This window comes from Triticum urartu, chromosome 7 (assembly GCF_003073215.2).
Source record: "Triticum urartu cultivar G1812 chromosome 7, Tu2.1, whole genome shotgun sequence".
In the NCBI taxonomy this organism is placed as follows: domain Eukaryota; kingdom Viridiplantae; phylum Streptophyta; class Magnoliopsida; order Poales; family Poaceae; genus Triticum; species Triticum urartu.
This window is the reverse complement of record NC_053028.1, coordinates 362,599,026-362,671,114: the sequence shown is the minus strand read 5'-3', so window position 1 is coordinate 362,671,114 and position 72,089 is coordinate 362,599,026. Positions and strand designations below refer to the sequence as shown.

Genomic DNA, 72,089 nt, shown 5'->3' with positions numbered 1-72,089 from the left:
AAGACATAGGATTTGAATTAGGCATCACTTCAGTCATTCTGACTGGTTCTCTTGGACCCCACTTAACAGTACGGTGATTCCTATGACACAACATAAATGAAATAAAACTACGAAGGTTCTAAGTCTTCGAGTTCCATAAGCTTCATAGGGAGTCTTCTCATGTCATTGTCTTCAATATGAATATCTTCATAAACCACCATTGTCTTCAATGTCTTCGTACATTTTTAGGGGTCATCTCTGGTAATAAAACCGAATCAATGAGGGACTTCTACCTGTGTTTTCCTGCAATTCTCACACACACGTTAGTCCCTCAACTAGGTTTGTCGTCAATACTCCAAAACCAACTAGGGGTGGCACTAGATGCACTTACAAGGACTGCTCATGTAACCCGCCGCTTCAACATATATAAGGAGGGGCAGGGCACCCCAAGAGGGAGAGGTTCCAAAAGTTAGACAGATGTAATCATGATCATGATCATCAATATCAATGAAGCAGGATGTAGGCTTTTACCTCCACCATGAGGGGCCGAACCTGGGTAAAACCTCGTGTCTCTCGTCCCACTCAACCCCTCTCAAGCTACCACATAGATGCGTTGGCCTCATGACTAAGTCCTTTCAACGAGGACATCTACTGTGAAAATTCCACGACACCATCCACTTCGAGTACGATGGCGCCTCTACGATGTTCTTGAAGGTTTTCGACGAGGAAGGCCGCCGATTGGAGTGCTGCCCTGGAGGGGGTCGTCGGGACGGTGCAGCGACAGGAGCCAGGCCTGGCGCTAGCCTCGCCAGCGGTTCCTCCAGCAGCAGCGGCGGCGCTTGGGAGTCTAGTGACTCTCCCGAGCCCTATGAGTCTCCGGAGACGATCGACGACAGCTACGTGCCACTACTAGGGAAAAGGCTAGCAGCAGCGCGGGTTTTAGGCCTATCAGCAGCGCGGGTACCCGCGCTACCAATAAGGCGCTACAGCTAACTCTTAGTAGTAGCGCTGCCTGTACCCGCGCTACCACTATTGACTATAGCAGCAGCGCTTTTCAGGAACGCGCTGCTATTACTTAGCTGTAGCGATTTCCCGGTCCAGCGCTACTGTTATATCTTTCACCATTTCCCCATTCCATCTTTGATAAACTGCAATTTCCAGATACTAGGTACTACTAGATATCAATTTCATAAAGCATTATAGGTACTAGGTAGTACTCCCTCGGTTCGAAATTACTCGTCGTGGTTTTAGTTCAAATTTGTACTCAAACCACGACAAGTAATTTGGAACCGAGGGAGTACTAGATAACAATTTCATATATACTCAACATGCATCCTCAAGCAGTACAAGGTGACATCGACGACAATCATCATATTTAGTTCTAGATGATATCGACGACGATCATCATATGTAGTTCTACATGATATCGACGACGATCATCATATGTAGTTCTAGATGATATAGCCACATACACATATGTAGTTCTAGATGATATCGACGACGATCATCATCCTCAAGCCTGGGCGGTGGGTGTTCCTGATAGTAATTAGGATGGCCTGTCCAGCACGAAGATTCTTGCCAACGAGGAATCTCTTCCACCCAACCGAGTTCAAGTGTGTGCGACCATCTGTGCCCATGCGGTAAGTACATGTGGTGACGGAGCCCCTTGCGGTAAGGCGTAGTCCAACTAAGCCTTCTTCATCAGGCTCGATACCACAACTCACAGATAGGTTCTTTGGCAATCTCTGAATAAGAAAAACATATCAATTAATAAACAGCCTAAGCATGTGATCAGACTCTACACTAAAGTATATCATCGACTAGATTCCACAAAGCATATCATTGGACTCTACACTAAGCATATCATCGGATTCACTAAGCATATAATCGGATAATTTGCATTTGTAAGTATAACAATAAAGCACATATATATCATCAAATTACTACATGCAGTACGTATAACATACCATTTCATGCCGATCGACCATGGTACTTGTCAGGCGGGTCACGAATGGCACCCCGATTAAGTCATCACGTGGCGGAATTATGTCCCATAGGTTGCACACCTCCTCCTCGCTCAGCCTCATTCTTTGAGCTATGATGGCTTCATGAAGTGGGTTCTCATCATCTTCATTGAGTGGGTCCTCATTATCTTCATCATCTTCGTCATCTTCATCATCTTTCACCAGGTTGATATAAATGACAACCAGCTTGGGTCTTTCTGCTCTGAAGGAGAATCTGATCAACTCACCACCAGTAAGACGCATGCGAGCGAGGAAACGGGCCCATCCATCTCCTCCAATCTGCGACATATTGCGTCCTTTCTCGACCTTCATAGTGTACGGCCCCCCAGGAGCCTCAAATGTCACGGTGTCTCCTGTCAGCTTGTTGAATTTTAACCTCACATTGCATGGGACGATCTGTGTAAGAAAAGAAAAATGACACAATGCAGTAATGCCAACACTAAAAATAAAATAGTTGTTACATTTAATCTAATTTCTTACCGCCGCATGACGAAAACTCGGATGGAAGTAGATGCCGAACAGCTTGCCAGTTGCAAGGCTGCTGGCGCACCTTGACTTGCACAGTCGACATAGTGGTGCTGGTGGTGGCGCCATTTTACTAAATCAACTAAATCAAAATGTTCTAAATCAACTAGACTACTAAATCAACTAAATCAACTAGCCTACTAAATAAACTAAATCAAAATGTTCTAAATCAACTAAATCAACTAGCCTACTAAATCAACTGAATCATATCAACTAAATCAACTAAATCAACTAGCATACTAAATCAACTAGCATACTAAATCCACTAGCATACTAAATCAACTAAATCAAAATGTTACATATGAAAGCCTACTAAATCAAAATGTATCAGGGAGGAGGGACAAGGAGGGGCGACTCGAGGAGGGAGAAGATAGTAGGACGGAGGAGGAAGGCGGAGCAAGGAGGGGCTGGCCGGCGGCGAGTGGAGGGAGGACGGATCGAGGAGGAAGGCAGAGCGAGGAGGGGGCGGCCAGTGGCGAGTGGAGGGAGGACGGAGGAGGAGGCCGGTACCGAGTCTAGCGAGGAGGATGAGGCTACAGCGGCGCAGATCGGGGGAGGGGCCACGGGGGAGGGGCCACGGGGGAGGACCGGCGGCGCGGGGGGTGAGGAGGAGACCGTGATCGAGTGTGTGTGAGTGTGATCTTTGGATGAGGCGCGCTAGTGAGATCTGTAGTTAATTTAGCAGTAGCGATTATTGCCTGAATGCACTGCTGCTACGTTACGTAGCAGTAGCGCTGTCTATTTTAATGCGCTGCTGCTATAACTGGCCTCGCGGTGGCGTCGTGGGAATTTTAGCAGTAGCGCCGCTTGGAGTGCGCGTGCTACTGATAAACTTGTTTCAGCAGCGAGTTTCCACAGCCCGCGCTACAGCTACTTAGCAGTAGCGCCTGATTTTATAGCGCGTTGCTGGTAAGATTCTGTGTATAGGCTTTTCCCTAGTAGTGTGCCCCTGAGCTCTCGCCGTGCCCGGAGCGCGGCCGCAGCATCCGGCCGCCGCCGTCGCTAATCTGGATGGCGTCAGCGGCCTTGGCACGTGTAGATAGGGCTCCTAGAAACCTTCTTCTATTGTTCCCTACCAGGAATCGAGACGAACCCCGTGGGGGCATGTAAAGGGCATGTAATGCCTTTTGTTGATATCATCCTTATTATGAAGATTTACGGATGCATGTCCTACTTCGGATCGGTCTCCCCTTTCCAACTTCGTGGTAGCTTGGTGCTCTACGCCGACAGGTCCCGGTCCCCAGGCAGGCTGCAACCGTCACTGGTATGCCAGGTCACGATGCCGTGGTCAAGGCCAAGAGGTGAGTGGCCCGAGGTCCAGTAAGAGCTCCTGAGGCGCCATGCTCATGAGGACCCCTTTTAGCGTGCAAGCATCTACCTAAAGGTAGGAAAGGGAGGCGACGTCGCCGTAACAAGGCTGCAGTATGTGGGAATCCTATGCCTTAGCGCTTGGCCGACCCGAGTGTGAAACTTATTTTAGCGGTCCAGAGTCAATTCCTTGTGCTGCGCTTGACTCCTTATGCGTCGGCGGCCGTAGTATAGTAAAGTTAGGCCCGTGCGAGTCTCCCCGTCTTTCCCATGCTCTTCTATGTGCTCTACATCCTCGGGTCCCGGCCCTCGAGCAAGCTCAGCTGCCACTGGTATGCTAGGTCGTGATGCCGTGGACAATGCCAGGGGTGAGGGCTTGAGAGCCAGCATGAGCTCCTGCGTCACGATGCTCAGGAGCCCCCCTTTCAACGCACAAGTGAATCGCATGGGAAAGGAGGGAGCCCGTGGTACCGCTTGCTGTCACCCTCGTGAGGTTCCTGGAGGTTGGTTCGTGGAGGGAGACACATTGCAGCCACGCTTGCCGGTCTGCCACTGGTCGTTCCGCAAGAAGACGAAGGCACTGAGGGCCTAGTGAGGTGACGTGCACGGGCGTGCCGCGAGCCAGAGCTTGACCGCTCAGATTTGTCAGTGTTGTAGGGACGGACCCGAGCATAAGCGCCATGCCAGCATGAGTAGCGCCCATTGCGGGATGAGCAAGGGGCCGATCGGCGACGCGGGCGGCCGTGGTGAGTGACAATCAAGCAAGTGATGACTATAAATAACTCATGCATGGGAACCAGCTAGCTTAGATAGATGCGAGAACAACACATGCCACTGGGACGGACCCGAGTGGCCTGGGGATGATGCAGCCCGAGGGGCGCCCCCAGTATAGTAAGCTAAAGATGTAGAAAGATACATGCGGCAGGGGCAAGCCCATGCGACCTGGGAATGATGCAGCCCGAGGGGCGCTCCCAGCTGAGTAAACCAGAAAATGTCACCTGGTTCCGTTGTCGAATGAGTGTTGGAGTAGCTGATGATGCGCGCTGGAGGGTCGCTCCTCACGAGCCGCCAGAACCCTGAGCCTCAGGAGGCTCTGGGGGCTCTGGTGGTTCCTTGAGGATGATTGCCATCTCCGCCCGGACTGCGTGATGCCTAGCCTCGTGAGCCACCAGGATGCTTTGGAGATGATGCCGGTAGACGACAGCCGCATTCGGCAAGCCAAACGGCATGCAAACATAGCTGTGAGGTGGACCCTCGCACCGTCCAACGCGCAAAGGCCAAAAGCGCTCCTAAGATGCAGCCATGTTGAGCCCTGGAATGTCGATGCAGACACGTAGGCCGCCATCCTCGCCAGGATGGGGAGCTGCGCCGGGTGGTGGGCGGCGGTCGTCGCGCATGGTCCTTGCTTCTTTAAGCTCCTGGGTAGCCTTGATGATGAACTCTTGAGCACCGGGTGCTTCTCGCCCAGCACTCCCTTGAGGGACGTGTGCAGCGAAGCACGCCTCCACGTGGTGCCCGAGCGCCTCCCTCGTGATGTTGTCTAGGTCTGAGGCCCTCCAGAAGAGAGCCCCCGAGCCTCACCCGAGGAGGGCGCTGGGTGCGCCTTCCTATGCGAGGGAGGGAGGCGCCCTAGGTGTGGGCGCCGATCCTGAGGCGGCGCTGCTGAAGATGCTGCTCTCTTGAGGCCCTGTGTGGGGTAGTTGCTTCTTCTTCTTGGGGACGGCCTCAGGAGGGTACTGGACGCCCTCGCTGTCGGAGTCTTCCATTGCTGCGGCTTGGAAGGAGCGCTCCAGGGAGCACACCGCATCTCTTTCTTCGTAGGGGACTGTGATGATTCCGCCGCTTCCTCGCATCTTAAGGACGTTGTAGCCATGGTGGGTCACTGCCATGAACTTGGCTAATGATGGGTACCCAAGGATAGCGTTGTATGGCGGACGGATGTGGGCGACGTCGAATTCGATGAGCTCAGTGCGGTAGTTGTCGCATTGGCCGAAAGTGACAGGGAGGCGGACCTGCCCTATCGGGGTGGTGGAGCCGTCGGTCACTCCTGAGAAAGGCTTGGTAGGTTGTAGCTGATTGTAGGGCACTTGAAGGCCGTTGAACGTCTCGACAGACAAGACGCTAAGCCCCGCGCCACCATCGATGAGGGTCTTGGTGACTTGGACATTGCTGATGACGGGTGAACAGAGCACCGGGAGGACGCCGGCAGTTGCCGCGCATTTGAGCTAGTCCGCCGTGCTGAAGGTGATAGCGAACTTGGACCACCTGAGCGGGCATGTGGCCTCGAGCCTGGGGAGGGCCGCGTTCACCTCACGAGCAAACTGCTTGAAGATGTGTTGGGAAACTGGGGCCTGAGCATCGCCCAAGATGCAGGCGATAGCGCGCGGCTCCTAGAAGCCCCCAGCCCACTCGTCCTGATGGTGGTCGTCGTTCCTTCTTGGTGGTGGCGGCAGCGGAGGGGGGCTAGGATTGCCCTGAGGACGGTCCTTGCGAGGGTGGTCGCACCAAGCGCCCTCATGAGGCTGCTCCTGCCAGTGGTCCTCACGAGGCCGGTCGCGCCACTCCTGGCGGGGACCGCGGTCATCCCAGCGCCCTCCACTTTGTCCTCCTCCTCGGCCGTATCCCCGGTCGTTGCGCTCGAGGCGGCGACCGAAGCGTCCATCTCAGATGGCCCTGAGCTCTTGACAATCATTGGTGATGTGGCTGTGTACGTTGTGAAAGGCGCAGAATGGACGACTGCTTTTGGACGACTCGGGGTGGTCCTGGCCGCGCTTCGTGTCCGGCTCCACCGCGAGCACGGCTACTCCCTTGCGCTTCACGTCCTTGACCTTGCCTTTCTTCTCTTCTGGGTCGGCATCAGGGAGCTCGAGGAGGGAGAGACGTCGTTCCTCAGCTCTTGCGCACTTGGTCGCCATGTTGAACATCTCCAGAGCCGTGCACAGATCCTCGTGGATGGAGAGATCCTCCTGCATCTTGACGTCATGGATGCCATCGGAGAACACTGAGATGATGGCCTAGTCCCTCACCTTGGGGATCTTGAGGCGAACCCTGTTGAAGCACTGGATGTACTTCTGTAGGGTCTCTCCCGGCTGTTGCTTGATGAGGCGCAGGTCACCCGCGGCCGGAGGGCGGTCGCGAGTACCCTGGAAGTTGGCGATGAAGCGGTCGCGCATCTCATCCCAGGAGGAGATTGATCCCGCGGGAAGGTTCAGGAGCTACGAGCGAGCGCCATCCTTGAGAGCCATGGGAAACCAGTTCACCATGACTTTTTCGTCGCTGTTGGCCGCCTCGATGCTTAGCTCGTAGAGCTGCAGGAACTCCAAGGGTCGGGGGTGCCGTCGTAGCGCGGAGGCAGATCCGACTTGAACTTGCCTGGTCAAACGACGGTGCGCAGCTCTGTAGTGAAGGCTCGGTAGCCTACTGTGGTCACTGGAGACCGTCTTGGTGGAGGAGCCTGCTCTTGGTACCCACGCACCGCCACTGCAGGCGGCGCGCGGTCTTGACATGGTGGTGCGGGGAGTGTAGGAGCGTTTTCCTGTGGTCGGGGAACTTCTTGGCAGCTTCTTTCTTCATGCGTGGGCACGCAGCATGGCGGATCGCGTCGCAGGACCACGCGTCTCGGGGCGAGGATGCCTTCTTGGTGTGGAGGAGGCGGGGGTGCTCCATGTGCCACGCATCTCGGCGTGACGGCGCCGTCTTGATGCAGGGGCGGCAGAGGCGGCCTGTCGTGGAATTGTCACGGCAGATGTCCTGATGTGAGGACTTAGTCGTCAGGCCAACACATCTATGTAGTAGCTTGAGAGGGGTTGAACGGAATCGAGAGACGCAACACAAGACAAGGGTTTAGACAGCTTCGGGCTCCGGGAAACATCATCCGGTAATAACCCTACATGCTGTTTGTGGCTAGGTCTCATTATGATCATGAGGGAGTCACCGGCGAGCCGGTTCTTTGTGTCTAGCCCTAAAGATTGTTTTTTCTCTCCCTCGTTGGGGAGCCCTGCCCCTCCTTATATAAGTTGAAGGGGCGGGTTACATGTGGAGTCCTATTAGGATTAGGACTAGTCTATCTCTAATACAAACCGGATACAAGTCCAGGTCTTAACTCCTTGTAAGACAAATATTCCTCACGCCTTTCCTCTTAAACCAGCCCACCATAGTATGAACCGGCCTTCATAAACTGCCCGTTGGGCCATCGGGTCTTGTCACTCCTCTGACCCGCCTGCCGGATTACCAATGAATCGTAAACCGCCAGGTCCAAACGGGTCGCCAGTGAATCGTTAAGTCTCAGTTGGGTATCAACTAAAACACCAAGTCCAGTCGGGTTATACTTCCGGCCGGTTTACACCACGGGGTATATCCCCGACATTAGCCCCCAGTTTAGCTTGGATTTATCCATGGTAAACTTATGCTGCAAAATAAACACAAGAACAAATTTGACAGGTTGTGCTCTGGGTTAAGAATTCCTGTAAACCGGCGCCTGAACATCCTTATGTCCTTGTCATTTCCTTCTTCTAGAAAATCCGGGTTAACAAGCCAGCTTCATACTCAATTTGCTGACATTGGTTTCTCACAGAGAAATATTGTGAAGAATAATCCACTTGAGTTGGCTTCCAAAGCGCCGGTTTAAGAAATATGGGTCTTGAAATACTTATCTGATATTTAGCCGGTTTGAAGATGTAAAACTTGCCGGTTTAATACTACCAAAATTGTTGGTTTATAAATATTGATGGCATCGGGTCATAATTGTTGTCGACACCGGGTCATGTAATTGATCTTCCTAATTTGCTCTGATAAATTGAAGACATTCCTCTTTTATATGCATAATACCTATAGCCCCCAAGTCTTAAGAGGAGAACATAGTGATAACTTAAGACTTGCTCCAATAAGTGTTTCAACCTTGAAGAAATCCGGTTTGTTCATCTCAATCATTTAAACTGAATACTCCATATATGTAGCCCCCAAGTGTCGGGTTGTCATGCTTGTAGCAACCCGGGACTTGTAATTGCTTATAAAAACTTCAATCAGTGTAGCCCCCAAGGGCCGGGTCATTATGCAATAATGAGCAGGGACTTTGTAAATATAATCATGTAGATTTTAGCAGTGATGTGTAGCCCCCAAGGGTCGGCTTAGTAAGAAAATACTGAACCGGGACTTGATATATACTTCAATGGAAATAACATATTATAATGTAGCTTCCATCGTAGAGCTTGAACCCACTTCCACAAGGTTAAGAGCTTTGTGCTTTACCAACTGAGCAATGAACCCTTTAATATAATGGATTAAAGCTTGTATACCTTGAATGTTTGACAGGAGCAATTGGTAGCCCCCAAGGGCCGACTCATTATGATATGATGAGTCGGGTCTTCAATAAGATGAGCAAAAAATGACTTTGCATTAGCCCCCAAGTATCATGGTGCATGCTTGCAGCGACATGAGACTTGCATATTTGATATAATCTCAATTTAAATAATGTAGCCCCAAGTGCCGGGTCGTAAGCCTGCAGCGACTCGGGACTATTCCTTCCATTGTAGAATAAACCATATCCATTGATAAAATAATAGCCATTGCGCCAAAGCGACTTTGAATACCTCATCTGTTGATAACCATGATAAAAAATCCAGCCATGTTGGCTATTTAAAGATTTGAATAATATACTCAATGATTTATAAGCGCATGATTCCAATGGCGCAATCCAAATATATATACTGGCGACTTATAGTCCAAAGCCAGACCGGTTTAATAAACACTGGATAATTTATCATCATACTGGCAATTTATAGCCAGGCCCGGTTAATAAACGCCGGTGATTTATAATCATGATTTATTCAACCTGTTTCTGTATACAACAAGTTTAAAGTGTCATGGCGGTTTACCGCCGAACGGGTCATAATGCCCAACATATAACCCGGGTGTATAACCAAGGTTGCACTTAAGAATAATCAAATATGAAATATATCATACATGTGACATTGAATCACATCGTTGGCTTACCAACTTTTTGTAGTAAGGGTGATAACCCAAATCTTGAGTACTGATAACTCCTCCCATATTTTGCCGGTTTATGATAAAACCGTTCCGGGTTGTGATAAACACCGGTTTATTCAATACTGGTGACTTTGAGTCGGAACCAGACCGGGCTGATAGTCTTCGGATTATAACTGATCATGTACTGACAACTTGTAGTTGAAAGCCAAGCCGGGTCAAGGACGCCGGTTTATTAGAAGATATTATGAACCTCAACAAAGGCGGAAAAACTTGGCAAATAGAACTCAAAAAGAACATGCGAGGCTTTTTACGAGCTGCCAGGCTCCAAATCGAGGCTTTTCATGGGCTGCCAGGCCACTGAATTAACCATTTCACAAAGCCTTTTAAGATGGACCTCAATCTTTAAGCAATCACGTTTTAACTTTGACAAGTTCAGGGTCTATGAGATTGACTGTCAAACATTCGCGGGTTGTACCAGGTTTACCTGGGCGGAGTGACTTACTTAAAGAAGGCAGGTTAATCCGGGGTTTTAGGTGCATAAACCTAGCTTCCAAGCCTGGCTTGATAGCCTATTACAAGGGTGCAAACTCTTAGTTCATTGCGAAGCAAAGAGCCCCCAAGTAACTTCCCTGGTAGCCTTATGCCGATCAAGAGGTGTAGCTATGGTTTGAATACGACCAAGCCCCCAAGTGATTTCCCTGGTGGCCTTACACCGATCAAGAGGTGTGACTATGGTTCGAACATAGCCCCCAAGTGATATTATGAGTTATGCTCAAGGGATACCCATGTTTGAGTTGTGCTGTGCAACAGACTCTCTTTGGCCCCTTATGACAATATTGGCTTGATAGCCGGATCAATATGTAATCAGAACTCCGCTTTATAAATAGAAGCCCCCATGTGATCAATAATATGATAAGCCAATAAGGCAGGATAACCCATGTTTGAACCGCGCGTCATGGCAACAGGTCCTCTTCGGCAACCTTTAACTTTTTTGGAAGAGATAAATTCTTCTTGAACCGAGATATTGAACCGGATATTGAGAGCGTCAGAGCTTTGTGGGATACATATGTAACACCCTCGATGCGACTATATCTCCCACGTGTCGAGACACGACTTAGAGGCATAATCGCATTGAAGGCATATGTCGCAAGTTAGGCAATCTTCACAACATCCCATGTAATATAGATAATAAAAGGGGAGATAACATAGTTGGCTTACACTCGCCACGTCAATCAAGTACATAAATAACATTACATCATCCAAACACTCAAGGCCTGACTACGGCGCCAAAATAAAAGATAACCTAACGTGCGACACGGTCCCGATCACCCCCAACTGGGCACCACTACTGATCATCAGGAAAGGAAACATAGTAACGTTGAGAGTCTTCGTCGAACTCCCACTTGAGCTCGAGCGCGTCACCTGGAGCGGAATCATCAGGCCCTGCATCTGGTGTAATAGTAATCTGTGAGCCACAGGGACTCAGCAATCTCGCACCCTCACGGTCAAGACTATTTAAGCCTATAGGTAAGGCAAGGTACAAATATATGTGGAGCTGCAGCAAGCGACTAGCAAAATATGGTGGCTAACTTATTCGCAAAAGAGAGCGAGAAGAGGAGGCAAAGCGCGAGCGAGAAACTAGAGGACAACCTGCGCAAGCATTACTCCAACACCGTGTCCACTTCCCGGACTCCGCCGAGAAGAGGCCATCATGGTAACTCACACTGTTGATACATTTTGAATAGGTTAAGGTTCAAGTTATCTACAACCGGACATTAACAAATTCCCATCTGCCCATAACCGCGGGCACGGCTTTCGAAAGTTCAAATCCCTGCAGGGGAGTCCCAACTTAGCCCATGACAAGCTCTCACGGTCAACGAAGGAATAGACCTCCTCCCGAGACGTTCCGATCAGACTCGGTATCTCGGTTCTTCAAGACACTTCGACAGGTTAAAACAGATCCAGCAACACCGCCCGAACGTGCCGACAAATCCCGATAGGAGCTGCACATATCTCTTTCTTAGGGCACACTCAGATTGTCTAAACTTCTGGTAGGCCAGCCCAGAGTTGCCCCTGGTAGCCACCGGCGGCTGACGAGTTGGACCAACACTCAGAGGAGCACTGGCCCGGGGGGGTTTAAAATAAGATGACCCTCGGGCTCCGGAAACCCAAGGGGAAAAGAGGCTAGGTGGCAAATGGTAAAACCAAGGTTGGGCATTGCTGGAAAAGCTTTAATCAAGGCGAACTATCAAGGGGTTCCCATTATAACCCAACCGCGTAAGGAACGCAAAATCCGGGAACATAACACCGATATGACGAAAAACTAGGGCGGCAAGAGTGGAACAAAACACTAGGCGAGAGGCCGAGCCTTCCACCCTTTACCAAGTATATAGATGCATTAAGAAAACAAGATAATATAATGATATCCCAACAAGTAAAATAATGTTCCAACAAAGGAACGGCCTCCAGTCTTCACCTGCAACTAGCAACGCTATAAGAGGGGCTGAGCAAAGCGGTAACATAGCCAAACAACGGTTTGCTAGGACATGGTGGGTTAGAGGTTTGACATGGCAATTTGGGAAGCTTGAAAGCAAGTGGTAGGCATCGTAGCATTGGCATAGCAAAAGAGCGAGCAATCTAGCATAGCAAAGATAGTAGTGATTTCGAGGGTATGATCATCTTGCCTGCACAGTTGTTAGAGTTGACTGGATCTCCGAAAGAAACTCAATGGGCTCCTCGTTAGCAAACTCTTCTCCCGACTCTACCCAAACAAGACAAACAAGCAACAAGGACACAATCAACCACGTGCAAGGATCAACCAATATGGTGCAAGGATGGTATGCTATGCGAGATGCGATGCGGGAAGTATATGCAAGATGTGCCAGGGAATGCATGAACCTAGCCTCAACTTGGAAATCCAAGTGTGCCACTGGAAAGATGAAATGAAATCGCTTGAAAACGATATAAAGAACGCCGGAATCGGAGTTACGGTTTGGAAATGGCAAACGATACAAATATGACACCGGTCTGCGATTTACAGCAAGTAGCCTTCTAAATGCAATGAGAAGAACATGCTACAGCAACCAAATATGGCAACAAAATACATGGCAGGGATGCATTCAAGATGCTTAACAAAATTCTAGCACTGAGCTACGGCCAAATCATTCATTAACAGGTTCAAACAAGCATGGCAAAAATGCATATGGCAAATAGATCTCAGACTTAGTGAAATTAACACTTGTCTGGAATTTCATGGCAAAAATGGCAAAAAATCTGACAATAATCATGGATCAACAGATCTGACAATAATCTGACAATAATCATGGATCAACAGATCTGACAATAATCTGACAATAATCATGGCAAAAATGGCAAATATCATGCACACAATAATCATGGCAAAAATGACAAATAGCTAAATGGAGCAACAGATCTGACAATTATCCCAAGTAGCCCTCTTCTAACAGCATTTCGGGCATCAAGATGCACTCAAATGAAAATGATGCAATGGAATGAAATGATGTACTCTCTGAGGTGAACATTTTGATATGCTATATGCTAAAAACGGAGTTACGGATGCGGAGATACGACACGATGAACAGGAGCATATGGATCTGGGATTTTTGGGACTTAGCCGAAAATACTACCTCCAGATCTAGGGTTTGCCCGACGCGGAAAACGAGGCGGCCGGATCTTCGCCGGAATCACTTTAGACGACCGGATCCGGCGACGTGGGACTTGCCGGTGACCGGACTTGGCGAGGACGGCGATGGCGGCGGCACCGCCGGGCGGTGAGGGCGCGGTGGCCTCGGGGCGGCGCGGAAGCCGAGGCGAGGCGGGGCGGAGAGGCGGCGGCGGCGGCTCGTCGGCGTCCGGTGGTGCGGGCGCCAGCAAAAGGGGAGGCGGCGGCGTGAGGTAGGAGAAGGCGGCGGGGCGACGGTGCGGGCGGCGCGCGCGGATGGGCCCGCGGGGGCCCTGCCTGGGCTCGGCGGGCCGGCGGCGGAGAGGGGCGGCCGGGCGTATAGGGAGGCGCCACATGGCGGCGGTGGGGAGCAGCGGACACGTCCGGCCGGACGGAAATTTGTCCGCCGGCGCGGAGATGATTTTTAGGGTTTCAGACGAGGGGGATCCGGATTTTCGGGGAGAGGCCTTTATATAGGCATAGAGGGAGCTAGGAGTGTCCAAATGAGGTGCGGTTTTCGGCCACGCGATCGTGATCGAACGCTCTAGATGATGGAGAAGGTTTTGGTGGGTTTTGGGCCAAATTGGAAGGGTGTTGGGCTGCAACACACACGAGGCCTTTTCGGTCCCTCGGTTAACCGTTGGAGTATCAAACGAAGTCCAAATGGCACGAAACTTGACAGGCGGTCTACCGGTAGTAAACCAAGGCCGCTTGGCAAGTCTCGGTCCAATCCGGAAATGTTTAATCCCCACACACGAAAGAAAGGTAGAAATGACCACCGGAGGAGAACGAAGCGCCGGAATGCAAAACGGACAACGGGGAAAAAGCTCGAATGCATGAGATGAACACGTATGCAAATGTAATGCACATGATGACATGATATGAGATGCATGACAATGATAACAACACACGGAGACAAAGACCCGAACCCGAGAAAATAATATAACTTAACGCCGGAAACGGCAAGAGTTGGAGTACAAATTGGGAAAGTCACATCCGGGGTGTTAGAACATATTTCCCTTGAATTGGATTTGTAAACCGGAATTCTTTCTGATGACCCGGAATTTCTTCATTGAGCCGGGATTTTGTAACTGTCATATACATTCTAAGCCGGAAATTTTCTGACGGCCTTTAAATTTTCATCAATATAACAGTAGCCTCCGGAACCGGGTTATCTTTCCCTCCATCGTCCTGGGGTTTTTTAATTTGCTGAAACTGGCAAGATTTGCTGAGTCATGTCATCGTAGCCCCCGAGTCTCAAGGTGACTCGAGGAGTTTGGCTTAAGACTCTCCATATTTAACCGTGATATAAACCGGTATGAGTCAATCAACAGCTCAGTGATATAGCTTGTCCTGCATTGGAGAACTTCACAAGACAAAGTAATCGCTCTTTTTAAAGAAAGTAATATATAATATAAAAATATACTGGATGGATTTCACCTGATATGTTAGGCCAGTAATTTATCCATCGTGGAGTTGCCGATCACCACAGTGAAGCTGAAATCAATTATAGGCGAGCCGGCCGCAAGAACAGACAAATGAGTCGGCTGCGGCATTGTAAGCCGGCGTGGACGAGCAAGTTGTCCTCCTCGTTGTGAGCCGGCGTGGACGCGTGAACCGGCCACGAGAGTGGACGGGCGAATCGTCCGTGGCGTTGTAAACCTATGCGGACGAGCAAGTTGTCCTCCGCGTTGTAAACCGGTGCGGACGCATGAACCGCCACGAGGGCAAATGAGCGAGTCGTTTGTGGTGTTATAAGGCGGCGCGGACGGGTGAGTCGGCCACGGATTGTAAGCCGGTGCGGGAGTCTGTTGAGTAAGGACGAGCACCTGTGCCGAATAATGTTGGCATGCCTTCATCTCCGTGGTATAATTCCACTTTGCAATGAATAATTCTCCTGCATATAAGACACAACAGGGCAAACTAGTTTTGCTCGGACGAATTAATATGTGCTTAAAAATAAATAGGGTAAATAGCACCTGGTATTTTTGTCAAATAAACAAGGATGTTGGTGTTGGATGAATTTTCTGGAAGCCTGACATGGTACAGATGTTGCACGGCCCCCAGCGTCAACGTATGTTGTATTCTCTCCATTTCAAAATATAGTGCGTCCGCGCTTTCCGAGATCCGATTTTAACCATAAATTTAACCGACGAGAGCAACTACAGTGGGAGAAAAAAATTATATAATTGAAAACTTCTTTCGAATACGAATTTACTAATATAATTTTTGCTCCCGCCACAATCGGTCTTGGTAGTTAAATTTACGGTCAAAATTAAAGCATGAGGATAGAGAAAGCACTACATTATGGAATAAAGGGAGTATTGCAAACTGTCGAGCCCTTCACGCGTTCATCGGACACTGTCGTGTAGACGGATGCAGGAACGGCGTCTAACCACAAACAAGTTTAGCGTCGTCGTCGCTGTGGAGCAGTAATGGAGAAATTGATTCATCACTTTGACTAGTCTTTGTCTTTCACGTAATGGATGATGGTCCTCTTTGGAAATTGTGCCATTGTGCTTTTCAATTAGCACTAGTAATAAGTCCTTGGAGCCATGCAGTAAGTCTTTGGAGTCCTGAACGGCGTCCGGCCAGGCAGTTTCAACACTCCCCACTTCCCCTCTCCTTCAGGCAGCGTCAGGCGCTCGAGAGCAGAGGGCAGGATGGCTCAGCGGCAAAAGGCGAAGGGGAGTCAAGGCAAGCTGGCAGGATGGCCGGGCCACACGCGGGCCGAGCTGGAGACGACCAGAACGAGGCAGCGCTGGCGCGGCGGCACAGGCCAGAGCAGGACACAGCCGCAGCAGTAGGAGGGCAGTGCGACCGGCGGGCGAAAGTGGCGACTCGCGGGGGCGCCACAGTAGCTGTGGACGCGACGACGGTAACCCGGTGTCTTGAGAAGGAGCAACGGGGCGACCGCCGGCGGGGCACAGCGACAGGCGAGCTGGAGGTAGGAGCCGTGGTAGAGGAAGCGCCGGCGACTTGGCGAGGCGGTCCACGGCGACGGCTTGCTCGGCGTAGCTGCAGTTTAAGAGGCGGCCGGGCGGCTTCAACGGGCCGGAGGCGCGGTGAGTCAGCGACGAGGCGACTCAACCAGATCGGCCTCGTGGCAACGGCGGATCGCTTGGGCGGCGCCGTGACGCGATAGCAGCAGGAAGTTTTCGTCGGCGCGAGGGACGGCGGCGGCGCAGGTGAACTGGGCGGATGAGGAGGAGTCACGCCGGCGACTCGTGACAGGGGCAAGGCCGTGAGAACGGCGGCTTTTTGTGAGGTCGAGGTGACCCACAGACTTGAAGTAGGAGCAGCTCTCCTGTACGGTACTTGTGAAGGGTCACGATGGAGGAGGTGGCGGCTCCTAGGTGCATCCATGGCGGTGAGAGCCGACTGCTCGACAGGGGAGCACGGCGAGGCACCGGCGACTCTGACAGAAGATGCGGTGTCTTGCCAGAAGTGGAGCGCGCCGTGGCAGCAGAGACAGGGTAATGGGCGACTCGGACGGGCGCCCGGCGATGCACGGCCGCGGCCGCGGCAGAAGAACATCCGTAAGGCGGCAACGGCTGCTCAGGTGATTCGGCGCAAGGGCAAGAGGCGAACAGCGGATCGCTCGGGCGGCGCCGCGGTCCGTTTTCGGGTCGTGTTCAAGTCCACCTTCGCCTCACCCTCCGGGTTGTGGCCCTTCTTTCCATCTTTTTTTCTTAATGAATGTGGCAGCCTTTCAGGCGCGTGCTGTGCAAGTTGATGCCCTTGTGCGTTGGCGTGAAGCAAGGACTCACCGCTCGCTTCTCCCCGTCGCCTCCCTCTTCTCGCCCACCTCGCCGGCACCACCTTGCCCGCCTCGCCCACCTCGCCGTCCACCATCTCTCCCTGTCGCCGTCATATTTCTCCCGCCTCCACTCGCACCCCACTCCACTCACACCCCACTCCACCCACGCCCCACATCCGAGGTCAAAGCTGGGAATTTTGCTCCGGTGGCGAGCTTCTGGGCGACGGAGGAGCCGGATCTGCGTGCGCCATCGCTTGATCTGCGTGCACCTGCTCTGGATCTGGTGAGGGAGGTGGTGGATGCCGTGCGGAGGTGAGCTACTGGGCGACAGACGCTGTTGGTTGGTGAAGAAGAAGGGCAAAGGGGATGGCCGCCGACGCCACCTACGCGAAACGGGTGCTGCTCGCCTGCAACGGCGCTGGCGACGCCGTCTCGCGGGGGGTCGCCGTCGGCCTCGTCAGGCACGGCTGCAGGTACTCCCTCTCACCTCGCCGTCGCTTCCCTTCTCTTCCTATTGTCAGCATTGTCTGCTTTTTTTTCGCGTGGATGTCTGCTTTGTTTTCTAACGAAACGTGTTGCTGATCTTACTGGCTGCCATGGCAGATGAGCGTCTTGAGCAAGGAGGAGCTGATGCAGGTGCCAGGTGCTCCAGGAACTGAATAATTTGAAAATATTCAGCTCATGATACCTTTGATAACAAAGGTAAGACTATGTAGTTCATGAAAAACAACATAAAATTTTCTCGCTACTGTCAGCATTGATGCTTTCTTCGAATTTATGAGAAATTAAGATGCATCATTAAATTAACTGAAACATTTCTGTTAATTAAGATGCATCATTAAGCAGAGGAGTACTTATTTGTAATCTTGCATTTTCTTGATTTTTTTTGAGTAAAATCATCTTGATCTGTTTTTGCTTCATGTTCCAGCTGTAGATGGATTTTTTTTTACTGCGTGAGTAGATGGATTAGCTGTAGATGGATGCTCATTTGGAGTAGATGGAGTAGATGAATGTTCTCTTTCAGCTGCAAAGACCCTGCTGAACAAATCGCAGATCATTGCCATTGCCCTGAAGATGTAATTTCGCCTTTCTCATGCCTTTTGTGTTTTGCCAACTTCTACTCCTGTACTCAAAATTATTCAGCACATGGCAGTCAATGATAGAGCACTTGTAGCTTGTGTTTATACTGAACTCTGTTTATGTTTATATTGAACTCTGTTTCTGTTTATACTGGCAAATTAGATGCAGAGCATTAGAGTGTTGATTTGTGCTGATTTCCACACAAATTTCCAGGTCTTCAGCGGCAAAGGGAGAGGGGCATCAACAGAGGATTGTGAGGAGCGGAGCAGCAACAGAGGATCAATTCGAGATGGATGCACGGGCGGGGACGGACATGGGGCTCTCGATCGGAGCGGAGGAAGGCGGCCGGCGAGAGAGCTGTGGCCGACGGGACGGGACCTGGGGCTCTCGATTGGAGCGGAGGAAGGCGGGCGGCGAGGGAGCTGTGACCGGCAGGGACGGACGCCGGAGCTGCGGTGGAGGATGTGGGAGCTGGGGACGGCAGAGGGCGGAGCCTGGCGGAGGAGAGGAGCGGAGGAAGAGGACGATCCCAGCGACAATTTTTTTTTTCAAATTGAGGGTAGTTTGGTACTTTCCTCCCTTTTCACCTGGTCGGAAAGAATGCCCCAGCGACAAATATTACGGAACAGAGGGAGTATCATTTAATGTTTTAACAATGATTGAATAAATAAACAAAAAATCTGACTAGGGCGATACAACAACTACGTAACTATGCTCTGCCCCCACAGCTTTCACACAATCTAATTTCATTGCGTCCTACGATCTTCCCACATTTCACGTTAAACTTCACTGAGTGGCAACTACAAAATCAAGGACAGTAGTTGTCCAAACTTTAGCCAAGCAAACATGAATATCCGCTGTTGGGATCACCGTTGGAACACAGCAAAGCCCTCGGAAAATCACCCCTTGTCAATCTGGGATTCAGTTCAGCTCTTTGAAAAAAAAGTTCGTCTCATCTTTGCAAGATATTCACTTGGCTCGCTTTGCACGGCTCATCCATTTCTTTATAGGAAAAACAGACAGTCTCGGTCTTCCTGCTTCCCTTGGAGGTGGTGACTCTGGTGATAATTCCTTCTGCTCATCCGTGTCCTTCTGATCAGAATATGGTAGCAATTCAAATGCACCCCGTGTAAAACCTCGAGCAATCTGGATTGTTTTCATTAGCAAATGAGTTCGCTTACGTTTATCATTATTGAAGATTCATGGAGGGTGTAAATGGATAAAGAAACGCATGACATGTTATACCTTCAACAAAACCCAAACTTTGAGGGAGCTACTAAGGATCCCTAATTTAGTCCTTTTGCCTGACGTCAAGTACGTGCACATCTCATGGTCCACCCTAAGCAAAAATCTTGGCCACAATTTTGGTTTTTCTGGATCTGGATTATGACCAGAGACGGCCTGTTCATTGGAAAAGATTTAAGACAAACATTCCTTGTCAATAACTGTGACTAAAACACTGAGTACATCATGACCTGAAGTTCTATGTCTGGAATTTTGGCTATATAAGGAGATCATATGTGCATCCAGAAGAAAAAGGTTTATCATAATGCCAAATTATCTAAACAAACATGCGATTTCAATTCCATGGGTCATCAGTATTGTATCAAATTATCTCTAGAAAATTAGCTACATCCAGTGTGAGCATTCATTTCGATAGCGTAACACAAACTAAAGCCATAAACTGAGGACGGACAACAAACAAGCATTGTCTGTAGGACTTACCAGGCGTCGACAGATTTCACGTTCTATCTTAGAAAAGGACGTATCAAGAGCTTCAACACGACCAATACCATGGCAACATGGACAAGGCTCGCTGATCATGAAAGTAACACTTGGTCGAACCTGCATACCAACCAGGCATATCAACATTACTGGCAACATGATAATTTAAAGGAGGGGTGTCGGGATGACTCAAAAGTAATAAACAAATAACAGTAGTAAGTACTCCCTCCGTCCCAAAATTCTTGTCTTAGATTTGTCTAAATACAGATATTTAGACAAATCTAAGACAAGAATTTTGGGACGGAGGGAGTATGTTGCTACACGAACATAATTTCACCATTAAAATAAAAAACAAGAACATTCAGAAACTACTGATGACTAAGCAGTTACAACCTTATTTTCAAAGAGAAAAGACAGTTGATGTTAGCTGTAATCTTTATGTTGTATTTACTTGGCTATTATTAGTGTAGGTCCGCTCGAGCTTTCTTAGTATGTACTCCCTCTGTCCCAAAAAATATGCACGCAGGCAGCTAGTAGTCAATTTGCTTTCTGCATGTACTAGCAGCTGCTAGAGTTGCATGGTCGATTTAGCATTAGCAATCGACTTGCCCATTATCTATAGACCCCAGGGCAGCAATACAAGCAACAGCTTCAGAAAAACACTATCCTGTGTTCAGCCCCAGCTTCCCTCTGCCTCTCTATCTCAGCCTGAGTTCTAACATTCAATATGAAAGCAAGGTGCTGATCCAAGACCATGTTAGCTTCAGTGGGTGGCCGCATCGGTCGCAGCACACAGCAGCATGTCTATAGTCGTCGTTCGCCTTCCACGCAGCCAAGCCGCAGGGGGCGCCATGACAGACCAGAGGTTGCCATCCAGCGCGGGGTGAAGGAAGTCAACGGCGCGGTGTTCCTGCAGCTGACTCAGGAGGAACTATGAGGATTGGAGCCTCCTCATGAGGGTGAAGCTGGAGGGCCATGATCTGTGGGAAGCCATCGAATTCGGCGACACGACCACCAGGAAAATCGCATGGCGCTTGAGGCCATGGGTGTCTTCCGCACCGAGAACGGTGGCGAATTCACCTTGCTGGAGTTTGCACGCCATTGTTAGCTTCCGCGGGGACCGGACTATCCTGGTCAAGCTGGTAGTTGGTGACTTAGTTCTCAATGTTATCAGCGTGTATGCCCCGCAAGTAGGCCACAATGAGAACACCAAGAGGGAGTTCTTGGAAGGCCTGGAGGACATGGTGAGGAGTGTACCGATTGGCGAGAAGCTCTTCATAAGAGGAGACCTCAATGGCCTCGTGGGTACATCTAACACAGGTTTTGAAGGGGTGCATGGGGGCTTTGGCTATGGCATCAGGAATCAAGAAGGAGAAGATGTCTTAAGCTTTGCTCTAGCCTACGACATGATCGTAGCTAACACCCTCTTTAAAATGAGATAATCACATCTGGTGACTTTTAGTAGTGGCCAACACTCTAGCCAGATTAATTTCGTCCTCTCGAGAAGAGAAGATAGGCGTGCGTGCCTAGATTGTAAGGTGATACCTGGAGAGAGTGTTGTCCCTCAGCATAAGCTGGTGGCTGCTGACTTCCGCTTTCAGATTCGTGTCCAGTGGGATAAGTGTGCCAAAGTTGCTAGAACGAAGTGGTGGAAGCTCAAGGGGGAGGTAGCTCAGGCGTTCAAGGATAGGGTCATTAAGGAGGGCCCTGGGAGGAAGGAGGGGATGCAGACAATGTGTGGATGAAGATGGCGACTTGCATCCGTAAGGTGGCCTCGAAGGAGTTTGGAGTGTCCAGGGGAAGGAGAAGCGAAGCTAAGGATACCTGGTGGTGGAATGATGATGTCCAGAAGGCGATTAAAGAGAAGAAAGATTGTTTCAGACGCCTATACCTGGATAGCAGTGCAGACAACATAGAGAAGTACAAGATGATGAAGAAGGCTGCAAAGCGAGCTGTCAGTGAAGCAAGGGGTCGGGCGTATGAGGACCTCTACCAATGGTTAGGCACAAAGGAAGGCGAAAGGGACATCTATAAGATGGCCAAGATCCGAGAGAGGAAGACGAGGGATGTTGGCCAAGTCAAATGCATCAAAGACGGAGCAGACCAACTCCTGGTGAAGGACGAGGGGATTAAGCATAGATGGTGGGAGTACTTCGACAAGCTGTTCAATGGGGAGAATGAGAGTTCTACCATTGAACTGGACGACTCTTTTGATGAGACCAGCATGCGTTTTGTGCGGCGAATCCAAGAGTCTGAGGTCAAGGAGGCTTTAAAAAGGATGAAATGAGGCAAGGCGACGGGCCCTGATTGTATCCCCATTGAGGTGTGGGAAGGCCTCGGGGACACAGCGATAGTATGGCTAACCAAGCTTTTCAACCACATTTTTCGAGCAAACAAGATGCCAGAAGGATGGAGACGGAGTATATTAGTACCAATCTTCAAGAACAAGGGGATGTTCAGAGTTGTACTAATTACCATGGAATTAAGCTGATGAGCCATACAATGAAGCTATGGGAGAGTCATTGAGCACTGCTTAAGAATGACAAGCGTGACCAAAAATCAGTTTGGTTTCATGCCTGGGAGGTCGACCATGGAAGCCATTTTCTTGGTACGACAACTTATGGAGAGATACAGGGAGCAAAATAAGGCCTGAGTTCTAACAGTTGATGCAGTCAAACTTCTGATTTTGACAGTATTCAGATGCTGACATACAGTGTTTTCTGCCAGAATCCCCATATACTGGAAATTCAGTATAAACCATGACCGTGGGAGAGAACAGAGAAACCTTGAGATGAGAAGAAAACGTTTGTACGTACACTGACAACATGAACTTCTGAATCACACTTCCATCTTCACAAATTTCAATATAGAGAGTATTCTCATTAAAACGATGTCATTTTTAGTCAGAGTTTGCACCCTAGCAAGCATAGGTCAGGCAAATCGTGGATCAGAACGATGGGTGATTAATCAGTTCAGGATACCTCACCTAATTATGTCTTAAATTTTATAAGGAAAATGGACAATAAATGTGGCAATAGTGATTTCTCAATATTTTTGTTTATTTAGCCTTCTTTGGATACCCTTGGGTTTCATCAACTTACTATTGCTCAATACGTACTATATAATCAGATAAATATGTGTTCATGTTATTGTGAACCTCTTGGATAACTGTCAGCATGCTGGCAAAGTGATTCAAGCAATTACGAGTTTGCCACTGATAACTCCAAGTAACAACCAACAAGATTTATTGCGCTCTTATGAAAATTGAAGTTTCCAGTATACAAGAACATAGTGTCAGCATGCTGGCAAAGTGTCAGTAGCACATTACCCTTTTTCTAGTTATTTCCATCAAACCTAGCTTTGACAATTCTGAAACACCAACGGTTGAGCGGTCCTTTTCTACTGCTTTCTTCATTTCATCATAGATTAATCTTTTGTTTGCTGAGGGAAAATGCTAGATTAGATCAAGGATAAAAAAAAGGAGCAGCAAAATACGCATAATCTTATGGACATCATTAAGTGCAAGAAACATTGATTAAATAACCAGGAAGGAATTTGTCTCAACCATCAGAAGAAAAATGGGAATGCCATAACAGATTGGTCACGATGTCAACTAACAATTTAACCAACTCTGCAGGATGCCCAAATGGTAGTACAAGTAAAAGCGGTGTTCTCTATTACCTGTAGTGGCCTTAATTCAGAGCATAAGCAAAGCTCTTAAAATTCCATGAAGATTCAGTTTTGAACAGAATGCACTTTTTAAATTACAAATCGTGAATTTCCTGTCAGAAGAGAAATGATGGCACACACAAAAATCTAGCCAAACAATTCCTAACTTTTGCAAAGTATCCAGATCAGATGCCAAATATTCTTATAGAGATACTGAGCAAAATTTAATCATTTTTTTGTTGAAAATCCAACCAAATTTACCAGCATCCAGATACATATAACAACTTAACAGGTAAAGAAGAAGAATTTGTAGGACAAACACCACACTGAATCTTACTGGCAGGAGTAATGATATGCAAGTGTTTGACTACAAAATGTAATATACTGTTCACTAATAAAAGAATGCCATTAAATGAAATCTTATACTTGATTTTTTACAAAACAATCTAGCAGTTTAACATCAATAAGCAGCATCATTTGCTAGGTAATTTTACCCTAGCATGTGAAAACATGAGAAGGTACAGGTCACAGAATGATATTCAATGAGACTGCATTCTAGTAAATTCTAAAACATCAGGCTGCACAAATGATACTAGTATACGATATAAAATTGTACAAGATAGTCAAGTATCAACGGGTTGGCAGAAAAAATAAATAAATAAAGCAAAACATAAATGCAAGTTTAGTGAGAATATGTAAAACAAATGCACAATCCTGGATATGCATTTACATGACATTATTACTTCTACGAGAGTCGAAACTATATCTTACAATCGTCCGTCATGTCGATAAAATCAACAACAATGATGCCACCAATATCCCTCAAGCGCAGCTCACGAGCAATCTGTGTTGAAGAAATTTCAAGATTAGCAATCAAGTCCAGTACTTTAATAATCTTCCATACTTCAAATATACAATCAACCTATGCAAGCCAGATTTATTATCTTGCTCCATAGCGTGTGTATGGTTGCTGGTTACACAAAACACAAGTACCAGTTGCAGGTATGGTATCATTGTGCAAAGCAATTTTCTAATAGGGATATCAATGCATCAAGTATAATTTGAGTAATAAATGGTACTCCCGTTCCAAAATAGTGTTTACTAGATTTTTCAAAGGCATACTTTTAAACTTTGACCAAGTTTATAGGAAAAAATTATCAGCGTCTAGAATTCCAAATCAATACCATTATTTTAATCATGGTTATATTTCATATGGTATATATCCAGTATAGTAGATATAGATAATTTTCTCGGTGAACTTGGTCTAAGTTTCTGAAATTTAACTTCTGAGAAAACCAATGTGCACTATATTATGAACGCAGGAGTACAGAATATCCTGATGAAGGCTGATTGTCCCAGCTAAAAAAAAGAGAAATATGCACTATTTAATCTTAAAAAGCAGAAGGTTATGAAGTAAAATGTGTGCCATCAGACAGTGAATTTTTTATTTAGTACTTGAAATGAAATAAGTAACAATTCCTTTGTGAACCATACACAGATATCACTTCTCAAAATACAATCACCTAAATGACAGTAAGTCAACAACACTCATAAAATGATAAAATCCAAATATTATGCTATTATTTGATGTTACATTCTACCAGAAGGGATGCATTTATTTTTGAATGTGCAATAGCTACGTGTGTGTGAGCAGCCCACTCATTAGGTCATCCTGCCTTGGGATTAGATAACCAACATATAAAAGAACTAATGAAAATTTGTGATATGAGCATGTGATACACTGATGCTAATATATAGCTAACAATATGAAATTAATAGAATAGCCAAACAGAACCAACAGCCCGGACAAACTGACATACTACCGCTATTCAAAACATAAGGCACATAAGTATACATGTGATCAACTTTTTAAAACTTTGACCACTAATGTTGTTGTATTTGTCTTGCAAAATATTTGCATGTCATATATCATTTTACTAAAAAAATTAAGCATATTATAAAGTAAAAATCGTACTCAAGATCATGCATTGGAGACTGAAAAGTCAAACACCCCTTATATATAAACAGGGGAGTAGCAGCTCTAGCACATACACCAACTGCATCCCTTAAGTGCTACTGCAAAGTCGATAGTTTCATCATAAATATGTTCACTCATAACAAGAAGCAAGAGCAATATTTTCATAGCAAACCTGTGCCATGCAAGACAAAGTGCAATGAATTGCATCTGTAGCAATTAATAAAGCAATGAAAGTGAATCACGACAGAAGGATAAGTTCATGACACAGATAGATTCTGAGAGACAATTTGGAAGCAAATATACTGTTTTCCTGCAAAGCAAAAGCATAAAGCACATACTTGCTTTGCAGCTTCAAGATTGACATCTAAAATAGCCTTCTCCTGCGACGTCCCTTGACCAAACATACTGTGGCCACCATTCACATCAATGGAAACTAGAGCTTCAGTCTGTTCTATAATTAATGAACCCCCATTCTGTAGCACAACCCTGCAACAAAGGAAACACTATCATATAATAAGGCAGAAATTTATAAGCATCTCTAATATCAATCGGCGTGGCTCCTTCACCAGCTCAAGTTGCCGCGGGAGCTGCTAAAGCTTGACCTAACCAAAGCGTTTGACTCGATCTCCTGAACATTCGTCCTCAAGGTTCTTTGTCGCTATGGTTTTGGCAAGAAATTCTGCGGTTGGCTGTGCATATTGTGCTCCTACGCCAATACTAGGGTCCTGATCAACGGCATGCCCAGCGCACCGATTTGGCACCGGAAGGGCATGTGCAAGGGGACCCGCTTTCCCCGCAAATCTTCATACTGTCCGTCGACACCCTCTGCCGCTTGGTTCAGCCTACCCTGGACTTTGGCTTCTTTACCCTCATAGGCAAATCCTGGCTAAATCCCTGCACGCTGACGACGTCATTGTCCTCTGCCATCCTTTCAGGCAAGAGTTGTGGTACAGACATGCGAAAAGCTGGTGACTCAATAAGTGGTGGCTGTTGCAGGCGAACTGAATACTCGCTGGTCTCCAATCGCTTGGCGTCCAGCTGTGTACTAGTATGCGATTGTGGATGGCGTCGTGACGAGCGGTGGAGGCAACGGTAGGCCTCCTAAACTCCCTGCAGCGAGACGTGGTACACCAATCGATCAGATCTATCACATTGACCATTGGCACAGCCCGGGGCAAAACAAACACATGGGCAGGCCACAATGTTACATGGGCTGGGCTTCTTTACTTTGGTGCATTAGCTTGATGTGTTTATTACCTAACATCCCGTCATTATCAGAAGGACACTAGTGTTTGAACCCCTGAAAACCAGCCGCTGAATGAAGACATGGACGAAATATACAAGATGACACCTCATAATTCCGTCGATAATCATCCATAGATGTTGTGCCACCTAACTTCTGGGCAGTTTTTAGTCTGTATAAGTGGAGGAAGCCGACTTATGGTGGATTTCGTCGCCTCTGGCTCCCAAGGATGGCCGAATTTCCCCTTCGTCCCTCCATAAATACCGCCCTAGGACATTGCTGCAACTTCGTGTAAACTGATGTGTCCAACGACCGCCGGTGAACCGCTTTTCAGAACCCCAACTCATATTCGCAATACTCACATTGCTGTTCATAGCTTGGTCAATAACAACTCTGGAGTTGGTTTAGCGATTGCATGGCACAGCGTCAACACACATTGTAGTCGGATCGTCAAAGTCAACTCCTATAAAATCAAAGGAGTACCTCTAATCGGAAGATCAGGACACCCAAGTGCCTATCATTGGCAATGGGCAGTCTTCTTGCCAGTTTTGGTCTGACCGCAGGCTTGGCAGTAGCGCGGTGGCAAAATTATCAACTGACATCCTCGCCAAGATCCCTAACCGTCGAGGTGAAATTCGCACCGTGGCCCAGGGGCTTCTCAATGGTGCCTGGATTGACAACATCCTGATTGAGCTTTCCTTGTTGGGGCTCTGAGAGTTTGTGACGCTCTGGCGAGCCTACCAACCCTTCGATGAGCCTGAATGCCTCGTCTGGAGGTGGACTAAGTCTGGTGTCTACTCTGCCAGACCAGGCTATAGGGCAACCTTCCATGGGTCTGTCGCTGTTGTGCCTGGAAACATACTTTGAAGACATGGGCTCCTCGTAAAGTCAATTTTTGGCTGGCCGGTCTGATCGTTGTTGGAATGTGCAGCGCCCTTGCCCACAAAGCGCTGCCACATAATCCTGCTTGCCTGCTCTGCGTCCAAACTTTGGAGACCATGCAGCATCTCCTGGTCCACTACCTGTTCGCCAGGGATATTTGGCATGAGGTCATGCCTTGGTTCCGTACCTCCTCCAGGGGGCCTGATCCTGGCGAGACCCTCATCGACTAGTGGCTGGAAACCAAGCAGAGAACCTCCAAGGAGCGGCGAAAAGGCCTCGCTAGTACTGTACTCCTAACATCTTGGATGATCTGGAAGCACAGGGATGCCTGCACCTTCGGCAACGCACAACCGAACGATCGCACCCTTCTCAGTGATATCCTTCTTGAAGGTTGTGCCTGGGTCAGAGCCAGAGCCGCCGGGCTGGCTGCTTGCTGGCCAGAGGGTTGGGACAGTTCACTCATTCCCGAGGGAACCTCCTTTTTCTGCCATTTTTCCTTCTTTTTTTTCCTTGGCTCCCTTGGGTGCCAATGTCAATTCGGTCATGGGCCAATTGACTTGTTTGGCCCATGATGGATCAGCTATTACAAAACCAACTTCTAAGTTAACTTAACTCTTTGAGCTAGTTCTACGCAGAAATACCTACGACACCAAGCCACTGTAGTTGTTGCACTCTGCTCTTTGGATTGGCTTTTATTAAATTAATTTATTCTTAGTTAGGAAGTGATAAAAGCTATGGTAGCAGCAATGCAGAGATAACATCCACACTACTCCACAAAAGCAGCTCCTTGGTCCAGACGTACTGAAGCTACTTATCAAACTCAAATACACAATTACAGATGCAATTTTGCTCTCCAGTAGAATGGCTCGCAGATACTACACACAGGAAGCAAAAACATTAGCAGCTGTAAAACGAACATCAGTAATGCAGGAAGAGATATCATACCTTTTGCAGAGAATATTGTCGATCTCCTTTTCGATCTTATATTCATCGAATATGGGAGTTCTTTTCTCGTAGAGGTCGACTCGATTGCAGAGCTCAGGTGCAACCTCTTGGAGATAGCCCGTAACCTAGAAACGAAAGAAGAAAAGCTTTTTTTTACATCAAGAGGTCTGGAAAATGTGATTTTCTACTAAGAATGGACAATATCCCTCAATGTAAGGTAGGGCACACAATACATGTTTTGCTTTTATATCCATAAGAAACACTAATATGCTGACAGTAAAATGTAAATTGTACATTTTCACTTTAAGGTTGTTTTAAGGTACACTAATATGCTAACAGTACAACTATCCATATTTAATTATTATGCTTTGTAGGACAGTGGAGGCACACCTGTGGTCGAACCCATAGATTGTTCTGGCGACCCACTCCTTTGCTGCCTGGAGCTCTACCTCAACTAGGTCAGCCATAACTTGTATTCCCATGAGGCCATAGGCCAGTATATATACATGTACAGGTGTAGGATATGCAGAAAACCCCTTATACAATGGGGTAAATGCAAAAGGCTACATGGCTATATAAATAGTACTCTAACACCCACCCTCAAACTCATGGTGGATAAACAACACCGAGTTTGAAGAGATAGAAACCATGCTGCACCCTAGTCTGGGCCTTCGTAAAGAAATCCGCCAACTGTAACTCGGAAGGCACATACTAAAGAGCAATAACCTGATCCTGCACACCAACGCACACATAGAAAGCATCAACACCAATATGCTTGGTGAGCTCATGCTTCATAGGATCGTGCACGATGCTAATAGCGCATGTACTGTCAAACAATAGCAGGGTAGGTGTAGTGACAGAAACACCAAACTCCTAAAGTAACCACTGTAACCAAGTCACCTCTGCCTTCAAAAGAGCCATAGCTCGCAACTCAGCCTCTGCACTTGAATGGGAAACTGCAGTCTGTTTCTTCGTCTTCCAGGCAAATGAGAGAACCACCAAGAAAAACAAAGTAAGCAGAAAGTGAACCGCGGTCTGAGGGATCACTAGCCCACGTAGCATCCGAATAAGCCTGAAGCTGCAAGGAACTAGAGCAAGGAAAGAACAGACGGTGAGAGATCGTGCCCCGAAGATACCGGAGAACACGACGGAGATGACTATAGTGAACCGAAGTGGGAGCAGAGACAAACTGACTCAGAATATGGACTGGATAAGAGATATCTGGACAAGTGACAGCTAGATAGACAAGACTACCAACAAGATGATGATAACGTGTTGGATCAAACAAGGGGACACCGTCAATATCACGGAGGTGGACATTGAGCTCCATGGGAGTCAACAATGCGCTCATTTGTAAGAGCAACACAAGCAAGATCCTGGATATACTTTTCCTGGGAAATAAAAAGGCCATCGGTGGTAGAAGAGACTTCGATTCCAAGAAAGTAGCAAGGAGGGCCAAGATCAGACATAAGAAACTGCTCACTAAGACGGGCCTTCACAAAGGCAATATACTCGGGGTCGTCGCCAGTGATGATCATGTCATCAACATAGAGAAGAAGAAGAGTTCGACCATGAGCAGAAAGGTGGACAAACAGCGCTGGATCATGAGCACTCGCTGAAAAACCAGGGGCTGTCACCACAGAGGCAAAACACTCAAACCAGGCGTGAGGAGCTTGCTTAAGGCCAGAAAGAGAGAGCGATGAAGACGGCAGACCATGCCATCAGGAATAGAATACCCAGGTGGTGGCTGCATGTAAACCTCCTCACGCAGCTCACCATTAAGAAAGGCATTCTTAACATCAAGCTGAGACACAGACCAGTGCCGAACAAAGGCCACGGCAAGAAGTGTACAAATAGTGGTCATCTAGGCCACAGGAGCAAAAGTCTCATCATAATCACGACCGTGTTCCTGTTGAAAACCACGAGCCACAAGACTAGCTTTGTAGTGCTCAAGAGAACCATCGGAACGAGTCTCAACCTTGTAGACCCACTTACAAATGATGTGACAGACACGAGGAGGAAGAGAAACAAGATCCCACGTGTCGGTGCACTCAAGAGCAACAAGCTCCTCAGCCATCGTAAACTGCCATCCAGGATGAACAACAGCTTCACGATATGAAGTCGGCTCAAGAACAGCAGCGCTTGCGCTTGGAAAACCAAGTCGATCAACAGGCGGAAGCGAACAAGGACGCAAGCCATAAGTAGGTTGATGAGATGGGGAAGATGGCACATCAATAGACACATCCACATTACGCGGACGACGAGTATAATACCGAGGAAAAGATAGAAGAATACGAGGAAGAATCACTGAGATAGGTGAGGGTGACGAAGAAGACACCGGGGATGAAGGAGCAGAATCATGTGACGAGCGAGGTGAGGAAACCATGGGAGATGGCGTTGGATATGCATCAGTCGGAGAAGCAGGGGCAGTAGGACGGACGGACAAGGGCTGAACAAGAGTGATAGGTGTGTCAGGAAAAGTGAGGAAAAATATATCCTCCACTGAAAAGGTCGAGGAAGATGGACGCGGGTAGAAGGGACGAGACTCGTCAAAAGTCACATCCCGAGAAATACACATCTGGCGACTAATTGGATCCCAACAACGATAGCCCTTATGCTCATCATTATAACCTAAGAAGACACACTCAACTGAACGGACAATTTGGTGTGTTCATGAGGGGCAAGAACATAGCAAGCACAACCAAACAAATGAAGCACCGAATAATCAGGAGAACTATCAAAGAGATGCTCGGAAGGAACGCCACCCTGCAGAGCAGTGGATGGCCAAAGGTTGATGAGATAGGTGGAAGTGGAGACAGCCTCAGCCTAGAAGTGAGGTGAAAGAAGAGGCGGCAATCATCAATGCAAAGCCGTCTCAAGAAGGTGACGATGCTTGCGCTTAGCCACGCCATTCTGAGCATGAGCACCAGGACATGGCAACTGGGCAAGAGTACCCTGCTCAGCAAGGACTCCATGCAACATCTTGGAGATATACTCTCCAGCAGAGTCAGCACAGAACACACGAATAGGCATAGTGAACCGAGTGTGAACCATGGCAGCAAAATGCTTATAGATGGATAACACCTCACTACGAGAAGACACAAAATATATCCAGGTGTATCGAGAGAAATCATCTACAAAGATAATATAGTAGCGATGACCTCCTTTCAAGGCAAAGGGAGTTGGACCCCGGACATCAGAGTGAACAAGGTCAAAAGGACGCTGAGACAGTGTCGCTATGAGGATAAGGTAATTGGACCTGTTTACCAAGCCGACAACCCTGACAATCTAAAGACACACCGCCGGAAACGGATCCAAGAAGACCACGTCGAACTAAGGATGAAAGACGAGAGCCACACAAGTGACCAAGGCGAAGATGCCACTATTGAAAAGAGCTGGTAGACAAGGCAGCAGAGGGGGGAGACTTGCAACGGACGGCAGATGAAGCCAGTCAAACTCCCAGAGGCCCTGAGAGTCATGATGTCGAGGGCCAGCACCAAGGAGAGCGTCAGAATGACGGTCCAGAACGGAACAATAGTGAAAGTCGAGAATGACACGACAACCAAAATCAATAATCTGGCCACCAGAAATGAGCTGCATGGTAAGTCGGGGAACATGAGCAACATCAGGAACATGAAAAGATGAAGTACCAAGAATGCCTCGACCAATAACCGGGAGAGAGGTACCATCACCAGTAAGAACATGAGCAAAAGAATCAAGAGGTCGAGTAGAGGACAAAGTGGATGAATCATGAGTCATATGAAAAGATGCTTCGGTATCAAGAATCCACGAAGATGTACCTACTTGTATAGAAGGTGGTCTCACAATGCCAAAGAGTCAGTAGCAGAACCAGCAGAACCTGTCGATGGAGAACCGGAAGATGGAGCTAGCAGGCATCGAAGTAGCACCAATCTCCTGCTCGGTCAAGGACTCAACTGAAGAGGTCGACGTAGATGCACCCGACAATAGAAAGTCAGAGGCAATCAGCAGGGCATGAAGTTGCGCAATCTCCTCAATGAAGTACACAACTGAAGTAGTCGACATAGTAGCACCGGGAAAGGAGCGGCCACCACCACTTGTGGAACCCGCTAAATGTGACGGTGTAGCATGACCAGTAGCACCGGCAAAGGCCGATGGTGGAGGAGACGAGGCCGTATGCAGACAAGCACCAAGGGCCAAGGGAAGACATGTGTGTGAGGCACAGTCGATGGAGTCATACGCACTAGTACAGCCGGTGAAAGTCGCAGAGGTGTCGGGGAAGAGCAACATTCACAGGTGAAAGTCGCGAGAGGAGTCAGTGTAGAGCAACAATCACCATATGAGGTCACAGGAGGAGCCGCAGAAGAGCGACCAGCACAACCTGCGGAAGACGCCTAAGGGGACGACGTTACAGGTGAACAAGCATCAAGCCCCGAGAAACGGCCCATGTGCAAGACAGGGTAGTGAAGAAAACAACGTCAAGATTCATCGGGCGGCGAGGGACATACAACCCCGATGAAAACATCTCTCTCTTTTTTCTCCTTTTTTCACAACCGACCGACAGGCAGTAGCAGCCCTCACGGGCTACCACCAGAGGGTCCCGACGGGACCAAGGGGCAACAGATGAGCCGGAGATCAATTCCAGCCGGAGGTGGCCGGGTCCGGCGGCCAGCATAAGGAATCAGCGGCCGGTGGTGACAAGAATCGATGGCCAGCGGCAGAGATCGGCGAGGAACGACAGCTGGGGTCAGAATCGCGATCGAGAGCCCACATGACGAACCGGCGGGGCCATGAACTAACAAGGTGACGACCTGGGCGGCTCGACAGAATCAGGAGGCAATCCAGAGGAGGGAACCAGGGCAGGCGACGCGATCCAGAAAGCTGGACCTGGATGACTCAATCTAGAGGAGTCTCGCGGAAGTCTGTGGCTCGATCCAGAGGAGTCCCGCGGCGTCTCGATCTAGAGATCAGGACACGGGCGGCTTGATTCAAGACGAAGCAGGTGGCTCGGGGCAATGGCGTTGACCGGAGTATTGGGAGGGTGGGCAAGCAGTTGCCAGAGTAGAGAAACGAGGCGGCGACGAAACAGCGACATCTTGTCACAGCGGTAGTACACACCACCGTGTGACTGCCAGTTGGCATGGCCAAGTGTAGGCGTGTGTGGGTTCCACCTGTAAGCGTGTAAGAGGCAAGGGCCAATGGCGTAGCGTGTGTACTTAAACCCTGGAGAAGGGATGTATCGGCATGTTGGTTGAAAGTAATCTGAATTCCCCTCACCTACTCCCCCTTCGCTCATCCCCTTTCCAAGTCTTCGCACCTTTTCCCTCCCGATCCAATCCGTAGCCTACTCTGGTCGCCCCTCAACCAGATCGGGGCGTTACACATCCAACAAGGAGAACACGACGACGCCAGGAAAGGATCAAGCACGAGTTGTGCGTGCTAAAAAAACCTGAGATCTAATACCATGTTAGGAATATGCAACTTGTATTCCCATGACGTCGTAGGCCAATATATATATACATGTACAGGTGTAAGATATGCAGAAAACCCCTTATACAATGGGGTAAATACAAAAGGCTACATGGTTATATAAATAGTACTCTAAGAAGCCACTCTCTGGTATGGGCCTGGGCCTCCTAGGCCAGCAATACATGGGTCACTCATACAACACTCGCCCTCAAGTAGGGTGATAGATATCATTCATTCCCATCTTGATGCGGAGCATCCCACGGACATCACCATGTCAAGTGCCCCACCATCAGGAGACACACGCATCTCCCACATCATACATATGAAGGTGAATTTCTCTTCTTTACGTAGTGTTTACTTGCCCCTTCGAGGATGGTATACTACTTGACCCTCCTTCCTAATGCATGTATAGGTTTAAGCTGAGCTTCGCGCATGTTGAGGGAATGCAAGCACAAGAGTACGACTATGCCATCCAAGAGGGAAGCGTGGAAGCAATGACGGAAGAAGAGGTGCATCCGGACGGCTAGCCGGACAGTCCGTGTGGGTCTGCACAGCTTCAAAACCTTCTGTTGCCACCAGACTGTCCAAAAGACTCGCCACCGGACTGGCCGGTCCGACCGACCAGACTATCCAGTCCTGCGCCGAAGCCTCCGAAGATTTGCACTACCGGACTGTCCAGTCCTCCGCGACCAGACTGATCGGTAAGACTGACTGCGCAAAGTTTTGGGCCCACGAGCCATGTATCCCCTCCTCACTTACCCATTCGTGGGTGGACCTATATATACCTCCCCCCCCTTACCCAAAAAGGTCAACACCGCAAACACACACAAACACAGGTAGCACAACCAAACCTCTCCCCCACCTTAGATCCAGGGTTAGCTAAGATTAGAACTCATTCCTAGTGGGATTCCTCCATTGTGGAGATGACTCCTCATGGAGAACACGACCTCCCGAGGGAGAAGACTCACGCAATATCAAGGCCACGTGAAGATTCCTCTACGAATTCAAGCCCTCCTTGTGTTAGGACTTGGGGAAGAACCCTATCTTGTTTCATCTCTCTCTTGTGGATGATTTGGATCAAGGATCTATCTGTGTGTATCTTTATTGCAACTTGTGTGTTGATTTGTACTAGTTCCCATTGTGTTTCCCCTCGTGTTCTTCGTGTTCTTCCTCACATCCACCTCCACTTCGTGAAGATTGGACCACTCTAGTATGGGCCTAGCCATCCTGGGCCAGCAGTACGTGGGCCACATGGGCCACTCATTTAACAGGCTTATGTGACAACAAAAAATGTGCAGCAAATTTTCAGAGAATATATTTTCAAGTGTTGACTTCTTGGATTACAGAAAAAACAGGCATATAGAAGTCAACTTCTGTCTAGAGGTACACACCATAAAGCATGCATCGGTGTGAAGGAAAAATATTTTACAAAAAATATTTCTTCAAGAGTTTAAATGACTATAAACGTACCTCATGGTAGGTGCGAGGAGAATCCACAACCAACCTCTTGACCTATATTTAGAATACCAGTTAATCGGGATTCGAGTAAAGCGTTTGAAAAGAAATGTACTCGTGACATAATTTTATTGGTTCTGCTGTGTTTTGAACAGTATGCAAACTTAACTCACCTTCTCATTAAAATCATCTTGAACAATAGATAGAGCCTGGCCCTTTGATCTATACAACATAACAGGAATAGCACCTTCCACACCCTCCTCGGCAGCTAGGGCAGCAGATTGAGCATGTTCAGTTATTCCTTTCCAGGTAGATAACAACCGATCAAGGTCCTTGTTTAACTCCTCCCAAGAATGGCCAGCGGCAACTGTACGAGCTGTCAGAGTAAATCCAGGAGGTCGTAATAACTTTGTAATGCCCTTCAACCGGGTGCGTTCTATCCCAGTAATCTTTTTTGAAACTCCAACTTTGTTGCCACGAGAGACCAATATCTGCAATTCAAAATGGAAGGCTCATTCCAAAGTTAAAAAAGTTTCTACCTGAGCACCTATGCACCATACAATGCGGGGTCTGTCAGAACAAGGGCATTCTTTCAAAAGTTTTGGTACTTAGATCAGAATGTGCCTCGAATAGTTAGTCGTCGGTGATATCATTAACATGTTATCATGGCAAATGTCCGTAAGCGACATATTCCAGGTAAGTTAAGATCATTGCTTTGTTCAAGATCAGAACTCAAAAAGGTTTCTTACATAGTGAAGCATGAAACAGCTTGTTATGGCATATTTTGCAAATGCACGTGTTAAGGATGTTGTACATCCCAGATTTTTCTTCACATTTTTTTCATGTGCGTAACATGCGTTTTTGCAACAGGGTGCAGACACAAATAGTGGTGGTTCCGTGAACTAACCAAGCCGCATTTAGCGGTCAGAGATATTCCTTTTGTGCGACTGTTGTACCAATGGCAAACAAGACCAAACAAGTTGGGGTAGGCTAGAGTTGAAACCCATAAGATCTCGAAACCAACTCATGGTTCTGGCACGTGAATAGCTAACACGCATCCCTGTCCATTCCTAGTTCTTTGGTGATAAACAAGAGATTATGAAGCATTAATTTTTTTAAACAAGAGATTATAAAGCTCTAAAAATGTAATGCTCGAAGAGCATGAGAGCTAATGAACTATGTTAATCTTACGCACCCAAAATCGGCTTCTTAAGCATGGAAAGGGACTCAGTGTTGGACCTTTCGTGCCCAATCCCTCCTTGACAACTTGAACCATGATTTTTGTGCCCTTGCGAACTTGAGACCACCTACATCCATTTGTATCATCGTTAGATTCCCTCAAAGCATGCTGAATGGAAGATAATGTCTTAATATCATTGCAGATCTCTGACCGATCTCCTGGTGAGTGATCATCATTGTATTCATCTTCCACGTGATCATCAATTTCATCATCCCAACCAGAGACATTTTCAAATTCAGCACCATCAATCTTCTTCATATTAGAATGGGACACAATGTCCAAGCCTTCTTCATTTTCCTTAACATTCTGAGCCAGAAATGTTGATGAATCATCGTCATTTTCTTCATCTGCAAACTCATTGTCAGCCATATCATCATCAACATCATCATCATCATCATCGTATGTCAGAAGGCTCTCATGGTTATAACCAGAATCATTAGCAGAACCTCCTTTAATATCCTTGACAATTTGAGGATACACAAATGGATCACGGTTTTGCTTTATGCTCATAAGTGAAGGTCTCAAAATTCCAATGTCGACAAAAGCACCTCCCATGTGAGGCACAAGTTTTGTTATTATACCTAAATAAATACTGTCACAATGTACATTGTTCTTTATGGGCTCCAGCAAGAGTTCAACTAATTTCCCATCTTCCAATACTGCAATTCTCTGTGTACTGCAGATAGAGGAGTTAATTAATATGACTCTTGGTGGTTCACCACTGGCAGGCATATCCTTCTCAGAAGCTGCTGAGGGTTTATCAAATTCTTTTAACCTTTTCATAATGCCCTTTGCTTCTACTTTCCGTTTTGATATAACACCAGCTCTGTTTGCTGTCACCCAAGACTGAAATAACCATGGCTCCTCCACAGGCTGATCCTGTTCAGGCATGTTTTCAGTTATTTCACCTGAATCCTTTTCCGTATTCAAAAACTTCCTTCTGTCTTTCTTGCGTTTCACTTGTGCAACGGAGTTCTTTGCTGAGACGATAGGTCCAAGAACCCATGGCTCCTCAACAGGCTGATTTATCTCATGTTGGTTTACACTTACTTTAATTGCATTTGGTTTATCAGCTGCAGCAAAATCATCATGCACACTGATGGATGGACTGACTGAATCTAAAGGTGTGCCATTCCAAAGTCTCATTATAATATGCTCACCTGCCAATCAACTGAAAACATTTAAGTGTTCAGAAACTCTAAGGGCCTCAGTCAATACTAATTAAATGAAAATTGTGGTAGAGCAACATTACCTACAGATGAAGCTCCGTCCACCATATCTATAACAGAGTGGGCTTTCACAATGCTCTCACGCTTCCCTCTCTCAGCAATTTGATCTTCAACAGAATCAGCTTCCATCAGCCATGATCCCCAGGAAGGAGAGGAAATACCTGCCACACTGGTTTCCATCCACTGATCTTTTACAAGGATGACATGATTTTTCTGGCTAACAGAAGGTATCGATAAGGAGCACTCAGGTCCAGGCCTCCATATGATGTCATTAGAGGAATTTTTTTCCTCTCGAACAAAATAATTATACTTGAAATGCACACCATATGGTACCTGAAAGTGTGTAACATGTCAAAAGAATGATATCATTTTTCTAACAATCATAATAAGCAACTGTTGTGTTTCTGATAATAACCATGAATAGGCAGGCATGTCAATTAAATCAATTACCCATAGCATTTGACACGAAAACTGTTTGTAAAGTTGTGAATTTATAATGTTTCTCAGGTGTATAAAATACAGGAAGATGTGCCTCATCCTCCCAATATAGGTTCCATATAACAATGTTTCTTATCACAAATCCATAAACAAAGGAATTTGTGAAGTAAAACCTAAACCGAGCAACCCAAAAAGGAATGGAAATTCTACTTTGCATAAGTGTGCATGCGTGCACTTCAATGGGATTTTTTACTATACTGAGAGCACATGCAGGCATGCAAGAATCTTACACATCATGCTGACATCATCACATTAATTGCTTTTTGAATTTTTTAAATGATTTATCTCACAAACCATTAATCCAATAACGATCAGTCTTAACCGATGGGTTCACCTCGGCGAGGGCTATGAAACAAGATCCCATGTGACATGTTCCGGTGAAAAAAAACCGCTGCCACGAATTGCCAGATTATGTCACCATAGTTGCCATCACGGTTGCCACAAGAATTATGAGTAGTTACCAGACAATAATTTTGTATATTTTTTAACTTTGCAATGTTATATTTTTTAACTTTGCAATGTTATGCAAAGCTAGATAGTGATTATTCAAGTGTTAACGAGTAAGAAGCATCAGCCTACACTTCAGTTGAGCAATCTGGCAACTAAGTTAATTAAATCCGGTAACTATCTGACTAATAACATGGCAAGTAAGTGATAGTAATCTGCAAGTATCGACAACAAAAAGTTGTCGAAACATGCCGACATGTGATCTAGTTTTGAAGATCTCGCCACGAGAAAGCTAAGGTGAAAGTGGATCGTCAATCAGGTTAACAATTCAGGAGATAGAACTTTTTTTAAGTTCAAATCTGAAAGAATCTTTTGATGATGTCATGGTTGCATGTGTTATGATGCAACTTGTATTATTAGGAGGCCAAAGCCAGCATATATACATGTACAAGGGGATGCCAAAAGACCAGAATACATCATCAATATAACTCTAACCCCCCCCCCCCCAAACAATGAGTTTGGAGAGGTGAAATCTATGTTGCGCTCTAGTCTGGGCCTTCGTGAAGAAGTCCACTAGTTGTAACTCAAAGGCACATACTGAAGAGCAATAACATCATGTTGCACAGGCAGCGCACACATAAGAAGCATGAACACCAATATGCTTGGTAAGCTCATGCTTCACGGGGTCCCGCACAATACTAATAACACCTGTACTGTCTGACAAGAGGGTGGTAAGCGTAGTAACAGAAACACCAAAATCCTCCAGTAACCATCATAACCAAGTCACCTATGCCGTCAGAAGAGCCATAGCTCTCAACTCGGCCTCTGCACTCAAACGGAAAACTGCAGTCCGTTTCTTTGTCTTCCAAGCAATGAGAGAACCACCAAGAAAAACACAGTAGGCAGAAAGTGAACGGCGATCCGAAGGATCACTAGACCATGTAGCATCCAAATAGGCCTCAAGCTGTAACGAGTTGGAACGGGAAAAGAGAGACGATGAGAGATCGTGCCACGAAGATATCGTACAACATGAAGAAGAAGGTGACTAGTAAATTGAAGTGGGAGCGGAAACAAACTGACTCGGAATATTATAGGATAGGAGATATCCGGACGAGTGACAGTAAGATAGACAAGACTCCCAACAAGATGACGATAACGGGTCAGACCAGACAAGAGCTCGCTATCAGAAGCGCGAAGGTTAACATTAAGCTCCATAGGAGTCTTAACAGTGCGCTCATCACTAAGAGCCGCACGAGCAAGAAGATCTTGGATATACTTCTCTTGGGAAATAAAAAAACCATTAGAGATGGAGGAAACCTCAATCCCAAGAAAGTAACGAAGAGAACCAAGATCAGACATAAGAAACTGGTCACTGAGACGGGCCTTGACAAAGGCAATGTACTCAGAATCGTCGCTTGTGATGATCATGTCATGAACATATAGAAGAAGAGTGTGACCACGAGCAGAAAGGTGGACAAATAGCGCTAGATCATGAGCATTGGGCGAAAAACCAGCTGCAGTGACCACAGAGGCAAAACGCTCAAAACAAACATGGGAGGCTTGCTTAAGGCCATAGAGAGAGCGACGAAGACGGCAAACCATGCCATCAAGAACTGAATACCCAGGTGGTGGCTGCATATAAACTTCCTCACGCAACTCGCCATTAAGAAAAGCATTCTTAACATCTAGCTGAGACACAAACCAGTGGCGAACAGAGGCCACAACGAGAAGTGTGCGTACAGTGGTCATATGGGCCACAGGAGCAAAAGTCTCATCGTAATCACAACCATACTCCTGCTGACAACCACGAGCCACAAGACGAGCTTTATAGCGCTCAAGAGAACCATCAAAGCGAGTCTTAATCTTATAGACCCACTTACAAGTGATGGGACGAACACGGGGAGGAAGAGAAACCAGATCCCATGTGCCAGTGCGCTCAAGGGCGGCAATCTCCTCTACCATCGCAACTGCCATTCAGGATGAACAACTGCATCTCGATAAGAAGTCGGCTCAAGAACGGTCGAAAGACCATAGCGAGAAGGAGAATATCGGTCAAGTGGCCGACAAGGCCGAGAACGAAGACCATAAGTCGGCTGAGAGGAGGAAGACAACACAGGAAGTAGAGGGTACATCATTAAGACTTATCTACAACACGTGGATGACGAATATAATGGAAAGGAAAAGAGGGAAGAGGTGGAATCACTAGAGGTGGAGACGAGGAATGTATCGGTGATGAAGGTGGAGAAGCGGAAGGTATCGGTGATGAAGGTGGAGAGTCATGTGATGAGGGAGAAGAAACCATAGGAGAGGATGCCATCGGATCTGCAATAGCGGGACGAGTAGGAATACTGGGCACAGAGGGAGGTGTATTCAGAAACATAAGAAAAGAGATGTCCTCCGTGGAAAAGGCCGAGGAGGATGGGCGCAGGTAGAAGGATCGAGACTCATCAAAGGTCACATCCCGAGAAATACACATCCGGCGACCGACAGGATCCCAACACCGATAGCCCTTATGCTCATCACTATATCTGAGAAAGACACACTCAATAGACTGAACGGTCAGTTTGGTGCGTTTACAAGGGGCAAACAAAACATAGCAAACGCAACCAAACAAACGAAGCGTCGAATAATCAGGAGAACAGCCAAAAAGGCACAAGAGAGGAATACCACCCTGTAGAGCAGCAGATGGTTGAATGTTGATGAGATAGGTGGAAGTGGTAACAGCCTCAGCCCAGAAGTGAGGTGAAAGAGAAGCGGCGATCATCATCACACGCACCTTCTCAAGAAGGTGATGATGCTTGCGCTCAACCACACCATTCTGAGCATGAACACCAGAGCGAGAGAACCGAGTAAGAGTACCCTGCTCAGCAAGGAATCCTCGCAGCGCATGGGAGATATACTCACCAGCTGCATCTGCACGAAAAACACGAATAGGAGTGAAAAACTAGGTATGAACCATGGCAGCAATTTTTTTGTATACAGATAAGACCTCACTACGAGAAGACATGAAATAGATCCAAGTGAAACGAGAAAAGTCGTCTATAAAGATAATATAGTAGCGATTACCCCCTTTCGAAGCGAAGGGAGCCGGACCCCAAACATCAGAGTGAACGAGATGAAAAGGGCGCTCGGACATTGACTCATTGTGAGGGTAGAATAGTTGAATCTGCTTACCAAGCCTACAACCCAGACAATCTAACGAAGCGTTATCAGAGACAGACCCCAGAACACCACCATGAACCAAAGATGAGAGACGAGAACCACATAAATGGCCAAGACGATTATGCCACTACTGAAAAGAGCTGGTAGATGCAGCAAAGGGGCTGCGGGACTAGTGGCGGTGGCAGCGAAGGGAAGACGAAGCCAGTCAAGCTCCCAGAGACCATCAGAGTGTCGAGGGCCAGCACCAAGCAGGGCGGCCGTGCAACGATCCTGAACAGAACACAAATCAAAGTCAAGAATTACCCTACAACTAGAGTCAACAATCTAACCACCAGATATGAGCTGCATGGTAAGTCGGGGCACATGAGCGATAGAGAGAACATGAAATAAAGAAGTGCTAAGAGTGCCTCGACTAGCTACAGAGAGGAGTGCCATCAGCCGTAAGAACACGAACAGGAGACTCGACAGGTCGAACGGAGGTCAAAGTGGAAGAATCATAAGTCATATGAAAAGACGCTCCAGTATCAACAATCCATGGAGATGTACCTGAATGATGAGAAGGTGGTTTCTCAGTGCACGAAGAGTCAGTCACAGAACCTGCCGGTGAAGAATCCCAAGCAGCAAACAGGCATCGCAATTGCACAATCTCACACGCAGACAGGGACACATCGGAAGAGGGTCGAGGTAGAAATACCTGCCGACGATGAGCAGTCGCCACCACCCGTGGAAGCCGCGTGTAGAGTCGACCGAGAGTAGCGAGCAGACGTAGAGCTGCATGTGGAAGCCACTGGAGGAGTCGACGTAGAGCGATCACCTCCGCGCCCGGAAGCCACTGGAGGAGTCGACGTAGAGTGATCACCTCCGCGCCCGGAAGCCGCAAGAGGAGCTGACGTACAGCGACCATCACAGCCTGCCGAAGACGTCATAGGGGACAGCATCATAGACGGACGAGAACCAAGCATCGAGCGACGACGTATGTGCGAGACGGGGTCAACATAGGGAACACCAATGAATATCACCAGATAACCAGGATGCGAGGGCTTTTTTTTTGCTCACGGTTTAACCAAATACTAACTGAACCAATCTGCTGCTCACCCTCACGAAGGAAGCCCGGGCGATAAAACAACGAACGCTCAACCGTCACGCGCTATCCAGATCAGAGTCTGGCAGCAGCAGAACACGCGAGCTTGCAAGAGACGCAGCCGACACTGGAGAAGCACCACGCGAGGTCGGGCACGTCCAACTGGCGAGATAGAGCGAAGCCGCCGCCGGCCGAAGGAGCAGCATCACGCTGGCTCGAAAACAAGCACACGCACACGATGCAACGAGCGGATATTCAGCGCGGTCAGCGAAGCAGCCAGACGGGAGCAGGCACTGCCTGGATCTGATGGGCCAGGGCCGGTCAGCATGCGACAGCAGGGCCACGGCCTGGAGGAGGCAGCTGCCGGCGAGCAGTCATGGTGGGGCCATGGCCAGGAGGAGGCAGCTAGCAGGGCCTGGTGGGCCGAGGTGGGTGGCGCTTGGAGGAGGACGAGGGAGCCGCCGGATCGAGACGGGAGTGACAGCGACTGAGTCCTCCAACCGAAGACACCAGCGCCAGATAGCAGATCGGGTGAATTGGGCGTTTGGCCTTCAGATGCAGTTGTAGATTAAGGGTTGAGGAAGCCTGCGACCACCGGCAAAGAAGGCAACGGCGATGCGCGAGGTTGGATCAGAGGCGAGTTGTGGCGCCAAAAACAAATCTCTAAACCTAGGCTCATGATACCATGTTATGATGCAACATGTATCATTAGGAGGCCAAAGCCAACATATATACATGTACAAGGGGATGCCAAAAGACCAGAACCCCCCCCCTCTCTCGGCCCTCCCTCCCGCCCTAAAGCCAAACCCATTGTGTTCAATCAAACTTTTTTTCATATACATTTTGCCTTTTGTGGAGACAGGTGCCTACTCTCTCTCTACCCCTCCCTCCCCCCTCCCTCTCTCCCGCCCCTCCCTCCCTCTCTCTTCTGGGGGGTGCGTGCTCGAGAAGAGCTCCGGTCAACTGATTTCCGGCCAACAAAGTTGTGCCCGCGGCGCAAAACACTGCTCCCTCTCTCTCTCCGCCCCTCCCTCCCTCCCTCTCTCTTTTGGGGGGTGCGTGCTCAGGAAGAGCTCCGGTCAGCTGATTTCCGGCCAACAAAGTTGTGCGCGCGACGCAAAACACTGCTATCTCTCTCCCTCTCTCCCTCCCCCTCTCTCTCGTGTGTGTGCGTGTGTGTGTGTGTCCATGCTCAGGAAGAGCTCCCATGAGCTGATTTTCGGCCAACAGTTCGCATCAGACTTGTTCCGAGGGAGGAGGCATGTGAGTGGCGGAGGACTGCCTCGTCAGGCTCCAAAACCCCACCGCCGTTTGCACTTACCAAACCACGGACGCGGCAAGATGCAACACAGTGGAGGAGATATTATGGTGCAGCAAGTGGTGCACAATCCCAGCGACGGCACCAACCTCTCCTTCCCGATGATCACCTGCTCGAACTACTCCGACTGGGCGCTGGTAATGGAGGTCAACATGCGGCCGCAAGCCTGTGGGATGCCATGGAGGACGACACCGTCTCCTGAAAGGACGATCGGCGGGCCATGGCGACGCAGATCCAGTCCACCCTGCCAGAGAAGCATAGCATGCTCGCAGCGAAGAACCAAGGAGGCATGGGACGTGACCAGGACGCAGCGCGGCGGTCCCATGCGGGAGGTGAATGCCCAACGCCTCCGTGCTGAGTTCGAAACGATCGCCTTCAAGGATGGCGAGCGGATCGACGACTTCACGATGTGTATCACTGGACTAGTCGAAATGATTGCCTCCACACTTTGTTGTCCTAGCTTAGCTATTAAGTATTGCTAGCATAGCCGGTTTGGCTAGTCTTATAAAAGGACATGTACTCCTGTTTGTAGAAGTAAGCGTGTGATATTGGTATAAACCTATAGAGCTTCATACTACTTCCTTGTGTGCATGTGTGTTGAGAAAACGGTGAGTGGATCCTGGTTTGAGAACCTAGCAGTTCTAACAGACATAAAGAGAAGGTGTTGGAGCGGCTCAAGCCAAGAAAGGGCTCTTGCCTATGTTGCATGGCATCTCATAGTCCCGTGAGTCATGATGAGCGAAGTTGCATGGATGACATTTTGTATGCTTCAGCTATCGGGTCCAGCATGTATGCAATGTTATGTACTCAACCAGATGTTTCCTATGCTCAAGTGTTACGAGCAGATACCAGGCTGAACGAGGTGAGAATCATTGAACAACAGTTAAAAATATACTTGAATACTTGAGAAGGACTAAGGATATGTTCTAGTTTATGGAGGTGAGGACGAGCTCGTTACAAAGGGTTACACTGATGCTAGTTTCCAAACTGATAAGGATGACTATCAATCGCAATCTCATTTTGTGTTCTTTCTAAATGGAGGTGCAGTGAGCTGGAAGAGCTCCAAGCAAGAAACGGTTGTTGATTCTATAACGGAGGCCCGGTACATCACGGCTTCTGAAGCTACGAAGGGAGATTTTCGGATTAAGAACTTCATTTATGCACTCCATGTGGTTCAGGGCGCGTCCAATTCTTTCGATTCCTATTGTGAGCTATCGCACAAGCCAAGGAACCAAGGCATCACTAGAAACACAAACACATACTCAGGCGATATCATCTCATATGAGAGATTGTTGAGAGAGGTGATGTAAAGATATGCAAAGTACACACGGATCTAAATATTGGTGATCCACCGAAGAAGCCTCTCCCGCAGCCAAAGCATCAGGCGCACACAAGGGCCATGGGCATATGATGCCTAAATGATCGACTCTGGTGCAAGTGGGGGACTGTTGGAAATATGGCCTAGAGGCAATCATGTGATGATGTTATTTCCCTATGTATTCATGACTTATTTGTATTGTCCTTGCACATCATCACTGGTATGTATCGATAATTATGTGACTTGTTTGTTAGACTATATATTGTATGATAATTATTCTAATGTTCCCTGGTTGATAAGGTTATACAAACACATATCCTTTGACTGGTATATGATTCGGTTAATGACTATGTTTCGCAAGCCATGGGCATAGACATGCTGCCCGATAGTATGAACTCGCGGATGGGGATCACCGAGTCAAACATATCCACTTCAAGACGCGTCAAGATATTGTAATTTGTTAGTCTCAAATACAACTTATATGTCGTGTCCTAGACTTGAGATCTTCGCATGTACTCAGGATGTCAATCGACTTGGGATCTATCAAACTCTCCTCCATAACTAGGTAGTTATAAAGCTAGTTTTGTTTTAGTCATAAAACATGCCACGAGACATGGTTGATTGGTTGGTCGATGTAATAGCCCAGGAGTAGCACATTTTATTAGCCACTGAAGAAAAGAATAATATGGTCTCGATGCCAAACCATAAAGGAAATGAAAGGAACTGGAACAAAATAAAACATTTGAGTGGGCAAAACACTTGAAATGAACAACAGGATATAATCTAATTGTTGTAATAGGCTGAAAAAGCGTAACTAAATGTTTTAGTTGTTCCCTTGGAAACCATCATATGTTTCAAGCATATGCATCACTTTTACACAGAAAAGGTAGAACACATCCATAAATAGGCATATTTTATTTACTAAGCAAGATCTCTTCCAGAATGCTAAAGTCACTTAGTTTGCGCCGGTCCAGTTTGTTTTCTAGTTTACCTTGACCAGACCAACCACAGCATGCCTTATTGAATATAACTTGCTCGTTATTAACTTGCTTAGATGATATTATAGCAAGTTTAGGAAACTGTCCAAGGATGTACCATCTCACTTGACTAGTTTGGCACAAAGTTATTTCGGTTGGAAGAGTTACCTTGATTACAGCCGTCCATTTATTGCTACTTTTAACAGAAGGATTCAACTGAACAGCCATATCAGGTTCCCAACAACCCAGGGTAACTGGATCACCTGTTATGAAGATAATGTAACCATCCATAACATCTGCTTTAACGCTCCATGATATCGTACAGAATCCTTTACATGTTATGGCTGAGTCATCTGTAAGAAACCAACTGGGGATGACATAAACTTCAAAATATCCACAATGTGATGAAGTATTTTAGGTGCACATGCTTTTAACCTTAATATTAACACTAAAACAAAAATGAACAGCTTTACTGAAACAGAAAAATCAACCAGTCTACTGGTGCTACACAAACATTCTCGATTGATGTTGGCTATTGCCTATTTGGCTTTGCTTGTACAGATTAGAACTTCTGGATAATTTTTCTTGTTGTTTTGGTGTTCTTAACCTTCCCCCACTGCTCGTACAGAGCCAGACAATGACATCACATGGTTTCAAAATTATCGATATCCAATATTTATGCATTGAAATATACAAAGAAAACTAAAAGGTTGTTACCTCATTTCTAAATTCACGTCAATTTTGGTTAGTTTGGTATGTACCAAAATAATATGGTATATAAAGAAACCGAACCATATTTTGATTTCATATTGTATTTACTTAAGTATTGACACAGTATATACCAGAAAACATACTCCCTCTGTTCCATAATTCTTGTCATGGTTTTAGTTCAGATTTGAACTAAACGAATATGAATGCAGAGTTAGCCTTTATGTGACAAAATATATCAAATTTTCTAATTTGAAGGCAAAGGAGAAATTCTGTATTGATATAGTAATGATTAAAAATGATGGTGAATTCACATTTGCATACACTCAATCACAGTCATAAAGGATACGGAATAAATGTGAACCTAGACTAATATTACCTAGAAATCATAATTAATGTACAACTTTGTATTAGCACAACAGATTGTAAATTCAGATAACCAAACAATAAAATACCAAAGTTACAGACTAACATACAAAAATTGACTGACTGTCCATAGAAGTGCCAAGTAACGTATCCATATTTTCTCATGTTTTATCACATGGTACCTAAAAGATATGAAGGCATTCAACCTAAGCTAAAGAAATTACCATGTCCTGTAGACATCAGTTGAGTTGGGGAATGAGACGAGTTTGCTTCCACCTGAAGATTGCCACTGGGGGATTCTGTCAATTGCACTGAACACAAAGTGTGCCTGAATAAATATGAGTTGCCAATCAACCACGGGATCAAGTGGCACAAGGGAAATTGAAGCTCCGTTCATCTAAGCAGGCAAAGATACTGTTCTACTGCCCACTAGAATCAGAAACAATCCAGGAACTCTTCTTACTGCCTTCCATATTATTATTATTATTATTTAGCAAACATAAGACTAATCCAAGAATTCACTCACGATGATTTCACGATAAATACATGAACTCTGAACTGTTACTTTAATAATGTGCGAGAAGCAAGTCACTAAGCAAAACCACACAAAAAAGATTCGGTATCAGCAGGATATCCACACAACCAAATGAGGATGAAATCCAGGAAGGGACCTTCCCCGGTGGCCGGTCAGCGCTGAGCTGAGACCGGCGGCGACGCGCGGGGTTGCCCGCATGGTACCCAGAGGGGGAGTTGGAGGCAAAGGGGGTGCGACCAGCGCGCGGGCAGCCATGGCAGGGCATCACAGGGACGAGGTCTCTCCTCCGCGTGTACCCACCACCACCACCACCACCATTTGCTGTGAGGATAGGGGGATTGGAGGAGGGCGTTGGGGTTTTAGAGGGGAAAAAAGTGGAGATGGGAGGACACGCTGATGGACACTAGATTGAGAAAGCTGGAGGAGATAAGAAGAAGGGCTTTCTCGTTATTATAAGGTGCGTGGGGAAGCCGAATTTTGGAACCGGATACACGCTCTCTAATTTTTTCTAAAAAAAAAACTTACAATCTACTACTACCTTCGTCTAGATTTATTGGCCTTCTTCTTATTTTGTGCCAAATTTTGACAGTAGATGAAAAAAACGTATATTGTTGGATTCATATTCAAAAGAGGTTTTCAATTATACTAATTTTGTACTGGTATTTATAAAAATGTCCTAGTATATAACTTATTTTTTGATAATTAAATCAAAGGTCAAAAATTGACTTAAAATACAACGGGACTAATAAAATCAAAACAAATAGTACCTGTGATGTGTATAAGTAGATGAACTAATAACGACTACAAACACTAAAGCAAGACGAAACCTTGTCGTGTCATCGCCCCTTCCTCGCTATAGCCGATAAAATCTTATTGTAGTAAACAGTCGAAAGCTGTCCGCTAAAAACCCAGAGGGCCAACGCACCAAAATAGCAACCATAGCAGATAAAGATAAGCTTAAATCGGAAGAATCCAACATGACACTACACAAACGGAAGACTATATCCAAACAGATTCACCAAAGATCAACCCCGTGAAAATCACCGAGCGTGCCTCCACATGGCCTCTAACGACGCTTAATGCACCGTCGAGATGGCGGCTAGGCGGAAAGGACCGTATTCCATTATCCGTAAGATGGTGCTGCCTCGCTTCCCTGGTAAGGGCACAAACCCTATAATCGAACTGAAAATTGTAACTAAAAACGGAGTTCGAGCCCTCCCGTCAGCAAAGGCAGGGTCCACTACACCTGCATGGCCCTAAAGCCACCAGGTGTGGCAAACCGAAGACAGGGAAACCCTAATCGCATTGCCACCCAGAGATGCAAGACCAAGTGGTACAATATTTGATACGTCTAATTCTCATCACACGCGCATCCTTTATGAATATTAAATCAAAGAAAATGGTAGAATATCAAATAGTTCTGGATATTTTTATATACATAGTCAAGTGTTCTACTCACGTGTAAAGTTTCATGGAGAAATAATATCAATGATATTTTGGGTAAAAAAGGACAAAAATGATGCTATAAAAACCTAATGTTCAAAGCAATTTGGAGATATGATTTGTTTTCTTCGACAAACTTCACATGTGGGTACAACAATCGACCAGGTTTGTTGACCTAAAATTTTAGAATTGTTTGATTTTTCTATCGTTTAGATTTTCTATTCATGAAGTTTGTCCATGTACCCATACCCTGAGAGCTAACGGTCCGAAGTCGAGTTCGCCAGCTTGGTTGTCCTACATGCATATGCAAACCCCATTGCTCTGTTAACCATTCATAACAAAGCAGCTAAGGTTCCGTAACCTGGGATCTAATGCCAACTTGTAGGCCTCGGGGCTGACACTATGCGGATCTAGCAACTTCACTAGCCTCCGCATAATACTGATCCTAAGATACCACCTTCACAAAGTGTAAGTGTTGGAAATGTGCACACTCTGTGACAGGATGGTCGGTATCACACATATTACAAATATTCTTCAAAAACAACAACAACTTCAAAAAGTCAAATAATGAATAGATACAACAAGGGTCTCTCAACCAAGAAAGAGCTCATGCAACCTAAGCCAATAAAACTATAGACAGTTAAGGAACAACAATTACCTTAATAAGACTTAAAGTAAAGCAAATGATGTCCATATCTCTGCCTAAACCATTGTCTGAAGGCAACCAAGCTAATGTCATCCATCACCATACTTGTTCTAAATAAGTTGCAAGGATGGTTTAAGCAAGGTGAGTGCATGACATACTCCGCAGGTCTTATTACACAGGGTGACTAGACAAACTAAGCAATAGGTATGAAAGGGATAAGTGGTGAAGCAGGTGCAAGCTCGCACATGTGGCGACACACTACAACTATGTTGATCATAGGCTAGGAAAGAGAGAACATCTAAAGAGGTAACCCATCGTCGGTGTCAAAACTGGCAGACCTCAGGTAGGGGGGCCGAGCTAATAGATCGGATCGATGGGTAACAAGAGACAGGGTACAAGGTGTTTTTACCCAGGTTCGGGCCCTCTTTGAGGAGGTAAAACCCTACGTCTTTCTCTTGCTTATATTGTGGGTGTATCAAAGTATAGAGTTGATCTACCTCGAGATCGTAAGTTGTGGACTAACCCTAAGGGTAATGGTGATGATGATCAATGTGTCTCTATGGACTAAATCTTCCGGTTTATATAGGCACCAGGGGTATCTAAGGTTACAAATGGTCGGTTGCCATGTAGGGGTTACATGTCGATCCTAATAGATATACTTGGAGTACACGCCAAGTCCTCGGTGAAGCCTGATACGCTTACACCACAAGTTAGAAGCCTTCGGAGTCCTTCCTCATCAACAGAGGTTCAATCCGTCCCATGGACTAGACCGGCTAGGCTGGGACCCCCTAGTCCAGGACACATCAGTAGCCCCAGAATTGGCCTTTGATGCCGAGGACGACAGTCTTCTATGGACGCACAACTTCGGCTAGGAGCCTTCGGCTCGACAGGCGAGTTCCTATTCATGATTTGAATTCGACTTTGAAGTCTTTGCTTTGAACATATGAGTTCTCTTTGGCCCTGGTCCCATCGCATGTTGTCTTGAGTGTTGTGTAGTTTGGGGAATCGAGACGCTTTTACAGCCAGACGTTGAAGCATCGCTTTTTCTCGCCTTATTTAACAGGTACCTGGCCCAAAGCACGACCAAGCGCATATTGGCCTTCCCCTCTCACGGTTCAGCGCCAACCTCCAAAGTCTAGCTTCAAGAGCTCCAGTAATGGCGAATGACACGGGCTCTTCTAGGAGCCCCCATGGTCCCCTCAAGGGAAACTGGGGAAGCTGCTCCTTCTTGTGTCTTCAACTAAATTGGCTTTCCACCCAGGGCTACCTGTTGGATCCAGATTCGGCCTCCACCCACCCGGGCTTAATATCCGTAGACGAGTAGATGCATGCCGACAGCCATCCCATCCCTCACGGGGATGAGCGGGTATGCTTTGTTTCTTTCCTCCTTCGTGTCATGTGATTTGATATGCATACGTTCCTCCCGGGCTTGCTTGAGTTCTATGGGATCCAACTCCACCACCTGACCCCCAGTTGGATCCTACACATCGCAGGGTTCATCGCCCTTTGCAAAATGTACCTCGGATGCGCGCCACACTTCGGGTTGTGGAGGAATTACTTTTGTGTGATGCCCTGTTACCGAGATGGGAAACTGACTGAAGTGGTAGCCGCCAAGGTATCCTGAATAGTCAGGATTGGCTACCCCGCTGGAACAAGAGGTGGCCCACACGGCCTAACTACACTTTTTGATGTGAGATATGACTTATGAACAATGTCTGCTGCTCATCAACAGTGCTCCGCTGTAGAGCATGGTCGTCTCATCCCCGCAGGTCCGATGATATGCCTGAGGTTGACTTTGCCGGGCTGCAGCCGGACGGGTTCCAGCCGGACGGGTTCCAACCGGACGGGCACCAGCCGGCCAGGCTGCAGCATGACAGGGGTTGCTCCCCTGGAAACTTTTTGAAATGGTTTCTTGTCTCCTTGAGCCTACCCGAGGTTCATCTCCCCATCAGTAGCCTCCGAGCCTCCGGGCGACTCGAAGAGTTGAGCGGAGGGTCTCCATTGCTTCGTCTTTGAGGTTGCTGATGGCAGCCAATTGCAGACCTTGGTCAGCGCAGCTGACATATCTTTTTTGTTGACCCAGAAATGGAACTAAAAAGAGTATCCCGCACATATTTCCCTAGAGGTGACCATGGGCTATCAAACCCACGAGAGAAAGATTCCCTTGAAGCGATGGTCTCTAGCAAGCTTTTGCTAAAGTGTCAAATCCAGCTTTTTACCGGATCAGCAAGCAAATAGTGATTCAAACATTTACAATAAAAAGAAGGTACGGGATGAGGTCTTAATGCTTACAACCATGTATTGTTGTTGGGATAAAAAACGATATTAGTTTGTGCTCGGGAAGCCATCCATCAAGAGATCCTTGCTTCGTTTGGAATGGGGGATGTGTCCAAATAACATCCTGATCGGCACGAGTCTTGTATCAAGAATTAGTTGTTCTACTGAAGGCCATATTCAACTCGCGGGGTTTCCCGATAATTAAGATAATAATATCATACAAAAGCTTTGGGTGTTCAATGACTAGACCTCATGAATCCCCAAGGATATTATCCATGTTACCCTACTGCACCTTACTGTCACCGGTGTTCGGTATAACACTTCATGGTCCCCTTGCTACTAGCCTCTCTGGTGCTCGATCTCCATGATCCTAGGTACCTACAGGGATGAAGATCGCGGACGAGACAATAGAAACTCCGCAATGCAATTTTATTTTACACATACAAAACGTTGTGTCAAAGGCTTCTGTTGATCCCTTCACCAAATACTTGGGGCTGCAAGGCTCATGCCTCACCCCATACCTTACCGGACCACTCACACAAGGAGATCAGATCGCGAGAAGAAATCATCGAAGAACGCATCTTGAGATTGATTGACTGCAATATGTCTTACAATACATGCCTTGTGCGATGCACATATAGCAAATCCTTCACCAAGAAGGTAGTCCTTGGATCTTCTCCTTCAGCCAATAGCTTCATCAACACTTGCATCAAATGATGTGGCAGCTCAGGTTCTTCATAGATCTTTTTAGCTTCTTCAAGGGGTGGATCTACTGGAAGAGCATGAAGAAGTTCATTCCAATAGCAAACGTCAGAGCAGAAGCTAAACAACCTGGCATCATGAAGAACAGACAACACTGGGCGAAAACATGGAATGGATTCCATGTCCACATGAGGAATATGGCGATGTGGGAAGATCTTGTTCTTATCAAACAACAATGAAGCATGGTAGTTCATTTGTGTCTTTGTCCAGAAGCGCAGACGCATGATCTTGGCTGAGTCATATGGTGACTCGCCGATAAATAAGTTCTTTTCTTCACAGAATTTGGCTCTATCAAATTGTGGTCGTCTGAGGCTTATGTCAATCTTTGGCATGACCGGAAATGGTTGAAGATTTCTTTTCTTCGGCCTGACATCAAATACTAGTCTAGGAGATCTAGTTGAGTCTTGTGGGTTAGTAACTACAAGTGACTTTGCAACTTCCTTGGCAGTGGCAGTTGGAATAGTACATGTATCTGCTGAAGGAATTGATTCATCGTGCGTGAGGGGATGCATTGACGACATCCACCATCAGGTCATCTTATGCAGTCTCATCAGCTATTGCAACCGGAATTTCTTCATTAATGGTTTGAAGAGAAGGTTGCCTTTCTTCAGAGCCAATATGAATTTCTTCAGAGCACGCAGGCGACTGAGGTACTTGCGTCAGAGGTGTGGTGACAGGGGAATTGGGATGATCTGCGTCCAAATAGTCATCATGGAGCATGGGCATTATAGCTCCGTCAATATCCACATCCTTGTAACATCCCAAATTTTCAATTTGGAATGTTATACGTAGGTCATTCATGCATATCATATTTTATTGCATATTTCGTTTTTGTGATCCTTGAAATTCTAAGCAACTCAAGGACCCATGAAGAGAGTTGGGGATTTCACGATTTTCATATTTGAATTTTGTCAAATATTGAAAGAAGGATCACTTTTGTTTTAATTAATTTTTCTCTCCGAAAATATTTCATATTAAAATATATGAGAGGAGATAATATGACTTCTCCAAAATAAATGAAATATTGTAGGAAAAATATTAAAATCAAATAAATAATTTTTATTTCGATTTTATTGCAATTTTATTTGAATTAAGAAAAAAAATGTGTTTTTCAAAATTGCATTAGAGGCCCAAATAAATGTTCGCTTTGTCCGCTATATTTTTAGAGGACGGGGAAGATTTATTTCAGGATTTTTGAAGACCGTTTAGTATATCTTTTAATCGTTTTTCTGCGTGTCGGATTTTTGTTAAAAAAACGAGCCGCCTTACCGGGTCGTGTCCGCCTGGGACACTGACCCGGCCGGCCCTTTAAGAGCCGCAGCCCCGAGCAGCCACCCCACCCCACCGAACCCCAAACCCTAGCCCGATCCGCGCCGCCGCCGCCGGATCCGCCGCCGCCTCATGTCACCCATCGCCGCACCACCCCGCCGCCGTCGCCGGAGCCGCCCCGCCGGAGTTCCTGCCGCCGCCGCCGACGTGTTTGCCGAGGTTGCCACCGGTTTTATTTAAAAACCGTTCGGTTTTATTTCGAAAATCTAGATTCGTTGTTTTTTTATTAGATCGGTTCGGTTTTCTTGGTTTAGTTAAATAGCGGACGTTCGTCCGTACGTTCGTTTTAACGAACGGTGTTCATCCGTTAGCCACAGAGAGCGAACGTTCGTTCGTTAGCCTGTTCGTCAATTTTTCTTTTTGCAGGGTTTTTCCGCGATTATGTTCGATCACGATTTCTGCCCTGATTTTCGTTTTAGTTTATCTTTTCTCTCATTTATCGGAAGCAGGCGATTCAAACACCTAGATCTTGGTCTCGAAACCCTCTTTCTGTTTAACCAACTTGAACAAGATTTGGGTACTGTAAAATTTGACTTTAGTCCAGATTAGTAATCGAACCTTGTTTCTTTCACAGTTTGAGTTTCGTTGCTCCGTTTGATTTGATTCTTTTTGCAAACCGGAGTTCTTAAGTTGAACTTTCTGGTTAGATCCTCTTATTTGAGTTTTACCCGTGCATCTTTGCTTGATTGCTTATGTATGCTATTGTTTGTTTGCGATAGAACACCCGGAGTGTGAAGCGTGCTACTACGAGTCCCTAGGTTTTGCGGATCGTCAGCAAGGCAAGTAACACATTGATCATAACCCTTTCATACCCAGTTTCATGCATTAGTTACAATCCTTAAAACACTGCATGATTAGGATATGATTAACTTGTGGGTATTGGGAAGTAGATGATGAGGTAGAACCTATTACCTGTTTTATTATCAAACCCTTGGGAGTTACTTCTACGTTATGCTTTTATCGCTATGCTATGCTTGTAGACGTGGATTGGGTTTGAGTGTATCCATGATAGATGTGAGTTGTTAATTAATGGTTTAAGTTAAGGTGGCAACTTTAATACACATCTGGGTGGATTGTTGGTTTTGGGCACCTGGGGTTATACCAGTGTTGTCCTAGGAGATCCCGGGGTTATACCGTGTGATCCTCCTATAGTCCGCCACCCATGCTCAAAGGGATCATAAGATTATTCATGCTAGAAACTTCCGTGTGCAGCCACAAGCCATTACGGGCTCTGGCGTAGTTGAGTATGTTGCATGACCTCTTCAAGTGGTAGGCTAGCAGATGTAGGGGATGTAGGTTGGTACTGTTTACCTGGGGTTAGAGTTAATGCTTCTGAAAGACTGTGTCTCGGTCATCCGTTTCTCAAACACCATGTAGTGCGAGAAATCCAACGGAGGAGATTGACTCTTGTGGGGAAAAGTGCGCAAACCTCTGCAGAGTGTACAAACTAATCATGGTTAGCCGTGTCCCCGGTTATGGACAATTTGAGTATCTGGTACCTGAATTATTGATTTGATCTCATCACTCTAAATTAATTTGCTGGGTTGTTAATGATTACCTTTTTAATTGGGATTGAGATGAGGATACCATTCTCATTGTTTCAACTACCATGATAGTTAAATAAAATATATTCCTTCGCGGTAGGGAAAATTGGCTTTTCGCAAAACAATGTAACCGTAGACCCTCCACCAGCCAAATATGCATGTAGTGATAGCATTTACCTGTTCATTGCTCTACTGTGTTATATTGCCAGCATATTCCATGTGCTGACCCGTTTTCGGGCTGCAACTATCATGTTGCAGACTTTTCAGACGAGGAGTAAGGTGCGCTAGGTCGTTTGTCGTGCACTCAGCTATGCCTTTAGAGTTGATGGACTCACTTTATCTTCCAAGCCTTCCGCTGTTATCCTGCTTAGATGGCCTTAAGCCATATTTATTATAGTAAGTTCTCTTTTGAGACATTCGATGTAATAAGTGTGTGATTGCTACTCTGTTATAACTCCTTTGAAGTACTGTGTGTGTCAGCGTTACCGATCCAGGGATGACACTGAACACAGAGATTTGACCGTCTGAGGTCGGATCACTACAAAATGGTATCAGAGCACATGCTGAATGTAGGACACGGCCACTAAGATAAGCCATAGGTCACTCTTTTCTACTCATTTCTGACTGCTCTCCATTATCTACTCCTTAGGATGGCGGATTCAAGGAACAAGTTTGCACAACCGGATGATGACACACCCTTTCGACGACACTTGAAGGAAGTCACTAGGTACCTGAACATTGGAATACCAAGCTTCACCGGGACCTACACCGCCACTTTACCAGAAGAGGAGCATTGGTTGATTCAAGTTCAAATACCAGGAAGGACGTTCACACCAGTCACTAAACCCATAGAGTTTTCCTTTGACGCACCCACCTGGAGTCTAGGAAAGAGCATCACAGCCTACATTGCTATGGGACGAATTGGAGAAGTCTACAAACAGGAGCTAAAGGACACCATCTACCAGATATGTGGGCGCCGAGATGAGCAATGGGAGATGATCAGCACCAGGAAGGACAGGTCCATTGCAGCATTCATCCAGGAGTTAAACCATCATATCCATCGCCAGGAGAACCAGATGTGTGCAAGCATGATAGATTTGAAGAAGGCGATGACCAGCATCACGGAGCTAGAAGAGGAGCTTAAATCTACACGCGATGGATATGAGGAGGAAATGATGATACTTGTGGAGAAGAATGACGACATGACAAGGAGGCTAGGAGTTTTCATGGGAGACCCCGCGCCAGGAGGAGAAGACGACGAACCCAAGGAGATTCATTCTGAAGACTATATCATCATCGACGACACCGACTCCGAACCTGATGATAGTGATGATGATTATGAAGACGAAGCCGGAGCGGATATCATGGAGTCTTCCACCGATCAAAACTTCTAGTAGACCACCATATGATTAGTAGTGTTTTCCCATGTATATAGTATAGTCTAAGCACTGTAACGATAGTTAGATCGATTGTATGCCCTTGCTTGATTGATTGAGTGATATGGTATGATTGTGTTTGTCTCATGTGCATATGGGTAGTGATTTCTCCTTAGATCTCATTCTATTCTAATCTCTCCCCTCTGAAACCCATCAGATGCCTCTGAGACGTGACCCCGGTTTTGTTTTCCCACCGGAGCTCACCCAGTTGATCCAGCAGCAGAATACACTGATGCAGTTACTAGTTCCGAATCAGGGCAACAACAACAACAATAACAACAACCCACCACCACCACCACCAGTTGACAACTTAGCCCGTTTTCTTAGGCTACAACCACCGGTGTTTTCTAGTAGCACCGAGCCAATAGTTGCGGATGACTGGCTATGCAAGATTGGAAGGGAGTTGACCACCACAGGTTGCACAGATGTTGAGAAGGTGCGTTTTGCCGCACACCAATTGGATGGACAAGCAGCTTCCTGGTGGGAGAATTACACAGCCACTTTCCCTGTAGCCAATATCACTTGGGATCAATTTCAGCAAGCTTTCCGCACCGCCCATGTCTCAACTAGAGCTATGAACATGAAGAAGCATGAGTTTCGCAACTTGCGCCAGGGAAATCATACTGTGGCTCAGTACGTAGATGAGTTTAGTAAGCTGTCTTGTTATGCCCCTGATGATGTGGCCACAGATGCCGCGAAGCAGGAGAAGTTTATGGAAGGGCTGAATGATGAGATAAGCAAGCAGTTGATGGTGGCAACATTTAACAACTACCAGGAGCTGGTAGACAAGGCTCTTATGATTGAAGGGAAACATCATCACATTGAGAGCCGCAAAAGGAAGTATGGACAAGGGAAGTACAATTCAGGAGCTCAACAGAAGCCTCGTTTCACCCCGAACTCGGGAGGATTGACCCATAACCATGGAGGCCACACCCACAATGGAGGGAGTTTGCATAACCACAGTGGCCCCAAGAATGGAAACGGGAATGGAGCAGGCAGCAATCAGAACCGTTCTAACCCAGCCACACCCGCCAAGAAGGATCAAAGTCACACTACCTGTTTCAAGTGCGGGAAGACTGGGCACTACGCCAATGACTGCCCGGAATTGAAGAAGGAAATGGAAGCGCTGGGAAGAAGCCCAACCCTTTCAACAGGGGACAAGTGAACCACGTGAACATGGAGGAGGTTGAAGAGCAGTCCGATGCAGTTATCGGTAAGTTTTTGGTTAAGTCATTTACCGCCCTTGTTTTATTTGATACTGGTGCATCACATTCATACATTTGAAGGGGATTTGTGGACAAGTTTAAGTTACCCACCTTAGCCCTTAGGACACCCTTGCTAGTAAGCTCACCCGGTGCAGAGTACATGGCCAATCAATGGTGCGATCGGTTACCCTTAACCATTGGTAGCCATGTTTTTGTTGGGGAACGTAGTAATTTCAAAATTTTCCTACGCACACGCAAGATCATGGTGATGCATAGCAACGAGGGGAGAGTATGATCTACGTACCCTTGTAGATCGCAACGGAAGCGTTGACACAACGTTGAGGAAGTAGTCGTACGTCTTCTTCCCGATCCGACCGATCCAAGCACCGTTACTCCGGCACCTCCGAGTTCTTAGCACACGTTCAGCTCGATGACGATCCTCGGGCTCCGATCCAGCAAAGCGTCGAGGAAGAGTTCCGTCAGCACGACGGCGTGGTGACGATCTTGATGTACTACCGACGCAGGGCTTCGCCTAAGCACTGCAACAATATGACCGAGGTAGAATATGGTGGCAGGGGGCACCGCACACGGCTAAGGAACGATCTCAATGATCAATTGTGTGTCTAGAGGTGCCCCCTGCCCCCGTATATAAAGGGGCAAAGGGGGAGGGGTGCGGCAGCCATAGGAGGAGTCCTACTCCCGCCGGGAGTAGGACTCCCCTCCAATCCTATTCCAAATAGGACTCCCCAAGTGGGGAAAGAGAGAGGGGTTGGCCGGCCACCTTCCCTAGTCCTAATAGGACTAGGAGAAGGGGGGGAGGCGTGCAGCCCATGGGGCAGCCCTTTCACCTTTCCACCAAGGCCCATGTTGGCCCATTTGGCTCCCGGGGGGTTCCGGTAACCCTCCCGGTATTCTGGTGAAATCCCGATTTCACCCGGAAGACTTCCGATGTCCAAACATAGGCTTCCAATATATCAATCTTTACGTCTCGACCATTTCGAGACTCCTCGTCATGTCCGTGATCACATCCGGGACTCCGAACAACCTTCGGTACATCAAAATGCATAAACTCATAATAACTGTCATCGTAACGTTAAGCGTGCGGACCCTACGGTTCGAGAACAATGTAGACATGACCGAGACACGTCTCCAGTCAATAACCAATAGCGGGACCTGGATGCCCATATTGGTTCCTACATATTCTATGAAGATCTTTATCGGTCAGACCACATAACAACATACGTTGTTCCCTTTGTCATCGGTATGTTACTTGCCCGAGATTCGATCGTCAATATCCAATACTTAGTTCAATCTCGTTACCGGCAAGTCTCTTTACTCGTTCCGTAATACATCATCCCGCAACTAACTCATTAGTTGCCATGCTTGCAAGGCTTAAGTGATGTGCATTACCGAGAGGGCCCAGAGATACCTCTCCGACGATCGGAGTGACAAATCCTAATCTCGAAATACGCCAACCCAACATCTACCATTGGAGACACCTGTAGTACTCCTTTATAATCACCCAGTTACGTTGTGACGTTTGGTAGTACCCAAAGTGTTCCTCCGGCAAACGGGAGTTGCATAATCTCATAGTCATAGGAACATGTATAAGTCATGGATAAAGCAATAGCAACATACTAAACGATCGGGTGCTAAGATAATAGAATGGGTCATGTCAATCAGATCATTCAACTAATGATGTGACCTCGTTAATCAAATAACAACTCTTTGTTCATGGTTAGGAAACATAACCATCTTTGATTAACGAGCTAGTCTAGTAGAGGCATACTAGTGACACTCTGTTTGTCTATGTATTCACACATGTATTATGTTTCCGGTTAATACAATTCTAGCATGAATACTAAACCTTTATCATGATATAAGGAAATAAATAATAACTTTATTATTGCCTCTAGGGCATATTTCCTTCAGTCTCCCACTTGCACTAGAGTCAATAATCTAGATTACACTGTAATGATCCTAACACCCATGGAGTCTTGGTGCTGATCATGTTTTGCTCGTGGAAGAGGCTTAGTCAACGGGTCTGCAACATTCAGATCCGTATGTATCTTGCAAATCTCTATGTCTCCCACCTGGACTAGATCCCGGATGGAGTTGAAGCGTCTCTTGATGTGTTTGGTCCTTTTGTGAAATCTGGATTCCTTTGCCAAGGCAATTGCACCAGTATTGTCACAAAAGATTTTCATTGGACCCGATGCACTAGGTATGACACCTAGATCGGATATGAACTCCTTCATCCAGACTCCTTCGTTCGCTGCTTCCAAAGCAGCTATATACTCCGCTTCACATGTAGATCCCGCTACGACGCTTTGTTTAGAACTGCACCAACTGACAGCTCCACCGTTTAATGTAAACACGTATCCGGTTTGCGATTTAGAATCGTCCGGATCAGTGTCAAAGCTTGCATCAACGTAACCTCTTACGGTGAGCTCTTTGTCACCCCCATATATGAGAAACATATCCTTAGTCCTTTTCAGGTATTTCAGGATGTTCTTGACCGCTGTCCAGTGATCCACTCCTGGATTACTTTGGTACCTCCCTGCTAAACTTATAGCAAGGCACACATCAGGTCTGGTACACAGCATTGCGTACATGATAGAGCCTATGGCTGAAGCATAGGGAACATCTTTCATTTTCTCTCTATCTTCTGCAGTGGTCGGGCTTTGAGTCTTACTCAATCTCACACCTTGTAACACAGGCAAGAACCCTTTCTTTGCTTGATCCATTTTGAACTTCTTCAAAATTTTGTCAAGGTATGTGCTTTGTGAAAGTCCAATTAAGCGTCTTGATCTATCTCTATAGATCTTTATGCCTAATATGTAAGCAGCTTCACCGAGGTCTTTCATTGAAAAACTTTTATTCAAGTATCCCTTTATGCTATCCGGAAATTCTATATCATTTCCAATCAGTAATATGTCATCCACATATAATATTAGAAATGCTACAGAGCTCCCACTCACTTTCTTGTAAATACAGGCTTCTCTGAAAGTCTGTATAAAACCAAATGCTTTGATCACACTATCAAAGCGTTTATTCCAACTCCGAGAGGCTTGCACCAGTCCATAAATGGATCGCTGGAGCTTGCACACTTTGTTAGCTCCCTTTGGATCGACAAAACCTTCCGGTTGCATCATATACAACTCTTCTTCCAGAAATCCATTCAGGAATGCAGTTTTGACATCCATCTGCCAAATTTCATAATCATAAAATGCGGCAATTGCTAACATGATTCGGACAGACTTAAGCATCGCTACGGGTGAGAAAGTCTCATTGTAGTCAATCCCTTGAACTTGTCGAAAACCTTTTGCGACAAGTCGAGCTTTGTAGACAGTAACATTACCATCAGCGTCAGTCTTCTTCTTAAAGATCCATTTATTCTCAATTGCTTGCCGATCATCGGGCAAGTCAACCAAAGTCCATACTTTGTTCTCATACATGGATCCCATCTCAGATTTCATGGCTTCAAGCCACTTTGCGGAATCTGGGCTCACCATCGCTTCTTCATAGTTCGTAGGTTCATCATGATCTAGTAGCATGACTTCCAGAACAGGATTTTCGTACCACTCTGGTGCGGATCTCACTCTGGTTGATCTACGAGGTTCAATAGTATCTTGATCTAAAGTTTCATGATCATCATCATTAGCTTCCTCACTTATTGGTGTAGGTGTCGCAGAAACAGTTTTCTGTGATGTTCTACTTTCTAATAAGGGAGTAGGTACAGTTACCTCGTCAAGTTCTACTTTCCTCCCACTCACTTCTTTCGAGAGAAACTCCTTCTCTAGAAAGTTTCCGAATTTAGCAACAAAAATCTTGCCTTCGGATCTGTGATAGAAGGTGTATCCAATAGTTTCCTTTGGATATCCTATGAAGACACATTTCTCCGATTTGGGTTCGAGCTTATCAGGTTGAAGCTTTTTCACATAAGCATCGCAGCCCCAAACTTTAAGAAACGACAACTTTGGTTTCTTGCCAAACCATAGTTCATAAGGCGTCGTCTCAACGGATTTTGATGGTGCCCTATTTAACGTGAATGCGGCCGTCTCTAAAGCATAACCCCAAAATGATAGCGGTAACTCAGTAAGAGACATCATAGATCGTACCATATCTAGTAAAGTATGATTACGACGTTCGGACACACCATTACGCTGTGGTGTTCCGGGTGGCGTGAGTTGCGAAACTATTCCACAATTTTTCAAATGTACACCAAACTCGTAACTCAAATATTCTCCTCCACGATCAGATCGTAGAAATTTTATTTTCTTGTTACGATGATTTTCAACTTCACTCTGAAATTCTTTGAACTTTTCAAATGTTTCAGACTTGTGTTTCATTAAGTAGATATACCCATATCTGCTTAAGTCATCTGTGAAGGTGAGAAAATAACAATATCCGCCACGAGCCTCAATATTCATCGGTCCACATACATCGGTATGTATGATTTCCAACAAATCTGTTGCTCTCCCATAGTACCGGAGAATGGTGTTTTAGTCATCTTGCCCATGAGGCACGGTTCGCAAGTAGCAAGTGCCTGTTGTGAAGGATTACCCAGATGTATTTTCATAGGAGTTACCAGGCATGCCGCTAGATCGAGACATTGAGTTTTTGATAGAGCTCTTGCCAGGCACCGGACCGATATCGAAGAGACCATACTAGATGCCTGCAAATGATCTGGAGGAGATTAAGAAGCAGATTAAGTGTAACATCCCAAAATTCTAAATTTTGGAATGTTATAATAAATAGATAGATTTGATTGATTGTTTGATTGATTGTGTGAGATTGAGTGAAATTCGAAACCTTTTTGAAAGTTAAATGAGAGGGAATAAAAAGACTTTCCCAAACTTTCATTTTTCATTCGTGATCTCCGAGAATTCAAATTCTTTTCACCACGAAACCCTGGAGAGAAGATGACATGACTTCTTCCATTTATTTAAATGACAAGGGGTGTTGAAAATATTTGAATTTCATTTGGAAAATATTTCCAATTCTGAAACTTTATGCAACTCAATGATTTTCATGAGAGGAGATAAAATGACTTCTTCAAATTATATGAAATATGAGTTGGGAGTTTCAAAGGATCAAATTCAAAGTCTTTTTGGAATTATTTTTCAATTTGGAGTTATTTGGATTTTTTTTCAAATCATTTTTCTCCAAAAATAAAATACATGGAAAATAGGGTAGCATGATTCCCTACAACAGAAAATTGGAGAGAAATAAATTTGATTTCATTTTGGTATTTTTAAAATGATTTTTGTTGGATCTTATTAGAGTAGAAGCACTGTTAGAATTATTAGAATTTGTGTGTATTTTATTTAATGCCAGAAAAATGTTCATGTCGTAGAAAATCTTTTTCTGAAAATTTTGATATATAATATGCCTATATAAAATTTTTATTTTATTTTGTTATTCGGTTTTCCTTCTGTTTCTATTTAAAAAAAAACTGTACGTGCGTCCCATATTTATTTATCGCCTACATGCGCAGCATAATAGCTTCTGGCGCCCCATTGTTTTTCTCTTAAATAGGCCAGGCCCAGCCAGCCTTTTCTTTTTTTCTCTTAGGCCGAATTTTGTAAAAGAAAAAACTGCACCGCAGCGTGTGCGCCGAAGGCCTTTAGGCCCATCCGCCTCTTTTCTTCTCTATTTCGTATATTTTCATCTACGTTTAGTCCTACATTGCCTAGCCTTTGACCCCTAAGCCTCTTTTCCACCAATAAATATAGACCCATAGAGCCTCCGAAAATCATCCGATTCGGGTTAAATCAATATTTTGGTTTGACTAAATTCATTTAAGAAAAATATATTTCTCCTCTCCGGCGCGACTTCTGGAAGTATCCTCTCTCCAAAGTTGTCTTTTCTCTGCCTTATAAAGATATCTCTCTTTGTTTTTTTTCTTCTTCTTATACTTTCGTAGTTTATTATTTTTTTAGACTAATACGATAAAATAATTAGATTATCAATTAGTCTACGTATTTATACATTAGACCGTAGCCCGTATCTATTTTTTTTCCGTAAAATAGCTTGGCCCTGATTTTTCAAATAGTCATAACTTTTTACTCGTTTGTCCAAATCCAACGAAACCAACGCCCACTTCTTCGTTATGATCCCCTCTATCCAGTAATCCAACCCAAACATGTTTTTGAAATTTTCAAATTTTGAATTTTGTTCAGATTTATATTCAAACTTCTTTTGAACATAACTTGAGTTTCGTAACTCCGATTTAGTTGATTCTTTTTGCAAATCGAAGCTCTTGACCTAAACATTCTGATGAGGCCAAATTCATATAATTTTGGTACTGTTAGAAATTGTTTTATGTTGCCAGAGTTATTTGCTTGGTTTTGACGTTTTCTGAATTGTCTTCTTCGTTCTTCCCGATCTTTTGAGTGATTGCTTATGTGTGGTTACTATTGCTTGCTTACGATAGATTGACCGGAGTGTGACGAGTAGAACTATCAAGAGTTATGAGTGCGAATCATCTTCATCAACATTGCAGGCAAGTTCACACTTTGATCATATCCCCTTTAAGAGCCGCCAGCCCACCCCACCGAACCCCAAACCCTAGCCCGATCCGTGCCGCCGCCGCACCAACCCCCCCGCCGCCGTCGCCGGAGTAGCCCGCCGCCCCGCCAGAGTTCCTGCCGCCGCCATTGACGCGTTTGCCGAGGTAGCCGTCGGTTTTATTTAAAAATTGTTCGGTTTTATTTCGAAAACCTAGATTCGTTGTTTTTTTGATTAGATCGATTCGGTTTTCTTGGTTTAGTTATATAGCGAACGTTCGTCCGTACGTTCGTTTTAATGAACGGTGTTCATCCGTTAGCCGCAGACAGCGAACGTTCGTTCATTAGCCTGTTCGCCAGTTTTTCTTTTTCCAGGGGTTTTCCGTGATTATTTTCGATCGAGATTTGTGCCCTGATTTTCGTTTTAGTTTATCTTTTCGCTCATTTATCGGAATCAGACGATTCAAACGCCTAGGTCTTTGTATTGAAACCCTCTTTCTGTTTAACCAACTTGAACAAGATTTGGGTACTGTAAAATTTGACTTTAGTCCAGATTAGTTATCAAACCTTGCTTCTTTCGCAGTTTGAGTTTCGTTGCTCCGTTTGATTTGATTCTTTTTGCAAACCGGTGTTCTTAAGTTGAACTTTCTGGTTAGATCATCTTATTTGAGTTTTACTCGTGCATCTTTGCTTGATTGCTTATGTATGCTATTGTTTGTTTGCAATAGAACACCGGGAGTGCGAAGCGTGCTACTACGAGTCCCTAGGTTTTGCGGATCGTCATCAAGTCAAGTAACACATTGATCATACCCCTTTCATACCCAGTTTTATGCATTAGTTATAATCCTCAAAACACTGCATGATTAGGATGTGATTAACTTGTGGGTATTGGGAAGTAGATGATGAGGTAGAACCTATTACCTGTTTTATTATCAAACCCTTGGGAGTTACTTCTACGTTATGCTTTTATCGCTATGCTATGCTCGTAGACGTGGATTGGGTTTGAGTGTATCCATGACAGATGTGAGTTTTTAATTAATGGTTTAAGTTAAGGTGGCGACTTTAATACACATCTGGGTGGATTGTTGGTTTTGGGCACCTGGGGTTATACCAGTGTTGTCCTAGGAGATCCTGTGGTTATATCATGTGATCCTCCTATGGTCCGCCACCCAGGCTCAAAGGGATAATAAGATTATTCATGATAGAAACTTCCGTGTGCAGCCACAAGCCATTATGGGCTCTGGCATAGTTGAGTATGTTGCATGACCTCTTCAAGTGGTAGGCTAGCAGATGTAGGGGATGTAGGTTGGTACTGTCTACCCGGGGTTAGAGTTAATGCTTTTGAAAGACTGTGTCTCGGTCATCCGTTTCTCAAACACCATGTAGTGCAAGAAATCCAACGGAGGAGATCGACTCTTGTGGGGAAAAGTGCGCAAACCTCTGCAGAGTGTACAAACTAATCATGGTTAGCCGTGTCCCCGGTTATGGACAATTTGAGTATCTGGTACCTGAATTATTGATTTGATCTCATCACTCTAAATTAATTTGTTGGGTTGTTAATGATTACCTTTTTAATTGGGATTGAGATGGGGGTACCATTCTCAATGTTTCAACTACCATGATAGTTAAATAAAATATATTCCTTTGTAGTAGGGAAAAAATGTCTTTTCGCAAAACAATGTAACCGTAGAGCCTCCACCAGCCAAATATGCATGTAGTGATAGCATTTACCTGTTCATTGCTCTACTGTGTTATATTGCCAGCATATTCCATGTCCTGACCCGTTTTCGGGCTGCAACGTATCATGCTGCAGACTTTTCAGACGAGGAGTAAGGTGCGCTAGGTCATTTGTTGTGCACTCAGCTATGCCTTTGGAGTTGATGGACTCACTTTATCTTCCAAGCCTTCCACTGTTATCCTGCTTAGATGGCCTTAAGCCATATTTATTATAATAAGTTCTCTTTTGAGACATTCGATGTAATAAGTGTGTGATTTCTACTTTGTTATAAATCCTTCGAAGTACTGTGTGTGTCAGCATTACAGATCCAGGGATGACAGTGAACACGGAGATTTGACCATCTGAGGTCGGATTGCTACAATCCTCTTGAGTTTCTTCACTACTTACAAATGAAGCAACGGTATTTTCTTCAATCACGGGAGCTTGAGAAGGCTTCCGTGATGATACTTGATGAAGTGAAGCATCAACTTCCACTTCAATTTCTTCATCCATCTGCTTTGTGGTAGCAGCAGAATGTGTATGATATTCAGCAAGTATCTCAAGGGTAAGCCGGACTACAGCATTTGTTGGATTCGGTACAAGACATTTACGAAATTCAAAGTACCGGTTCATTTATGGTTAAATGAACTGGCCCTTGGGGACTATAGATGAAGCTTTGTTCAAATTTTATTGGATTTCAGGAAAATCTAAAGGTACAGTCTTAGCCTATATCATAAAGTCTACAGATCATTCCGTTTTTCTCATAATTTGAAGACTTGGGGGCTGGCAGAATATAAGTAAGCCGGAAGAACATACCTCATACTTTAGCTGCAACTGCTTGACCATTTCGATCTCTGAGTCGCGGATGGAGTGCACATGGCTGAGATAGCCGGATAATATATCGTTGGCATTCAGATGGCCATAATGCGAAATATCAAAACACACTTTCTGTCTCTCCAATGCCCTTGTTTCGCCATGTGACGAGCCAGCACAGTGGGATTCCCCGGCTCAATGAAGCGGCTCCCAGTGATCAGAACGTCTTGAGCAGACAGTGATGGCGGGTTAGCCGAGCTGGATGGTCCAGTGGCAGAAGGGTTAACGGTGGCATTGTCGGCTGACGGCTCAGGAGGATTTAATTCAACATTGGCGGCCGGGTCCTCTGGAGTTTCAGTAGGAGGGGTAGAAAGTGGCATGGCCGGTTCAGGCGCCAGGACTGGCGGGTCTTCCACTGGTTTAGCCACCTTGGCCTTCTTGGACTTAGCTTGACCACTAAAAGAAATGTTATGACACTATCAATATAAAGATACAATTTGAAAAACACAGAGAAAAAAGGGTTCTTTCTTACCCAGGGGTGGTCTTGAAAGCCGGAAATTGGGTCTGAGATGAGTCGCTAGAAGAGCGAGACACCTCCTGCAAAGATAAAACAAAGTAAGTAATGCAAGGGAGATGATCCATTAACAGAAAGTCAAAGACAAGAAATAAACCTCATTCTGGCGTTTTTGAGGAGTCTGTTGAAGAACAGCAGGCGGTTCATCGTCATTCCAGGTCTGACGGCATCTCTCATGTTGCTGCTTTTTCAAAAGAAAATGAGGATCCAGATAAGCCAAAGGGTGTGAAAACCTTACTTTCCGGGTTACGACTCGAAGTTTCTGTCTTGGCAAATGGGCTGAGTCGAAGGAAATAGTTACCTCTTCTTCCACGGCCTGACTGGCCCATATGTCGTCCTGGCAATGATCAGTGTTAATAAGATTATTAAAAAGTTGGCCAAGGGAGTCAAGGGCTACCTCCGACTCAGAAGTATAATCAAGCTTCATCATATCCTCAGTGGTACTTTTCTTCTTCTTGGACCGCCGAGTCGTTTTCTTGGTGTTGGTAGCAGCGGCTCTAGCCTTCTTGGCGGCTTCGTGGTCGTACTTGGCTTTCCAGAAATCAGATCTGGCCTGCAGATGAATAAACGAAGATAAAAGATCAAGCAAGTACTTAAGACGGCTGGGAAAATACAAAGGAATCAAAGGTTCTTTACCTCTGGCGTCGGGTTAAGTTTGCAGAAGGGGTTTAACCCGACCTTACTGCAGTCTTCGCATTTGCCATTTACCAGAAGGGTTGACATTGCAACAATATCTTCTTCAGGTAATTGGACGGAGCTGTGATGAAGAGAATCATTTGGGCCTCCACCATATTCACACATCAGTTTTGATCGGCGGCTTAGAGGGATAACCCGCCATGAGATCCAGCAGCGGGTCAAGTCAACTCCAGTTAAACCGTTCCCTAATAAGGCGTTAATCCTTTTGATTGATGGGATCAGCTTCTTGCGTTCAGCAGTAGTAAGCTTGTCAGGGAGCACGAATTTGGAGTCAAGATGCTCGGCGTGATAACCCGACAGTGGCTTCTCGTTTGCTAGTGAAGTGTCTTGACAATATAACCAAGTCTGATTCCAGTCTTTTGGATGACTCGGCAAGACTATGAGGGGGAAGACAGCGCCCTGTCGACGCTGAATTGAGATGCCTCCAAGCTCCAAGCTAAGGCCGGTGGTGCACTTGTTTTGCCGGTTCAGATAAAAATACTCTCTAAACAGTTCCACGATCGGCTCTTCCTGAAGGTACACCTCACAGAGCACTTGGAAGTTGTAGATATTGGATATGGAATTGGGCCCGATATATTGAGGGTGGAGTTTGAAAAAATGGAGGACATCTCTGAAGAACTTTGTGCCGGTGTAACACCCTCGATGCGACTATATCTCCCACGTGTCGAGGCACGACTTAGAGGCATAATCGCATTGAAGGCATATGTCGCAAGTTAGGCAATCTTCACAACATCCCATGTAATATGAATAATAAAGGGGAGATAACATAGTTGGCTTACACTCGCCACGTCAATCAAGTACATAAATAACATTACATCATCCAAACACTCATGGCCCGACTACGGCGCCCAAATAAAAGATAACCCAACATGCGACACGGTCCCGATCACCCCCAACTGGGCACCACTACTGATCATCAGGAAAGGAAACATAGTAACGTTGAGAGTCTTCGTCGAACTCCCACTTGAGCTCAAACGCGTCTCCTGGAGCGGAATCATCGGGCCCTGCATCTGGTGTAATAGTAATCTGTGAGCCACAGGGACTCAGCAATCTCGCACCCTCGCGATCAAGACTATTTAAGCTTATAGGTAAGGCAAGGTAAAATATGTGGAGCTGCAGCAAGCGACTAGCAAAGTATGGTGGCTATCCTGTTCGCAAAAGAGAGCGAGAAGAAGGGGCAAAGCGCGAGCGAGAAACTAGAGAACAACCTGCGCAAACATTACTCCAACACTGTGTCCACTTCCCGGACTCCGCCGAGAAGAGGCCATCACGGTAACACACTCAGTTGATTCATTTTAATTAAGTTAAGGTTCAAGTTATCTACAACCGGACATTAACAAATTCCCATCTGCCCATAACCGCGGGCACGACTTTCGAAAGTTCAAATCCCTGCAGGGGAGTCCCAACTTAGCCCATGACAAGCTCTCACGGTCAACGAAGGAATAGACCTCCTCCCAAGACGTTCCGATCAGACTCGGTATCTCGGTTCTTCAAGACACTTCGACAGGTTAAAACAAGACCAGCAACACCGCCCGAATGTGCCGACAAATCCCGATAGGAGCTGCACATATCTCGTTCTCAGGGCACACTTAGATGAGCGCTCCATACAACTAAAACCAAACCTCGAGTTTCCCCGAGGGGGCGCTGCACAGGACTCTAGTTTGGACCAACACACAGAGGAGCACTGGCCCGGGGGGGGGGGGGTTAAAATAAGATGACCATTGGGCTCCGGAAACCCAAGGGAAAAAGAGGCTAGGTGGAAAATGGTAAAACCAAGGTTGGGCATTGCTGGAAAAGTTTTAATCAAGGCGAACTATCAAGGGGTTCCCATTATAACCCAACCGCGTAAGGAACGCAAAATCCGGGAACATAACACCGATATGACGGAGGCCGAGCCTTCCACCCTTTACCAAGTATATAGATGCATTAAGATAACATGGCAATATAATGATATCCCAACAAGTAAATAAATGTTCCAACAAGGAACGGCCTCCAATCTTCACCTGCAACTAGCAACGCTATAAGAGGGGCTGAGCAAAGCGGTAACATAGCCAATCAACGGTTTGCTAGGACATGGTGGGTTAGAGGTTTGACATGGCAATTTGGGAGGCTTGAAAGCAAATGGTAGGCATCGTAGCATTGGCATAGCAAAAGAGCGAGCATCTAGCAAAGCAAAGATAGTAGTGATTTCGAGGGTATGATCATCTTGCCTGCAAAGTTGTCAGAGTTGACTGGATCCTCGAAAGCAAACTCAACGGGCTCCTCGTTAGCGAACTCGTCTCCCGGCTCTACCCAAACAAGACAAACAAGCAAACGGAACACAATCAACCATGTGCAAAGCTCAAACAATATGATGCAAAGATGGTATGCTATGCGGGATGCGATGCGGATCATATGCAAGATTTGACAAGGAAAGCATGACCTGGCCTCAACTGGAAATCCAAGTGTGCCACTGGAAAATATGAGATGAAATCGCTTGAAAACGATATAAAGAACGCGCAGAATCGGAGTTACGGTTTGGAAATGGCAAGCGAATTCAAATATGACCACGCTCTGCGATTTACAGCA

The 72,089-nt window shown here is 46.2% G+C and overlaps 1 protein-coding gene across 8 annotated transcripts; it reads right to left on the bottom strand.

Annotated features, from left to right (window-relative positions):
• Window positions 1–18,936: 18,936 nt before the first annotated feature.
• LOC125522016 (ribonuclease E/G-like protein, chloroplastic) lies at window positions 18,937–48,997 on the bottom strand. Of its 8 annotated transcripts, XM_048687076.1 has the most exons (16): window positions 48,704–48,997; window positions 48,257–48,360; window positions 47,127–47,311; window positions 42,959–43,174; window positions 38,181–38,490; window positions 37,080–38,088; window positions 36,884–36,995; window positions 35,862–36,179; window positions 35,704–35,745; window positions 28,786–28,910; window positions 26,054–26,201; window positions 24,509–24,581; window positions 23,397–23,509; window positions 20,069–20,188; window positions 19,589–19,744; window positions 18,937–19,489 (listed from the first exon to the last, which is right to left on the bottom strand). In XM_048687076.1, the coding sequence occupies exons 1-16, from the start codon at window positions 48,820–48,822 to the stop codon at window positions 19,313–19,315; spliced, it is 3,327 nt and encodes a 1,108-aa protein (XP_048543033.1). In that variant the 5' UTR covers window positions 48,823–48,997; the 3' UTR covers window positions 18,937–19,312. The 8 variants fall into 8 exon arrangements, with proteins under 8 accessions (XP_048543033.1, XP_048543032.1, XP_048543035.1 ...); XM_048687075.1 differs by having other exon boundaries at window positions 36,884–38,088; XM_048687078.1 differs by lacking the exon at window positions 48,704–48,997 and adding an exon at window positions 41,879–42,015 and having other exon boundaries at window positions 36,884–38,088; window positions 48,257–48,361.
• Between the last annotated feature and the right edge of the window lie 23,092 nt (window positions 48,998–72,089).

Bases quoted from the DNA above. Each gene is read 5' to 3' on its own strand.
- LOC125522016 (XM_048687075.1), bottom strand. From the start codon at position 48,822: ATGGCTGCCCGCGCGCTGGTCGCACCCCCTTTGCCTCCAACTCCCCCT. The intron at 43,175-47,126 runs GTAACTCTTCCA...CGTCTTCGGCAG, and splicing joins AATGGACGGCTGTAATCAAG to GCTGTGATGGTCGCTGTACG. The intron at 24,582-26,053 runs GTATGTGCTTTA...TCTTCAACACAG, and splicing joins ATCTTGAAGCTGCAAAGCAA to ATTGCTCGTGAGCTGCGCTT.